We start from the raw sequence: 71,697 nt of genomic DNA, 5'->3' as shown, positions 1-71,697 counted from the left end.
ATGCTTGTATACTAACGTGTTCATATGATTTGATAATTTTCACAATGTTTAAAATCATCAGTTAACCTAGCCATTCTCCATTTCCCCACAGTAATCCCTCAGCTTTCTTGTACGCACATTTTAACATCTAAAACTACGGTGGTTTACATGCTACTGCTACATTCATCAATCCGTCATTCTGTTTAAAACCATACCATATGTCAAAAACATTACCTATTCACAATAACCACGCAACACTCAGATCTCTGTTAACTATGTGTCTGTTTATTTAGTTTCAAAACAAACCTGAAGCTGAAGAAACCCTAAACGTTAACGGAACAGATGCCCAGACCGAATTGACTGAAGGAGCGGGAGCGAGCGAGCGAGCGCGAGAGAGAGAGAGAGAGAGAGAAAGAGAGAGAGAGAGAGAGAGAGAAAGAGAGAGAGCGCATTTCTCCGTGTTCTGTGTGTGATAGAGCCGAGCGTGTTTGTAGGCGGTGGGGCGCTGTGATTATCACAGAACGCTGCGCGGCCAGTTGAGGAGTTTTATTCAATCCGAGCACGGATATTGACTCATATTACTCGGATAATACTTGTACTCGGCAAAAGTGCTTAAGATACTCGTTTCAACCGCATACTCGGATCACCCCTAGTTGTTTGCCTTCACACAAACATGCCCCTTTTGTGCAAGGACTATTTCCGAATAGTGGTAAAGGAAAGCTGCATTAGCCGGGAATCGGACCCAGGTCTCCTGCGAGACCTGGGTCCGATTCCCAGCCAATGCGGGTTTGCTTTACTACAATTCGGAGTTAGCCTCTGCACAAAAGGGGCATGTTTGTGTGAAGGCAAACAACTCATTTCTGGTGACGTTAATTTCTAGATTTCAGTCATGCATCTTAGTTTTTCCATCAGACACGGATCATCGTCTCTTGGGCAGCCTAGTGCACCAACAATCAAAATTTAGCTAACATGAATGGCTGAAATGTTAACATTACCAGAAATTTGTTGTTTGCCTTCACACAAACATGCCCCTTTTGTGCAAGGACTATTTCCGAATAGGGGAAAAGATAAGCTGCATTAGCCGGGAATCGGACCCTGGTCTCCCGCGCGGCACTCGGGAATTCTTGAGCTAAGACTCCCTAAACTGATTCCCATTCATTTCCTATGGTACTGCTAAACCACTACGGATGTAATATATCATTGGCCACTGGTGTGCGCACTGGAGGCGTTTGGCGCCCTGGAGCAGTTTAACGAGTGAAGCTTCCGGCCCTCTCAGTGCTCGTGTAGACAGCGGATTTACAGCACACGCCGATAGAGCTCCGCTGAACATTACACTAAAAGGTAAGTTATTTATATTATTATGAATGAAAAGATGTTAAATGACCAAACGTGTAATTAAATGTTACGTTGTCCTTGTCTGACGTTTTCTATTTTAACGTTGAATGCTATAAAGTCAGTCACTGTTCATGTTAACGCCACGTTTGGATGGATTACATGTTAACTACAGTTAATGTAACGTTAACCTTAAACCGTGGGTTGATGTATGTGTTTGTTTATTGTCTATTTACGTTCGTGGTGAGTAGAAATTGGCATTATATTAAGTCGAAAGCATTAGTGTGTGACTTAACGTTAATGCTCATTCAAGTTATTATCATATAATTTAGCATGAACTTAGCACTATGTGAACGTTACCGTTTAGCTTTAACGTTACCAGCCGGTTGGATGCTAACCTCAGCTAATGTAATGACAAACTATGAATGGACATTCTTAATTTGAATGATGTAAATGCGTCGTATTTTCTTCGCCGTCGACGTAACGTCGGCTGTCGCTATCAGCCACTGTTGTATTTCTGCAGCTTAAACATGGCTTCTGTTTTCTGGCAGTTTTACACTCAGCTAGTGTTTAGATCCAGTGGTGAAATGTAACTAATATACATTTACTTAAGTAGGCTACTGGAACTGTAACGTTACTGCTACTCATACTCTAATGTCACATCTCAGAGGGATTTGTAGGCTACTTATTAATTGCTCTACAGTTTTTTACAGCTTTGCAAGTTGAGGTTATTATTATTATAATCAACACATACATTATGATGTATTATAGATTAAACTACCCAACTGGTTATAAAGTAGTTTAAATCAGCTCCAACTTTACCAGCTGCAACATTACAGTGGTGTATGTATGTATTACATCACTAATTATAATCTGCTAATATATAATATATGTATTTCTGAAATGAATAGTTTACATCTTGGTTCTTTTATTTGGTACTTTTATTATATTTTAAATGCAGAAAGTCTTTACACTGTTATAATTACTGTTAGATTTTACTGTTACTGAAGTACAAGATCAGCAAACACCACAATATGTTAATAAGGGTATTATCAACATACTATATATTATATATGCTTTATTTTTTAATAGGCTACATAATATACATTTATATTCTAGCTACTATATCTTCTATTCTAACATACTATGTAATGTACAGAGTTGCCTTATATTGTTAAAAGCTGAGTATATCAAACAAGGCCCATCTAATTCTGGGTGTTTTGGGATTAGACTTCCCACTTTGATGTTACTTTAGTCAACAGTTGAGTTCTCATGAAGGTGGAGGTGTGACTCCTCCCTAAGCTAAACTCCCTTCTCCTTCAAGTTCTTTCCTGTGGGGGGTTCAAAGGGTTTCACCCACAGGGGGTCTATCTTTGAAGTGTTAACAACATCCCTTTACAAACACAGAGCTCACTGACAAGACATACACAATGGCAGGCTTTTTATAAAGTTCAAAAACATCAACAATATGAAATATAAAATAAGAAATACAGTACAAATACAGAAAATACAGTAAGAATATGCAAAGGATGAGATTTAAACCTGCAGTTTTTTCACTTTATTGCTACTCTATTAAGACATTTATTAAAAAGGTCAATGTCTATGATGTAATAATATACTAATTACGTGACTTTTCTTCATGACAGGTAAAATGCAGAAACAAATCTTTTTTTCCTGGGAGAATTGGTGTTACGTTTCGCAAGGGACCTCTGGGGTATCTTCGCCAGGATCCAACTGAGGCTGCAAAAGTCATTAAGGACAACCCTTCTCTCCAGGACAAGTCTGCACCTGTACGGGAGGAGCTGGTCAGGCAGAATGCACTCAGTGTCGTCCGTCAGAGAGGAGGGGACGCCTCAGATAAATGTGAGGTGGCCGGAGAATACATCCTGCAGTTTGGGAAGTACAAGGGGAAGTCTTTCCGTTGGCTTCTTGAAAATGATATGGGGTATACCATCTACCTAATCAGGAACAAGCTAAAGGAGGAGGCAGCAGGAGTGTTCATAGCAGAGGGGCACAGCAAGGACAGCCTACTGTCGTTTGTGAACTATGCCCTCAGCTTTCAGCAAATCCAGTCTCTTCTTGACTACGACAAGGCAAGGTCACAGGTTGTGACAGTAGCAGCATCAGAGGATGACCGGCTGGTCGGGTTTGGCTCTCGTGCCAACAACACCTGGCGAGAGATTTGGGACAGCAGGGATGATGGCTATGCAGACTTTATTCTGACTAAAAGGTGTGCTTCAGGGACAAAGATGCACAAGCTACAGCAGTACCTGCAGAAGAAGCTGCCCTCACCTTCCGTCACCTCTCTAATGTTGCATAAGTCAAATGCTCCTGCTGAAGCCATGGGTGGGTCTTGTTTTTCTTTTGTTTAGTCAAAAAGATGCACATGCTGTCATTGTAGCCAGTACTAATGTTTGTCTGTTTGCATCACAGTGATGGATGAAGATGAAGAGCTGGAGAGAGAGATGCTGAGCATTTCTCCTTCCAAGCAACATGAGCAAAGCTGTGAGTGACCATTAGTTGTCTATTTGTTTATTCTTAATGATTTAAAGTTCAGCCTGTTTGATATTAATCCTGTGTTCTATATAGTATAATGCATGTTATGTACTGTATATCATTTTATTCTGTTTTACAGCTGTTTCCGTCATCATCATCTGCCAGACCACCAGCGGCTTCAGGAACAGAGAGAGGTTCTTAACCAAAACGTCCTGCATCAGCAGACCACTCTGGGACCATGAATTCTTATCCCAATATGAAGCATGACTTAAAGCTTTCCGTCTCATGTTGACCATGTTCTGGTCATGTTTGTGTTTTAGTGTTCTACCCATTGTCCTAGTGACTATGAATTGAAACCAGTCATTGTGAGGGTAAGTGTCATTCTTTTGCTTATGTGGATGAAACTATATACTACATGTTAAACTGCTGTAGTTAATAACACTTTGCGTTGCATGTGTTTGCATGTTTAGTGTGTGTGTCATGTTGCTTCCCCTGCTTAGGTTAAATTCTAATGAGTGACTACTAAATATTAATCCTTTAAATACATGAATGCATGTGTATGAATGACCACATTATTTATGTATTGTTATAAGAAAGTCTGTTTCACTACATAAGACTGAGATAAGCAGGTGAAGTAAAAGATTGGTATCTTTACTTACTAACACAAGTTTTTGTATTTTGCCAAAAATATAAAATATAAATGACTGAACATACTTTTTCTGTTGTAGCGCCATTAACTAAACTGAAGAGCTCACAAGAAGACGGTAAATGCACAGTTTACTTCATCCATCCAAAGCTTTGTCATATTCCCTATGCTTTTGTCTGTTATAAATTTTTGTTGTTGTCCTTCCCTTCTTGCAACCCAAGTCCTGCCAGCTGTAAAGAGACCTGTGCCCCTTCCTCATGAGCTGAGGTTTCTGATGCCAACAACAGCAGGTCTTCAGCCAACAAAGACGACTCTAACAGTTCCAGGTGTGTATTATTTTAACCATATTTGCATATTTAAAAAATATCCATCATAACTGTTGTAAATCCTTTAAAATGTTTAATTGTGGTATATCAGATACTGCTCCACAGTTTTAAGACAAGCCAGCATTTAAGTGTACCGCCTGCTAATTTTCAAGGCCTATAGTGTAGATGTAAAGTGTAGTGTCGTATTGTTTTTTTACTGTATCTTACCTGTAAATAATAAAGAAATGCTTAACATTCTATACATTGTCAGAGGCACTTGTGATTACTCCTGGTACGTCTGCAGAGCCCAGTCAACCGGCGTTGCAGCCAATAACTGCACAGAGAGAAAGTAAGGTTTTTTTGAATGTTTTTTATTTGAATTGTGTGCATTTCATGAAGATAGAATCAAGTCAAACACAACACCTTAATAATTTGCCTTGTTATTATTCTTGTCTTGCTAGGTCAGCCAGTACCCAGGCCATCAAGGGTCCCCAGCATTCCTCCTCCACAGCTTCCTGGCTCTGACCAGGATATCAGTCAGTGGAGCTGTTCTCAGCAGCAGAGGATCTGGATGAAGACAGAGCTGGAATCGATGGGCCTATGGCCGGGCTCCATTCCTGTGCGCAACCTCATGAAGATGGTGTCATTGTGGCGTTTCCCTCCCCAGCCAGAATTAATTGACAGCATCTCTGATCTTCCATCCCCAAAGTACTTTCAGCTCCATCCCTTTTTTATATGGAAGCCAGCTTCTCATGTTCCTTCTTCTTGATGTTGCTGTCGCTTGGGATTGCCACATCTATCACTACTGCCTTCTTCTGCTGTTTGTTGATCAACACTATATATATATATATAAGTTGTGGCTTCAACTCCCGGTATGAGAATCAACATTCAGCTGGCAAAGACGGACTCTTGTCCTGCATGAATAAAAACTGTCCTTTTCTACTTCATCTGAATGTTGCCAATGCAGGTTCTCCCAGCGGGTTCGAATCCAGCCTGCGGCCCTTTGCTGCATGTCACTACCCCTCTCTCTCCCTTTTCATATCTTCAACTGTCCTATCAATTAAAGGCCTAAAATGCCCCAAAAATAATCTAAAAAAAAAAAAAAAAGAATTCAATTCAATTCAATTTCAATTTTATTTATAGTATCAATTCATAACAAGAGTTATCTCAAGACACTTTACAGATAGACCACACTCCAGAATTTACAAGGACCCAACAGTTCTAGTTTCCTCCAGAGCAAGCAACAGTGCGACAGTGGCGAGGAAAAACTTCCTTTTAGGCAGAAACCTGATTTCGGAGCCTCTCTGATCCAAGGGAACATGCTGGGGAAAAAAGAACATAAGGACTCCGGGGAATGACTCCCCAGAGCTAGGTTAGTAACAAGGATTTCTGGGACATGGATGCACATAAATGAAAAGATGGAAAGATAGAGGAGAGAGGAGCTCAGTGTATCAAAATAAGTCCCCAGCTGTCTAAAACTATTACAACAAAACCAAGAGAGACGAGGTAAAGAGAGCTCCAGCCCGGCCGGGCCAGAACTCTCCCCAACCGGATCGGGCTGTATGCCAAGTCTCCCTTTAGTTCTATTATATTCTTGATTATATGATAGATAAATCTGAAAACTATGTGACTAACTACTACTCCCTAACAATATTCGATTCTATGCCCTAACTAGTGTATCAAAATAAGTCCCCAGCTGTCTAAAACTATTACAACAAAACCAAGAGAGACGAGGTAAAGAGAGCTCCAGCCCGGCCGGGCTAGAACTCTCCCCAACCGAATCGGGCTGTATGCCAAGTCTCCCTTTAGTTCTATTATATTCTTGATTATATGTTAGATAAATCTGAAAACTATGTGACTAACTACTACTCCCTAACAATATTCGATTCTATACCCTAACTAGTGTATCAAAATAAGTCCCCAGCTGTCTAAAACTATTACAACAAAACCAAGAGAGACGAGGTAAAGAGAGCTCCAGCCCGGCCGGGCCAGAACTCTCCCCAACCGGATCGGGCTGTATGCCAAGTCTCCCTTTAGTTCTATTATATTGTTGATTATATGATAGATAAATCTGAAAACTATGTGACTAACTACTACTCCCTAACAATATTCGATCTATGCCCTAACTAGTGTATCAAAATAAGTCCCAAGCTGTCTAAAACTATTATTACAACAAAACCAAGAGAGACAAGGTAAAGAGAGCTCCAGCCCGGTCGGGCCAGAACTCCCCCCAACCGGATCGGGCTGTATGCCAAGTCTCCCTTTAGTTATATTATATGATAGATAAATCTGAAAACTATGTGACTAACTACTACTCCCTAACAATATTCGATTCTATGCCCTAACTATAAGTTTTATCAAAAAGGAAAGTCTTAAGCCTACTCTTAAATGTGGAGACGGTGTCTGCCTCCCGGACCCAAACTGGAACCTGGTTCCACAGGAGAGGAGCCTGATAACTGAACGCTCTGGCTCCCGTTCTACTTTTAGAGACTCTAGGAACCACCAGTAACCCTGCATTCTGGGAGCGTAGTTCTCTCCCAGGGTTGTAAGGTACTATAAGCTCTTTAAGATAAGATGGAGCCTGACCATGAAGAGCTTTGAAGGTGAGAAGAAGGATTTTAAATTCTATTCTAAATTTTACAGGAAGCCAATGCAGAGAAGCTAAAACAGGAGAAACGTGATCTCTTTTCCTGGTTCCCGTCAGAACACGTGCCGCAGCATTCTGGATCAGCTGTAGAGTCTTTATGGATTTTTTCGAGCAGCCTGATAGTAAAGAATTGCAGTAATCCAACCTAGAAGTAACAAATGCATGGACTAGTTTTTCTGCATCATTTTTAGATAGGATATTCCTGATTTTTGCAATATTACGTAGGTGAAAAAAGGCGATCCTTGAAATTTGCTTTAAGTGGGAATTAAAGGACATGTCCTGATCAAAGATGACTCCAAGATTCTTCACTGTGGTGCTGGAGGCCAGGGTGATGCCATCCAGAGTAACTATATCTTTGGATAGTGCGTCACGGAGGTGCTTGGGTCTGAGAGCAATAACTTCAGTTTTATCTGCGTTTAACATTAGAAAATTACAGGTCATCCAGGTTTTAATATCTTGAAGGCACGTTTGAAGTTTAGCTAACTGATTAGTTTCATCCGGCTTGATTGATAGATATAATTGAGTATCATCTGCATAACAATGAAAGTTTATGGAGTGTTTCCTAATAATACTGCCTAAAGGAAGCATATATAAAGTGAACAGGATTGGACCGAGCACAGATCCTTGTGGGACTCCATGACTAACCTTGGCGTGCACAGAGGATTCATCATTAACATGAACAAACTGAGATCGATCTGATAAATAAGACTTAAACCAGCTTAGAGCAGTCCCTTTAATGCCAATTAAATGTTCCAATCTCTGTAATAAGATATAATGGTCAATGGTATCAAATGCAGCGCTAAGATCTAATAACACAAGTACAGAGATAAGTCCTTTGTCTGATGCAATTAGGAGGTCATTAGTAATTTTCACAAGTGCTGTCTCTGTGCTATGATGAACTCTAAATCCTGACTGAAAATCCTCAAATAAGCTGTTGCTATGCAGAAAGTTGCACAGCTGTTTGGCGACTGCTTTCTCAAGAATCTTAGAGAGAAATGGAAGGTTGGATATAGGTCTATAGTTGGCTAAAACATCTGGATCAAGGTTTGGCTTTTTGAGAAGAGGTTTAATTACAGCAACTTTAAAGTGCTGTGGTACATAGCCTGTTAATAAAGACAGATTGGTTATATTCAGTAGTGAAGTGTTGACTAATGGTAAAACTTCTTTAAGTAGCCTAGTCGGGATGGGATCTAAGAGGCAGGTTGATGGCTTAGATGAAGAAATAATTGAATTAAATTGACAAAGATCAAGTGAAGCAAAGCAGTCAAAACATATATCTGGTTTTACAGCTGTTTCTATGGTTCCTGAGTTTAGAGATAAGCCAGTTAAAGGCAGGTCTTGGTGAATTTTGCTTCTAATAGTTATAATTTTATCATTTAAGAACCTCATAAAGTCGTTACTACTAAGAGCTATGGGAATACTTGGCTCAGAAGAGGTGTGACCTTCTGTTAGCCTGGCTACAGTACTGAAAAGAAACCTGGGGTTGTTCCTATTTTCCTCTATCAATGACGAGTAGTACGCTGCTCTGGCATTACGGAGGGCCTTCCTATACGTTTTAAGACTATCTCGCCAGGTTAAACGAGAATTTTCCAGTTTGGTGGAGCGCCAGATCTTCTCAAGTTTCCGCGATATTTGCTTTAATTTGCGAGTTTCAGTGTTATACCATGGAGCTAACCTTCTTTGTTTTATTATCTTCTTTTTTAGAGGGGCAACAGAGTCTAGAGTCATTCGTAGCGAGCCTGCTGCACTATCAACAAAATGATCGATTTGGGAGGGACTAATAGCATAGGAGTCCTCCGTTACTTTGGGACTTGGTAATGAATTAAATGCTAACGGAATCGCATCCTTAAATTTAGCTACAGCACTATCAGATAGACATCTTGTATAGGACGTTTTGCCTAACGGTGTGTAGTTCAGCAGTATAAACTCAAAAGTTATCAAACAGTGGTCAGATAGAAAGGGATTCTGTGGGAACACTATTGAATGTTCAATTTCGACACCATATACCAGAACAAGATCGAGGGTGTGGTTAAAACGGTGAGTCGGTTTATGTACACTTTGAGAGAAGCCAATAGAATCTAATAGATAGATAAACGCAGTGCTAAGGCTATCATTCTCATCGTCCACATGAATATTAAAATCCCCTACAATAATAACTTTGTCCGTTTTTAGCACTAAGTTCGATAGAAACTCTGCAAATTCGGATAAAAATTCAGAGTATGGACCAGGTGCTCGGTACACTATAACAAATAGAACTGGTTGCATTGATTTCCAACTTGGGTGTGAAAGACTAAGAACAAGACTTTCAAATGAGTTATAATTTAGTTTAGGTTTAGAGCTAATTAGTAGACTAGAATCAAAGATAGCTGCAACTCCACCTCCTCGGCCTGCGCCTCGAGGAATGTGAGTATTAATATGACTGGGGGGGTGGATTCATTTAGACTAACATATTCTCCATCACCCAGCCAGGTTTCAGTAAGACAAAATAAATCAATATTAGAATCTGATATCAATTCATTTACTAGTACACCTTTAGAAGAGAGAGATCTGATGTTTAAGAGTCCACATTTAATTCTCCTATTCTTTTGAACTATTGCACTTGTGGTTTTAATTTTTATGAGGTTTTAATGCACAGCTCCTCTTCTGTTTACCTTTGATTTAAATAATTTTAATGGTTGGGGGTCAGACACCGTCACTATGGGATTTTTACTAGGTAACACCTGGAATAAAGGAGCAGAGAAGTGTGTTAGACTGGGACTCTGCCTCCTGGTCCCAACTATGGATTGTCAAGGATTAGGTCCACCAATAAACTTGTCAATGTTTCTAGAAATGAGAGCTGCTCCATCCCAAGTGGGATGAATGCCGTCTCTCCGAATCAGACCAGGTCCTCCCCAGAAAGACTGCCAGTGATCCACAAAGCCCACATCATTATCTGGACACCACCTCAATAGCCAGCGGCGAAATGACGACATGCGGCTATACATGTCATCGCTGGTTAGATTTGGCAGGGGTCCAGAGAAAACTACGGTGTCCGACATTGACTTCGCATATGTACACACCGATTCAACATTAATCTTAGTAACCTCCGATTGCCGTAACCGGGAGTCATTAACGCCAACGTGAATAACAATCTTGCTGTATTTACGTTTATCCTTAGCCAGCAGTTTCAGATAAGACTCAACGTCGCCCGCTCTAGCCCCCGGGATGCACTTAACTACGGCCGTCGGCTTCGCTAACTTCACGTTTCTCAGAATGGAGCTGCCGATAACCAGAGTTGGTTTCTCAGCGGGTGTGTTGCTGAGTGGGGAAAATCTGTTAGAAACGCTAACAGGCTGGTGGCGGTCCGACGTCTTGGAAAGCTTACGACTGTCTCTTCCTCGTCTTCGTACAGTAACCCACGCACTATGTCCTGGCTGCTCCGGAGTTCGCGAGGAACGGCTCCCAGAGGCTAACTCAGGCTCAGGCCGGCCCGCGCTGACTACCGGGGGGGGGTTAGCTACAGTAACTGACGACTGATCTGTCATGGTGCGGATCCGGACTTCTAACTCACTAAGCCTCGCCTCCACGTCCAAAAATAAACTACACTTGTTACACACGCCATCACCGCTAAAGAATGCAGAGGAGTAACTAAACATCTCACACATTGAGCAGGAGAAAGTCGGAGTGGGGGCCGAAATAACTAACTGCTAGGCTAAAGTCGTTAGCAGCTAAGTTAAAGTACGGTAGCGTTAGCTACCAAGCGTTAAAACAGCTGTTATTTAACAAAAGTCGCTAAAAAAAAATGAGAAGATATGTGAGTGCTTAGGCAGAACTGCTATAAGAATAAGTGTTTAGCGGACAGTTAGCCGCTGTAATAGCAAATCTAACAAACTGAACTGGTATGTCGTGAGCAGCAGAGCTACCAACACGCAACCATCACACAGGCACAGGAAATGGAAATGAGTCAGGTACGCTTACCGTAATGCCTCGACAGACAGTGCGCATGTAAGAGGGTAATGTGAATGTGTGTAAAGGCTATTTAGGAAGAATCCAGACTGCTAGACCCTATGGGACTGACACGTTGAATAAAAACAGTGATTTTATGAATACATAAATATATATGATATGCCAGGAACAGGGCACATAAATACATAGATTACTTGTTGATAAAACACAGCAAGAAGTCCGGTCTGGCAGTCAGGATTCAGGTTTTCACCGCCACCATGTCTAGTTATGTAGTATAGTTTTATAATGTTTAATTATAGAGATGTATATCATGTAGTTATTAGAATAGGCTGGTTTTTGAGACATGCATATCAGGGCATAGGGTATGCACATAACTACATCTGTGAGAGGGCCAGTGATAGAGATCTTCCTGATCTTTCTGCAGACCTTCCCCAGCTAAATACCCATTCCCATACCGGGAGTTGAACCCGGGAATCCTAACCAGTAGACCCGACTACATTTCAATCACAGGGTAATGATTTCATGAATCAATTCATAGTCTGGCTGGAAACAGGCCTTCTCTTGAACTTGAATGAAGAAGCTTCTTAAGAAAGTTTTATCTTGAAGCTTTTGAGTGTTCTTTAGGTTTTTATCTGCTTTAACTATTACCGGACAGCGGGGGCACGGAGCAGAGCAGAGCGGCCGTTAGGGAGGAATCCTCCTCCGTGTTCAGCTCCATTTTGAACTGGCGGTAAAAAACTTAACGTCGGAATTTAATGACAAATAGAAAGGTTGACAGGTTGATTTCATTTAATAACAAACACAACTATAGTCAATAGAAAAAGAAAATATATATATGAAAAGCCGTCTTGGTTCATCTTTCCACTGTTCCTACAATCACCACTCTGGTCTGGTTGGAAACTAAAGGATCTAAACTAAAAGGATGTTCCTCTTTAACTAAAAGGTCTATCTCTGTAGGGATCCATCCCATAATGTTGTCACACACTTAGAATAATGATCTGAGTCTGTCAGCAGCAACAACACAACCTTTAGTGGACGCTGATTTTACCTTTAAATTAGGAGTTTAAACAGAGACACAACAGGAAGAATAAATCCATCAAATCAAGTCCCCAATAATCAGCATGTGGCCTTGTTTTATTTCAGGTAGTCAGCATGGAGCTGTTCCACATTCCCAGACATTTAAAACAAGTCAATCATTGGCGTTATTCTACGAGTCAGATGAATAAATCAGCTGTTTGCTATTTGAGCTGCTCTGTTTCCTGCTGCTCCGTCATTCTTTAGTGTCCTCTGGAAACAGCTTGCTGTCCATTATGTTTCAACAGCGCCAGGAATGTATAGTAGTACAGCGTAAATTACATGCTAAAGGCGTCTCAAACTCTCTTATTTACCACCCTGAAAGAGACACACAGAGGTAGAACGCTCACATTCACTACAGCCAAGAAAGTGGGCATGTTCTGTCGGGAGCTAGATAAAGATGATGAAGGGACATCCATGCGAGGCGCTTCAGTAGCTGTAGATTAGTTGAGTCTGGAACACTGTAAAAGGTTGACTTGAGGGCACTGTATGTAAATTGGGGATCCAAGCTTTAAATGAACATTTAATTCGGCTGACTGTTCAATTTATAAGCTATGTTTATTACTCTCACTGGGATGGTGTGCTTTTTCAGTTGTGGAGTTTATGGTAAAAAACTAATAATTTATGAGAATGTCGGTAACAAACCGCAGAGGGCAGCAATACCCAATTGCAGCAACTAGTCTGCCTAAATTCAAAGCAGAAGAATGTGTTTCCTTTGGTAGTGTTTTAATGCAAACACGTTATATTTCCTAATCTTAAATGGTCATTACTGCTGGTCAGCCTTCAATGAGGAGAGAAGATCAGAATATAACAACACAGCTATCAGGGCATGAGGAGGAGGAAACAGCTTGGCTCTGAAACATGTTCACAACGAGTCAGAGTGAGTGAACTGGTGATTTTTAAGGTTTCTACTTTGATCACACCAGTACGGCTTTTCTCGCTTTCAAGGTTACCACTCAGAGAAAACCTTTTCCCACATTGTTCACAGCTGTACGGCTTCTCTCCAGTGTGAATGCGTTGATGTGTTTTTAGGTAACACTGTTGTGTGAAACTGTCCCTCTCCTCTCCGTTTCTACAGCAACAGACTAACACTCAGAGGTCCCCACAAAGACAAAAAAACTCAGAGTGTTTTAGTCTTTGTGAGGACTTCTGAGTGTTTTAGTGTTTGTGGGGACCTCTGAGGGTTTTAGTCTTTGTGGGGACCTCTGATTGGTTTGTGGGGACCTCTGAGGGTTTTAGTCTTTGTGGGGATCTCTGATTGGTTTGTGGGGACCTCTGAGGGTTTTAGTCTTTGTGTGGACCTCTGAGGGTTTTAGTCTTTGTGGGGACCTCTGAGTGGTTTAGTCTTTGTCGGGACCTCTGACGCGCCGGTCAAACATTCTGCAGAACAGGACGTTGGACGGTTTTCTCTGTCTGTAGTTCTCCAGAGAATTGTACGCCTTGCAGTTGAAGAACAAGTGGTAACGTTGATTGCAGATAACAGTAACATGTTGCTTTCTTATCATAATTGTATTTTCACTGTCTGCAGAGGAATCAGCTGTTCTAATGGATTTAACCTCATAGAAGCTTGAGTCTGAGATGAAGCCTGAAGTTAAAAGTTCAGACATAATATTCATAAAATGAACATTTAAAGTGTTTTTACTCACAGTTTGTAACTGTAAATATAAAGGACATAATATTGAATAATAACAGTTAATTATTTTTGAGATGTGACATATCATGACGTGTTTTGGTCAAACAGTCCAAATGTTGATAATCAGAGATGAAATCAGATGCATGTTGTTGTGTTTGAGTCTCAGATCTGCTTCACAGTGCAGAGTGTGTGTGATGGTGAACAGACTGAACTTTGATTTCAGCAGCTGATCTTCAGTCAGTGTTTCTGTCCACAGGAGAGACTCTCAGTCCTGCAGAGGACACAGAGACATGGAGGAACCAGGCCTGACCAGAAACCCAGGATAGAGAGGCTGAGTGAATGTGGTGTTGAAGGTGTGGAGGTGGATCAGTGAGTCAGAGGAGACTGTGTAGAAGGACAGAGAGCCAGCAGGAACGTCCACATACACTGCTACTCTGTTAGAGACAGAGCAGGAAATGAGGTCTGTTTCTCTGTCATTGTGCAAGATAGAGTAACCACGTTCATCAGAGCAGAACAGTCTCCAGGAATGATCATTCCATCCAAACAAACAGTCTCTACTGTCTCCTTTCCTTCTGATTCCTCTGTAACTCACTGATATATTAACCTCTCCTCTCCTCTCGACCTCCCAGTAACAGCGACCAGTCAGACCATCTCTACACAGCAGCTGAGGCCAGCGGTCAAATCTGTCTGGATGATCAGGATATGGCTGATCCTCCTTCATACGTGTCACCTTCCTGTTGTTGTCAGACAGTTTGAGTCTTGTGTGTACTGTGTTTGTGTCCAGTTCCAGTCCACAGACATCTGATGGAGAGAACAAGACACAATACAGCTGCAGGTTATCATCTGATCATTTATTAACAACTTTACTGACAATAACTGAAAGAAAACGCTTCAAACGTTGATTTGATATTCAGCTGTGAGTGATGTTTAACAATCCAGTTCTACCAACATGAAGAGTTCCTGAACATGAGAGTCAACATGTCAACAATGTCCAGCTTCTTGTCCTCGTGTTGACCCGATGAGGACAGCTGATGATCCAAATCTAGAAACATCAACTGAATAAAGTCTCACTAATAAAACTGTCCCATCTTCTTCTACTGCAGCACAAAGCAGCACTGAACCATCTGCTTTCTGAAACTGCTATGAGCTGATGTTCAGTTATAGAAATACCAGTTTATGGATGAAAAATGAGGATTTATGGTATGTTTGTGTCTGTGTTGTATATCTGATACCAGGTCTCCCATCAGGGAGGAACTGGAAGATAAATCTACCTCAACTCACTTTATTCACCTTTTAAACATCTTTGGGACATTAATTATGCCGTGTTGTGTTCACGGACTGTGAGTTTTTTCAATGTTTATTTATTAAAAACATCCAGAGAAGAAAACTGAAGGTTACTTGAACACAACTTATGTATGAATAAAAAATAAAGAAACAAAGTTAGCTTTGTGTTGGCTTGACTGTTGATTCATGTATTTATGTATTTATTAGTTCTGTTGGATCAATGTGTTCAGTTTGTTCTGTTTGTGGATTTTAAATTAATTAATTAAATCCTCACATCTTTCCAGAAAAAGGAAGAAAATATATGTTCGTACTTCAGGCAAGAAAATCAAAAAATCAAATGATCAAGTGTAGGGACCTACACAAATACTGTTAAATAAATATAAATAAAGTGTATATTTTATACAGTTAACTACATGAATAAATGGTCTTTTAGTTCATAACTAGTTAAATACATAATCCCATAATCTTTTGTTTTGAAGGGAAGTGTAATGTATTTTCAGTGGAGTAATCTAAGTTAATTATTTTCTGTATAGCTACACTCCTAGCCAATCAGATGGCTTTGTTGGGGAGTAGTAAAGAAAGGAGGAAGTCAGAGAGGACATGTAGAGCTCGTTGGAGGGAGAAACATGCAGTCAGCAGAGAAGAGAGTTATCCTGCAGTTTTAAGGTAAGTTCAGGCAGGTTAGCTGTGTTTGTGTGTTCACTAGCTTTGAAGGTGATTAATACGTCGCTACAGTCTACAGAGTGCAGACGCTTTGCTGCTTGCTCCTGCTTCTGCTTGCATATTTTTGCTGATAATCGTGCTTTTCCTCTGAGAAACTATGAGCAGCGGCTCTTGGACACTTCAAAAACACTGGACTATACATTTTTTGTAGACATAGTAGGCTATTGCCATATTTTAAAAATTTTCTGCGTGAGCGTGGCCTACCAATAGCTCAAGCCTGTCCTACAGTGATTGTTGCTAAAGCTAATTAGCAGCAAGATGCCTCCTTTCTCCGTAGAAGACTACTACAAACTCCTTCAGAAGATTGCACTTCTGGAAACCAAGGTTCACCTTCTAGAAGTGAACGTGGAAGTTAACGGATCTTGTGGAAATGACACCACTTTACCATGGACCCATAACAATGGACAGAAGTATGCTAACACACGGCTAATTAGCACCAACAAGACTACAAAGAAACAGGAGGGTGGAACTGGTAATAAATCAACAAGTGGCGGTCCTCTCTGGAACTCGTCTGGTGCGAAGCCTAAGAGTAAATCATTTTCCTGGGAAATGGGAGGACGACTAACGGGCCGGGCACAGCGCCCTGAGATTTGTGATATGACCGGCTGGCCTGCACTATCATCTGGGCAGAGCGCCTCTTCAACCCCTGTACCTAGTAGGACACAGCCGTGGACAGCTGCAAAAGGGAAAATAAGCAACAAAATGCCCCCCCAACAACCTGGTGTGCAACTGGATAACAGATTTGCTCCTCTGCTGCAGGACGCTGGGCAGTCATCTGATGACCGGGACTGCGTCTCATCACCACACAGCAGGGTAAGGACTGAGAGCAATTCAAAAAGTAAAAAGCTAACAACTGGGCCTCAAACCCTGATTGTGGGTGACTCTGCTGTAAAAGATTTAAAAAACAGTAAAAACACCAAAATACTATGTTTTCCCAAAGACATGGTGTCTGACTTGACCCAAAAAATCCCAGATATCGTGGCAGCACACCCAACTGTGAAGAACATTATTCTGCATTTAGGGTCAAATGATGTTGTAAAGCAACAGTCTGAATTGCTGAAACTGGACTTTAGGGAACTGCTTGACACAGTCACCCCCCTAAGCGCAAATGTGTTTATCAGTGGTCCTATACCGTCAGTCAGAAGAGGAGATGAGAGATTCAGCCGACTGTTGGGACTAAACAAATGGCTTTCAACTGAATGTACCGTCCACTCTCTGAAGTTCATTGACAATTTAAACATTTTCTGGGAGCGCAGACATCTTTTTAAAGCAGATAGACTTTCCCTTAACAAGCCAGGAGTAAAGCTGTTCACCTCTAATCTGCTTTACTTTCTGCGCTACACATCTGCTCCCTCTGCCAAGGTCACAAAACAAAAGGAAGACACAACAAAGTGCGGCAGTGATCCAGCACAGCCCCCGCCTGTGCAAAGATTTGACCATGGGAGACCAGAGAGCAGAGACACGAAACCTCCACTCCCCTCTTCACCCGTCCAGCACCCCTCAAACCTTCCCAACCCCGAACCTTCTGAGGATTCATCGCTGTCTCTACTGATGTCTCCACACACCCTTTCCCTTATTTCCCCCATCAATTATGCACCCCTTCCTACCCCCATGGCTCAACCCCGGGCAAAAGTAAAACGCCAAGCACCACTACCAGGATGTCAGAAAACTCCTTCCCCCCAGACTGATAAGGACGCTTGTGTGCAAAATCTGGCAAGCACTATCTGATATGTGCCGGGCCTTGGCTGCAGGACTAGTGATACTAATGACTCTTTTCAAGACAAGCCCGGGCCCTGTGGATTCAATTCTTCCTCAATTTCTGTTGTGATAGGTAATAGGAAAAGAATGGTGAATAAGCACTTAACTGCAAACTTAGCAAATTTAGCATCCATTCCTCGTCAGCTACAGCCTGTCCCAAAAAATGAAAACACACTAACACTAGCCTTACTAAACGTCAGGTCTTTGGCAGGAAAATCATTTTTAATCAATGATTTTATTACTAAGCACAATCTAGATTTTATGTTTTTTAACTGAAACCTGGTTAGACCATAATAACAGCGCTGCTGTTCTCATCGAGTCAGCTCCCCCTAACTTCAGTTTTATGAGTGAGAATAGAGTGAATAAGAAAGGAGGTGGAGTCGCCATTTTGTTTAATGACTCATTCCACTGTACGAAAATATGTTATGGAAATTTTGTTTCTTTTGAATATGTTGCTCTTCAATTAAGATCTTCCCCTCAAGCGATGTTTCTAAATATCTACAGGCCACCTAAATATTCTGCAACCTTCATTGATGACTTCACTGAATTGCTGTCTATTATCTGCATTAACTTTGATTGTGTAATCATTGCGGGTGATTTTAACATTCATGTTGACAGCCCCCAGGACAGGGGGACCAAAGAGCTGTGTTGTGTTTTTGAGAACTATGGACTGACTCAGCATGTGACGGAGCCCACCCACAATAAGGGGCACACTCTGGACTTGATTGTCTCCAAAGGTCTGAACATTTCCAAGGTTGTGGTGACTGACGTTGCTCTCTCAGATCATTCCTGTGTTTTCTTTAACGGCACTATCTCTGTGCCCAAAGTGTCCAAACAAAGATAATCAGAAAACGGTATATCACTGAAAACACCAGTGACACATTTATACAGCTTTTCTCCTCCACACCAGCCCTCTCTGGGCTCTCAGTCACTGAGCTTGTAGATAATTTCAACTGTAAAATTACAAATGTTATTGATGCCATTGCTCCCACTAAGGTCAAAGTTGTATATGGTAAGAAAAGATCTCCATGGAGAAATGTCCTACTGGTGAGAACAGAAAAAAGAGAGTGTAGGAAAGCTGAACGAAGGTGGCGAAAAACAAATCTCCTGGTCCATTATAACTCCTATAAAGAGAGACTTCGCATTTATAATTTGGAACTGAGGAATGCAAGAAGGTCCTTTTTCTCTGATATTATCTCTAGAAACAATAATAATTCACGTGCTTTGTTTGCTACTGTTGATAGGTTAACAAACCCTCCAGTACCAGTAGCATCTGAACTTTTATCTACCAAGGCCTGCAATGACTTTGCCTCCTTCTTCAAAGACAAAATTCAAAAGATTAGACAAACAGTCAGTGCCTCCATATCAAGTTCAGGATATGTGTTGTCACAGTGTTCAAGCAAAAATAGTTCCAATATGATAGAATTTCACACGATCAACCATACAAACCTGGAGGACATTATTCAACATCTGAAAACCTCGACCTGTTGCCTTGATGTTCTACCAACGGGACTTTTCAAAAATGTTTCCAATTGTTTGACTTCTGATCTTCTACAGATTGTGAACACATCTCTTCTTTCAGGAATCTTTCCACAGGCCCTGAAAACTGCAGTAATCAAGCCACTCTTAAAAAAGAACAACCTAGACAAGTCACTAATGAGCAACTATAGGCCAATATCAAACCTTCCGTTTTTAAGTAAAATCATTGAAAAAGTAGTCTTTCAACAACTCAACCATTTCTTGTCACTAAGCAACAGTTTTGATACCTTTCAGTCGGGTTTCCGACCACACCACAGCACTGAAACGGCTCTTGTCAAAGTCTTTAATGACATCCACCTTAACACAGATAATGGCAAAATTTCAATCTTAGTATTACTTGATCTCAGTGCTGCATTTGACACGGTCGACCACGACATACTACTAGACCGATTGGAAAACTGCGTTGGCCTTTCTGGCTTAGTACTAAACTGGTTTGAATCCTACCTAAAGAATAGGGATTACTTTGTGTCTATAGGTAATTATGCATCTGAGCGTACAAATATGACGTGCGGAGTTCCGCAAGGCTCCATTCTGGGGCCTCTTCTGTTTAACATCTACATGCTTCCGCTGGCTCAGATTATGGAGAAAAACAAAATAAGTTACCATAGTTATGCGGACGACACACAAATTTACATAACCTTATCGCCAGGGGACTATAGTCCAATACAAAAACTGACTAAGTGCATCGAACAAATTAACGGCTGGATGTGCCAGAACTTTCTGAAATTAAATGAAGGAAAAACTGAGGTGGTTGTTTTTGGAGCAAGAGAGGAACGATTAAAAGTCTGCGCTCAGCTTCAAACAACAATGTTAAAAACAACAGACAAAGCCAGAAATCTTAGTGTAGTCATGGACTCAGACCTGAACTTTAACAGCCACATTAAGACAATTACAAAGTCAGCCTACTATCACCTTAAGAATATATCAAGGGTTAAAGGACTTATGTGTCAACAGGATTTGGAAAAACTTGTCCATGCCTTTATCTTCAGTAGACTTGACTACTGTAACGGGGTCTTTACAGGTCTCCCTAAAAATCAATCAGACAGCTGCAGCTGATTCAGAACGCTGCTGCTCGAGTCCTCACTAAGACCAAGAGACTGGATCACATCACTCCAGTTCTGAAGTCTTTACACTGGCTTCCTGTGTCTCAAAGAATTGATTTCAAAGTACTCTTGCTAGTTTATAAATCACTTAACGGTTTAGGTCCAAAATATATTGCTGATCTGCTACTACACTATGAACCACCCAGACCTCTCAGGTCATCTGGGACAGGTCTGCTTTCTGTCCCCAGAGTCAGAACTAAACAGGGTGAAGCAGCTTTCAGTTTCTATGCTCCTCATATCTGGAATAAACTCCCAGAAACCTGTAGATCCGCTGCTACTCTCAGTTCTTTTAAATCAAGGCTGAAGACCTTTCTATTTGATGCTGCCTTTCTTTAAATGACTAATCATTTCTTTAAATTTCTTATGCTGCACTGTAAATTTTATTCTTGTGTTTTATGTTTCTCTTTGTTTTTAACTGTCTATTCATGTGTTTTACCGGTTTTTAATGCTTGTGATTTTTAACTGTTTTTACTTGTGTTTTATCTGTTTAACTGATTTTGTGTAAAGCACTTTGAATTGCCTTGTTGCTGAAATGTGCTATACAAATAAAGCTGCCTTGCCTTGCCTTGCCTTGATAACTGTTAACCGTTGACTTGTTTAAGCTAGCGCCGCCGTGAGGGACAGTCAGCTGGAAACACCAGCCGCAGCTTTCACCGAGGCCCGGGAGGAACCAGGACTTCACTGGAGGACCAGGGCTGTGGCTGTGGGGTTGCTCAACGTTTCAGTCAGTAAAAAAATTTTAATGTACGCAACTCTGCTTTAAACTCTGCTTTAAACTCTGCTTTAAACTCTGCTTTAAAACTCTGATTTAAAACTCAGATTTAAAACTCAGATTTAAAACTCTGATTTAAACTCTGATTTAAAACTCTGCTTTAAAACTCTGCTTTAAACTCTGCTTTAAACTCTGCTTTAAGCTCTGCTTTTTGGTTGTTGATCATTTCTTTATAGTTACCTATGCCTATAATAACAACATTCACTGGTAAAGGGTGATTTAGCCAATTCACCATAATAAGTAACCTCATCTCATATTATACTTCCAGCGCCAGGAAGGGGTTAAACTAGTGTAACACACAGCTGAGTTCTCTTAGAGCAAACTTAAAACACACTCACACTTCATCACACCAGGTCTCAGTCTCTGTGGTCCACCATGGTCCACCCTGCAGGAAGACACAAAGACACAATTCACTTCATACTCCAGGACTGTGGATAATTGCAAGGTTTAACCATCATATTGCGAAATGAGACGGAGTGAGACTACGTCAACTCTGCAGCTTGTTCAAGTCAAAGTCAGGGCAATGCTGCTAAAGCTGTCACGGTGTGGTTACACTTAAGCCGCCTACACATGATACGAAATTTGCTCTCTGCACACCAGGGTGGCAAGGAAGCTATTTCCTGTTGCTAGGTAACGACATGCCATTATCTCATTATCTCATTGGTTGTGCGTGCTAAAGGTCAGCGGCAACTAGGTAAAAGTTTAAAAATGGTCTTAGGCATTGGTTAACTCTGGTGTGTTCTTGTGTAAAAAATGTAACTGTTTTTGTTAATTCCAATTTAATCTCTATGGTGGCCCTGAAGTGCAAATCACAACAGCAAATAGGAAACCACTTCAACAAATCATTAAACACAACGGCATTAACTTTTACCTGAAAGGTAGGGCCTATCTAGTACCTATCCTGATTGGACAGACGAACTGTCTGTCTTTTAACAGGAAGGAGAGGTGAAAAACACGGAAAAGTGCCTATTTTGAAAACATGACTATAATGATATTGTGTTTTAGGATTTTCTGTTTTGTTTTTCTATTTGCTGTTGTGATATGCACTTCAGGGCCACCGTACTTTCCAGACCTCTTTGAATACATATTTGTATTTCAGTTATAAGATTGAGAACCCCTGTATTATACCTTCACTTAGATCCTCCATTGAACATTAACCAGAGTTTCTCAGTTAGTGACAAAAAATAAATAAAAATTAAGTCTTTATCACCTGAGAGTGTCCAGTCTGCAGTTTGGATCCTCCAGTAAAGCAGAAAGCCGCTTCACTCCTGAGTCTCCTGGATGATTGTAGCTCAGGTCCAGCACTCTCAGATGGGAGGGGTTGGAGCTTAGAGCTGAGGCGAGAGAAGTACAGCCTTCCTCTGAGATCATACACAATGAGAGACTACACACACACACACACACACACACACACACACACACACACACACGGTCGTGACAATTCGACTTGGGCCACCTCAAGGGAGCATTACTTAACAAATAATTTCAGTGCTACATATGGGTGGGGCTTTACAGTCCAGCTGTACACAACAATAACTAATGTTGTGTAGCTACTTGAAAATTTCATTATCCAGTAGAGAAAGAGAGAGAGAGAGAGAGAGAAATAAACCATGTTTGCAATTGTTTTGCAGTTATTACATTCTAAAGCACAAATACACAACATTGTGAGACTGTCACGAAGGGGACCGTCACATCGGCTTGAGCCTTCCTCAGCCGAGTTGCCGCCAGACAACTCTGACTGGCTTTCAGTTGTTGCAGAGAGTTTCACAAAATAACAAAGGGCAGGACAGCCAACTGGCCTTCTTGTTGTGGGACAATAAAGTAATATTAGCTGGCTTGTTATGTCTTGTGTCTTTGGCTCTGTTAGAAGAGTTGTTGACCTGCTAGATTTTTGCAGTGTAGAAATAAATTACTGTGAAACTGTAAGGACACAAATCGAAAAATCTATGAATGTTACACAATGTTGCTTTAAATGTAATTGTGACTCAGGTCCTAACTGAACTCCAACCTAAGAGTCTCCAGTCTGCAGTGTGGACTCTTCAGTCCAGGAGACATCAGCTCCACTCCTGAATCCTGCAGGTCATTGTTGCTCAGGTTGAGCTCTCTCAGACTAGAGGACTGGGAGCTGAGAACTGAGGACAGAGCTTCACAACTTCTCTCTGACAGCTTACAGTCACTCAACCTAAAAGGGATTCAATAAAAAGTCAATCCAATATAGAGCACAGGAAGAAAATAACCGCTCAGAGGGTAATTACTCTTTATTTAAGTAAGCACAAACCTGAGACTTTCCAGTCGGCAGTGTGTACTCCTCAATCCAGTGGACAGTTGCTCCACTCCTGAATCCTTCAGGATGTTGTTACTCAGCTCCAGCTCTCTAAGACTAGAGGACTGGGAGCTGAGAACTGATGACAGAGCTTTAGAACTTCTCTTTGACAGCTTACAGCCACTCAACCTAAAACAGATTCGATAGAATGGTCATCTAATAATTAATATATTAAGAAATTAACAATGTCGAGCAGTATTTCCCAAACATACTATTTTGTGGTGGTGAGCCACACAATTAATACTACAGCCCCGCTGTAACTTCTCCCTGTCTGCTGGCAATTGCAGTGGAACTTCCTGCCAAAATCATCACACAGGTCCTTCTGGACTACTTGGAAGATCCTTCCTATCACCACTCTGTCTTTGGCTGGTCCCATCTGGATCAGCGGGGACCAGCACAGCAGTGAGGCAAAGCTGTGTTCCTGCCCGGGGGAAGAGACGCTACTGCCGGAGCTCAGATTATATGAATACAATGTTGTCAGTGTGTTATTGTTGGAGTGCCGATCCGACTCTTACCAAACAAGCGAATGTACCTGCTTTAGAAAGTTAACTAGTCGGAAGTTAGCGGGAAAATGTAGTTGGGTTGACAAGGTCAAAACACTACGTAGCAGCTGTTAATAATTTTTTTTTTATTATAGATAATGTTATGTCATTTTTGTACTCTTACACTGAACGTTTGCTGCTTTAATCCAGATGAGTATTGAAAAGTTTCTGTGACTGAAAAGGCACGTGTTGAGGATGAGGACCAGCCAGTCTGAAACAAAGCTGAACAGTCCGACCAATGTAATTAGTTATGTTATTAATTTGTTTCCAATATTTTCAGCCTCCAACCAGTGCTGTTCAAGGAGAAAGACAGGGAGAAAGAGATAGATTTGTTTGGCATTGAAGAAAGAGCAGGAGAGGAGGACAGCATCCAACAGCGTGTCCTCCTCATTTTTATATATGTAATTGTTACAGAAATAACATATTGCTTTGTAATATGTGGGAAATACTGTTAAGGTTCATTTAATCATTTTCCAATAGCAGAATGCCAACCTGAGAGTTTCCAGTCTGCAGTGTGGACTCTTCAATCCAGAGGACAGTTGCTTTACTCCTGAATCCCGCAGGTTGTTGTTACTCAGGTCCAGCTGTCTCAGACTAGAGGACTGGGAGCTGAGAACTGAGGACAGAGCTTCACAGCTTCTCTCTGACAATGTACAGCCACACAGTCTGAAAGGGATTCAATAAAAAGTCAATCCAATAATTAATATATGAAGAAAAATAAGAACTTAGAGGTTTATCATTTTCCAATTGCTGAACACCAACCTGAGAGTTTCCAGTCTGCAGTGTGGACTCTTCAGTCCATCAGAGATCAGCTTCCCTCCTGAATCCTGCAGGTTGTTGTTACTCAGGTCCAGCTCTCTCAGACTAGAGGACTGGGAGCTGAGGACTGAGGACAGAGCTTCACATCTTCTCTCTGACAGGTTACAGCCACTCAGTCTGAAAGGGATTCAATAAAAAGTAAATTCAATAATTTACAGGAAGAATATAACAACTCAGAGGGTGATACTTTTTATTTAACTGAACACCAACCTGAGAGTTTCCAGTCTGCAGTGTGGACTCTTCAGTCCAGCCGACACCAGCTCCACTCCTGAATCCTTCAGGATGTTGTTACTCAGGTCCAGCTCTCTCAGACTAGAGGACTGGGAGCTGAGAACTGAGGACAGAGATTCACAGCTTCTCTCTGACAATGTACAGCCACTCAACCTAAAAGAGATTCATTAGAAAGGCCATACAATAATTAATATATGAAGAAAAATAAGAACTTAGAGGTTTATAATTTTCCAATAGCTGAGCACCAACCTGAGAGTTTCCAGTCTGCAGTGTGGACTCTTCAATCCAGAGGACAGATGCTTCACTCCTGAATGCTGCAGGCCGTTGTTACTCAGGTCCAGCTCTCTCAGACTAGAGGACTGGGAGCTAAGAACTGAGGAAAGAGCTTCACAACTTCTCTCTGAAAGGTCACATCCACTCAGTCTGAAAGGGATTTAAAAAAAAGTCAATTCAATAATTAACACAAAGAAAATATCTGCTCAGAGGGTGATACTTCTTATTTTAATGAAAACCAACCTGAGAGTCTCCAGTCTGCAGTGTGGACTCTTTAGTCCAGCCGACACGAGGTCCACTCCTGAATCCTGCAGGTTGTTGTTACTCAGATCCAGCTCTCTCAGACTAGAGGACTGGGAGCTGAGAACTGAAGACAGAGTTTCACAGCTTCTCTCTGAAAGGTCACAGCCATTCAGCCTGAAAAGGAATCAGCAATGCATACAAATACAGCTTCAAGCAAACATAAACAAATTCTAATTAAATAAAACTGCATTTAACTGAATAGTTGTGAGTGCACATACAGAGCTTTGTTGGAGGCTTTGACCACTGGCAGCAGCCTCAGAAGAGCCTTCTCTGAAGCAGAGTATTTCTTCAGGTCAAACACGTCCAGATCTTTTTCTGATGACAGTAAAATGAAGACCAGAGCTGACCACTGAGCAGGAGACAGTTTATCTGTGGAGAGACTTCCTGAACTCAGGGACTGTTGGATCTCCTCCACTAGAGAACCATCATTCAGTTCATTCAGACAGTGGAAAAGATTGATGGTTCTCTCTGCAGACAGATTCTCACTGATCTTCGTCTTGATGTACTTGACTGTTTCCTTTTTGGTCTTTGAGCTACTTCTTGTCTGTGTCATCAGACCTCGTAGGAGAGTCTGATTGGTCTGCAGTGAAAGACCCAGGAGGAAGCGGAGGAACAAGTCCAGGTGTCCATTTGGACTCTGTAAGGCCTTGTCTACAGCAATCTGATGGAGATGGTTTAGTTTAAGGGTTTCTCTGAAGACTTTAGGTAGCCGGGAGGTTGTTTGTTCTTCTGCCAGCAGGTTGACTGAGTTGGTGAAGGTCAGATGGACATGAAGAGCAGCCAGGAACTCCTGAACACTCAGATGGACAAAGCAGAACACCTTGTCCTGGTACAGTCCACTCTCCTCTTTAAAGATCTGTGTGAACACTCCTGAGACCACTGATGCTTCTCTGATATCGATGCCACACTCTGTCAGGTCTGATTCATAGAAGATCAGGTTGCCTGTCTGCAGCTGCTCAAAAGCCAGTTTTCCCAGAGACTCGATCATCTTCCTGGACTCTGGACTCCAGTGTTGATCTATCTCAGATTTCCCATGATATTTAACATTCAGTTTGGACTGAACTACCAGGAAGTGGATGTACATCTCAGTCAGGGTCTTGGGCAGCTCTCCTCTGTCTCTGGTCTCCAACACCTTCTCCAGAACTGTAGCAGTGATCCAGCAGAAGACTGGGATGTGGCACATGATGTGGAGACTCCGTGATGTCTTGATGTGGGAGATGATTTTGCTGGCCTGCTTCTTGTCCGTGGATCTCTTACTGAAATAATCCTCCTTCTGTGGGTCAGTGAATCCTCTGACCTCCGTCACCATGTCAACATACTCAGCAGGGATCTGATTGGCTGCTGCGGGTCGTGTGGTTATCCAGAGGCGAGCAGAGGGAAGCAGATTCCCCCTGATGAGGTTTGTCAGCAGCACACCCACTGAGGTGGACTCTGTAACATCAGTCAGGATCTCAGTGTTGAGGAAGTCCAGAGGAAGTCGACACTCATCCAGACCGTCAAAGATGAACACAACCTGGACCTCTTCAAACCTGCTGATTCCTGCTTCTTTGGTTTCACTAAAGAAGTGATCAACAAGTTCTACCAAGCTGAACTTTCTCTCTTTCAGCACATTCAGCTCTCTGAAGGTGAATGGGAATGTGAACTGGATGTCCTGGTTGGCTTTGCCTTCAGCCCAGTCCAGAGTGAACTTCTGTGTTAAGACTGTTTTCCCGATGCCAGCCACTCCCTTTGTCATCACCGTTCTGATTGGTTCATCTCTTCCAGGTGGGGTTTTAAAGATGTCTTCACATCTGATTATTGTTTCTGGTCTGTCTGGTTTCCTGGATGCTGTTTCAATCTGTCTGACCTCGTGTTCTTCATTGACCCCTGCAGCCCCTCCCTCCATGATGTAGATCTCTGTGAACATCTGATGCAGAACGGTTGGGTTTCCTGCTTTAGCAATCCCCTCAAACACACACTGGAACTTTATCTTCTGGTTAGTCTTGAGTTTACGCTGACAAACTCCAGAATGACTTCCTGAATGAACACACAACAAGAAAAATCAATAAGTCAAAGAAATTATTTCAACATTCAAATAATAAGCATGTATTTTAATGCATCTTTTCAGACATTAGTAAATGTCCCATTTTTAAATGTGTTAAAATCCTCTTACTGCTCTGCAGACGGTCAGCCAGCTCCTCCTGCTTCATTCTCCTCAGGAAATGCAGTGTGATGTTTAGAAATGCTTCTCTGCTCCTCCTCCGCTGCTCTTCATCCTCACCCTCTAAAACCTCCTCATTCTCCCTCTGACTCTCTAAGCATTCTGGGTAATCTGGACATAGAACCTTCTGAAACTTCTTCAGCTCGTTCTTTACAAAAGTGACGATGTTCTCCTCCAGCAGCTGAATGATAAAGTCAACATTTAGTGTAAATAACTCAACGTGTGATTCATCTCTCAGTCTGAAGGCCTGCTGGTTTGAAAAGAGCAGCATGGAGACTATTGGGATCTGAATGGTAGTTCATCATTTAATCTGTAGATAATAATGAAAATGTTCTTTTAATATGTTACACACCATAAATATGGAGTCCAGGTCTGTTTGCTTCTGCAGGTCAGACTGACCACCGAGGCCCTGTGAGCTCTCCTGGTGAACTCTGTAGAGAAAACATCAAGTTTAAGAACATTTGATGATCTGTACACAGTCCTGATGATGAAAACTGTGGCTCTCATACATGGATGCGGCAGTTGGCTAAATCACCAAATGCATCGAGGGCGTTGTATCCAGGATTACTGTACGGACATTCACAAATCAGGAGAAGAACCTTTTATTAACAGGGACAGCAACAACAGTTTCTCAGAGTTTTTAAAGAGGTGCACTTGACGGGGACGTAGAGAGAAAACATAATGGGGTACTTGTAGATCGTGCTTCTGTTTTAGATAGTTCAAACTGGAAAGCTGATTTGGATAAATTCTGTAATTTAAAATGAAAATCCTGACATGAAGCATATTGACAAATGTTTACAACTCTTTGGTTTTGGAATTTTGGAAGTACAAAGCATTCCTAGAAGAAAATCCAGGAATGTGCTGCAGAGAGCTATGAGCGTTGCGAAGTAGTCTGGATTAATAGAAGTATATTTCCAGGATAACTGCCTGACATCAGGCTCGTGCCCTTCATCTTTGTGTTGCTGTTCTTCAAATCCCATTGCTAGTGGAAACCACAACACATTACAAGCTAGAAAGCTACTTGCTGAAAATGGCAAGTTATCAAAAATACTTCAAAAAGATGGTGCAACAAGGCAGGCCTCCTTGGTTCTTTTTTAGGGTCTTTCCTCTCTAGCTGGGACATTTTGGGACATATTGGTGGGATTGCTGTAGACAAAGTACACAGAGAGATACAAATACTGTCTTTAAAACTGTGCACATTTAATCAAATATCAAAGTGGGAAATACAGCCGTTAAGCTCTCGCACAATCGTTCCACTTAATGTCCTCGTTATCGGTCTGAACTCCAATACTGTTGGTGACAACACCTGCATGAAGATGTGTTTGCCTTTTACACTTTCGTCTTCAAACTGTATCTCTGGGTGAGGGGTGGAGTTCATCCTGTGCTTTTGACAAGGTGTTAACAATCACAAATTGTTAGGGTGTACGTACACTTTTAGTAAGGATCCTACACACAGTTTTATAAACGAGACCTCAAGACTGTATGACTTAGCGTTGTTTTGTTTTCTTTTGTAGTGTTATTATTGTTACTGTTACAATTACTTCTAAAAAAGGTTCTGATCTGGTTTATTGGCATTTCTCTAAACCAATGACAATTGTCTTGGGCCCTGGTGGTTCTGGTCTTGTTATCACTGGGTATCAGATTAAAATCACAGAATGCCAAACCTAGACCATGAAGCTCTGAGAGAGTCACATAATAACAAAGTTTTTAATTCTTACCTTTCATCAACTTTCATTTGTCCAACTTTAAACTTAATAGGACAATCCATAGACCAGTCACTCTTCATGGACACCCAGCTGGGACCAGGTCCAGGTTCAGGTCTTTTCTGCAGACTAATGAAGAGTGGTTGAAGTTGAAGTTAATACTTTTAACTAGTTATATTCATCAATTTGCCCTGTTTTATTATAATAAACAATAATTAGATATAAGTGTTATTTTGAGCGTTGAGCATCAGGATGAATATTATAAATGGATCTGTCTCAGAGTAGATCATGTTGTGAACATGTAACTTCTCTTCGTGCTGCACTCTGAAGCAGAAGCTCACGTCACCTTGACTCAACATGAGTCTGATGACTTTAGATTCAAGTTCACTAAATCAAAACCTTAACAACAATGACTTGTGATTTCACTTGGACTTGATATCCTTTCAAAGCACAAAGATTAATTATGATTGTATACTTTTTTTTTTGCAATGAATCAACTCATGTTTCTCAAAACAGACTTTCAGCCGTGGTAAGAAAGGTGTTTGGCAGTTCAGAGCTGGCTGGTGGTCCTGGTTTTGGTATCACTGGGCATCAGATCAAAACCACATTATGTGGCATCGCCAAACCCCGACTATGAAGCTCTGAGAGAGTCAGGTAATAACAAAGTTCACTTTTAAATTATTACCTTCCACCAGCAGTTTGTCCATCTTTAAAGTCAATAGGACGATCCATGGACCGGTCACTCTTCATGGACACACAGCTGGGTCCAAGTCCAGGTTTCTGCTGCTGCATCCTGATACAAACAAAGACCTTGGATGAGTTACTATTCACCAAAATATAATCTGATGAAAGATGGCGTCTCATCTCAGTAGATAACCAGTGGTTGTCTCTTTGTTGCGTATTCCAGTAAGAAGTTCTTATTAACTAGATATTGAGGGTGAATCCTGATGGAGGACTGATCTGAGTGCTGAGCTCTAACATGGAGAAGAGTCCATCATCATCTCACCTCTGAGCTTTGGTCTGGCTGTCATGGTCCCCACACAGAGTGGTTTTAGAGGGAGGGGCTCCCTCCTCTCTGTCCTCACACTGACTCATAGCAGAGTCCACACCTGCTGGGAGACATCACCTCTGTTACTGTCGGCCTATAAAAGGGTAAAACTCCAATGTGCCATTTACGATCATGTTGTGCTGTTTTATTACATTATATACCATATTATCTTTCTATAATATAACTATATGAATACAAACTATGTAAGTAAGCATTATTATGTTAACATGATAAGATGTATTTATTGGTGTATTATTGTAGATGGTAAAATATTCTGGTAATGGGTTTATTTTGGACTCTTTTCTGCATTTCTTTACTTCCTTTTTAAGTATTTGTGCTACAGCAATGGATGACCTTTGTTCTCTGCGGATCAATAAAGTTTTATGTAATCTCATAAAAGAAAGATTAGACTGCACAATGTTGAACTCATTGGATCTCTTCAACTTCTAAAAACTCCTTCAGTTAACTTGTTTGATTCTTAAGATTATTTTTTGGGCATTTTAGTTCAAAGTTCAACAGAGATGGGAACAAGTAGATTTTTCAGATATTTTTACTTTACTATTTATGTTTTTAGATACTTTTTAATTTTACTCCTTACATTTTACAAAATTGGCTCGCTACTTTAGTTTTGTACTAAAGGTTGTCTATCAGGTGTGATTGTGAGTCCATGTCAGAGAATAGCGCGGACACGCGCCTCACACCGCGAGCGGGAGTACACGCCACACAGAGAAAAAAGTGAAAGAAAAGAAAAAGAGACTAGCTGTCCGGAGGATAATCAGCTGAGATTGTGTGTGAGTCTTTGGGAACTGTAAGTCGTATAACTTACAGTATGTTGTCAGTTCATGTAATTGGTCTATAGTTAAAATTTAAAGTTAGCTAGCGATTCAGTTGTTCTTCACCTGTTGTGAGTAAGCTAGCTTGTGGTTTTGTTGTTTGTGTTCTTCACCTGTTACCTAGGTTACACCTGGCTGTTAATTGACCTGTTACCTAGGTTACACCTGGCTGTTGATTGACTTGTTACCTAGGTTACACCTGGCTGTTGATTCAAAATGACGATTGTTGAACGTCCTCGCTCACAATTGTATTTTAGGTGCATTATTTACATGCTACAGTTACACTGCATTAATATAATGGACTTAATATGGGGTTCATTGTTATTATTTACTAACATATATATGATTCCTATGTATTGTGTATGGTAGCCTTTACAATGTTAATGCCAACCTGTAACATCTTCACATCAGAACTTCTACTAACGCAGTACTTTTATAGCAAGTATTGGTACTTTTACTGAAGTACAGATTAAACATCAGAGACTTCAGATTGTTTCATGAGTTGTGTTTCAAATATGAATAATAAGTGAGTGTCAGTAATATTAAATGAGTCATTAACTGTCCTCACGCTAACAGATCACCTTCAGTCCTGTCTCACTCTGTCAGTAGAGCTACATTTGATTTCTCAAATATTTAATCTAAGGTTTTGGAAAGCTGGGGATCCTAAACACAGTGGCTAACTGTAAGGGTAAACTCTAACCCACCCCTAACCCTAACCCCCCTAACCCTAACACCCTTACCCTAACTCATTTTAACCCATTTTACAGTTTGATGAAACTAACAGATCAGAAATCAGCTGAAAAGTTTTACTTACCAACAGTTTAACCTGGAGGAAACATCTGCGTCACATCACAGGACGGAGTGAAGGACCAGAGAAAGACGTTGACCTTTAATGCCCTTATCAAGACACCTGATCACCACCTCCAGGACACACCTACACACACACACACACACACACACACACACACACACACACATCTATACACACACACAGATCCAAAGTGCAACATTATAATCAGTGAGAGAAAGGTTGAACATTACAGTTTTTTACGATTTATATGACAGATTTTTCAATACTTTTAACAATTTTCCAAAACTCTTAACACAGTTAGCACTACATCCGCATGTGTAAGCTATACTATTAACACATTTCTTGTTGCTTTAACACATAATGAATATAATTAACACAAATTTAAAATGCTTAAACTCCTTTTACACACAAGTTCAAACAAGACCAAAACAATAGACTTTTACTGCCATATTTACCAATGCTTTAACACTGTATGTCAGAAAAGATAACACCATGTTCTAAACCTAACCTTACAGGCTAAAGGCAAAGTGAACAACTATTCATATTGTGAATTGAAAAACAAATACATTCCCTGTATTTTTCTTCCATTGCTAATGAGAAACAGCTTATTGAAGTTATGCAATTGATGAAATCACAGCTGATTCCCATCTAGGAAGCACACTGTGTTGAGGTTCTTTCAATCACATGATCATATGTTCTAAAAGAGGACTCTTTGGGCTGGTCCTGGCTGGAAAAGGAACAATTTAGAGCAACACAAAGAAAGAAGGAAAGAAATGCCTGCACGAGGGCGAGGAAGACGAGTACCAGGACAAGGAAGAGGAGTTAGAATGCGTGGTGGCGCTCAAAGAAGGACCAGAGCTAGGGTAACTGATCAGATAAGACCTACTACCATCGACCGTGTCATAAACCACGGGCTATCATACAGAGAGGCTGGTGAACGAGTACAGACAAACATCAGCCGGGACACAGTGGCATCTACTGTCCGTATTTCCAGAGAAACCAACAGGTAGGATATTGCTTCTCCTACATCAAAGTGTAAATACTGTAAAATTACCATTTACAGTATTAGAGTGACGTTATGCCTGGACATTCAGTCCAGAGTTGTAGAGGACAACCTTGTCTTTGGGAACATTGCAGCAATCGGCATAACATCTATTTCTCGGACTCTAGCTAAACACAGAGTCCGAATGAAACAACTATACAAAGTTGCTTTTGAAAGGAACAGTGAACGCATCAAAGAACTCTGTCACCAATACGTCCAGGTAAGGTTATGCAATACAGTCATTACTGTAAACTACTCTATAAACCTGGAGTACATGAGGACATACAGTAGATATACAGTACAGCACAGCAGTTACATACACTGTGTCTAATTACTTTCAGAGAGTCATGGAGTTGGAGGCCAATCAAGTCCCACGTGAAATTATCTATGAAAACGAGTTTGGCTTCAACTTGGCGTAAAGGCGTCGCCGTGGGAGAAACATAATTGGAAGAAGGGCCACAGTTACAGTGCCGGGCCAGAGAGGAGCTAACATCACCATGTGCGCTGCAATCTCGAACAATGGTGCACTCCTGCATAACTCTGAGATTGGCCCTTACAACACCGACCGCCTTCTTCTGTTCTTAGAAGACCTGCACCAAAGACTGGTGCCAGAGGTAGAAAGGGGGCAGGTGGGAGACCACTTGCCAATATATGTGATCACATGGGACAATGTTGCATTCCACCATTCCCATCCAATCACAGCCTGGTTTGACTTTTTTTTAATTATTATTATGGTGTTCTTTCTGTTTTTATATCTTGCAGTAATGTCCTTCTGCAAGTAAAGTCTTTACTGCAGCAATTCTGTCTATGTCTTTTTTTTCATAAACTGTAGATTCTATAAAGCGACTCTGAGATGGTCATTCATTTGTTGTATTGAATTTCTTCAACAAAAGAAATAAAATGCATGTGCAAAACACAAACTTGTTAAATGTATTGAAAAATCTCTCATAGCAATTGTAAAAAACTGTAACTCCCTTTCAAACAGTAGATGAGATTTGGATACTTTCTCAGACTGTGAAGGTAACCACATGGTGGAGGCCCAGCCATTGTTTTGATGCACCATAATCATATTTAACCTAGGGTGTGTGGGGGTGTAGCTCAGTGGTAGAGCATTTGACTATAGATCAAGAGGTCCCCAGTTCAAATCTGGGTGCCCCCTGCAATGATGTGTGTAGGTTATTGTCTTTATGATAGTTTTCATTGATTCCTACCTGCCAGCATCAAGGTTGTCGTTTGTATAGGGTTTGTATTGGTGAGCCGAGCTGGAAGAGGGCTGGTTCAGGTTAGTTAAACAATTAACAGCTTAAAATTAAGGCAGAAGCATAATCTATAAAAGTGTGTGTGGACATTTTAAGCAATGCACAATGGTGCAAAATAAATCCTTTAATTCCCACATAAAGCAAATTTCAAGGATCGCAAGGACTGTTGCTTGCTCTGAAGGAAACTACTAGAACTGTTGGGTCCTTGTAAATTCTGGAGTGTGGTCTAGACCTACTCTATCTGTAACGTGTCTCAAGATAACTCTTGTTATGAATTGATACTATAAATAAAATTGAAATGGAATTGAATACCTGCTGCTGTACAAGTTGCTGATCTTCAGGTCATTAGATGGTCAGTTAGCTCCATCTAGTGGACAGATAGTAGAACTCCATCATCTGATGGGGGACTGCTCTCCCACTGACTGGCTCTGGGAACAGGTTGGACTGGTTCTGACGTCTCTCTGACTCTGAAGTTGACATACTGGAAGTTGGCTATGTTTAATCGGATGCTCTCCAGTTATTGTTGTTTGGTTGATTAACATTATATTTTCCTACTTTGGGGACTTTTCATTTCATATTCTTTGTCTGACATTTTCTATTCCCTGTTTGTATTTTCTGTGACTGCATGTGGTTTTAAATCTGTTGGAGTTTCTTCAGACTAAAGCAAAGACACTGATGATGTCATCCAAAAGAAACATAAAGGACAGCAACCTGTTTCCAGAGGACAAGAATGATGGAGCAGCAGGAGACAGAGCAGCTCAAATAGCAAACAGCTGATTTATTCATCTGACTCGTAGAATAACGCCAATGATTGACTTGTTTTAAATGTCTGGGAATGTGGAACAGCTCCATGCTGACTACCTGAAATAAAACAAGGCCACATGCTGATTATTGGGGACTTGATTTGATGGATTTATTCTTCCTGTTGTGTCTCTGTTTAAACTCCTAATTTAAAGGTAAAATCAGCGTCCACTAAAGGTTGTGTTGTTGCTGCTGACAGACTCAGATCATTATTCTAAGTGTGTGACAACATTATGGGATGGATCCCTACAGAGATAGACCTTTTAGTTAAAGAGGAACATCCTTTTAGTTTAGATCCTTTAGTTTCCAACCAGACCAGAGTGGTGATTGTAGGAACAGTGGAAAGATGAACCAAGACGGCTTTTCATAAATATATATTTTCTTTTTCTGTTGACTATAGTTGTGTTTGTTATTAACGTAAATCAACCTGTCAACAGTTCTATTCATCATAAAGTTCCGACATTAAGTTTTTTACCGCCAGTTCAAAATGGAGCTGAACACGGAGGAGGATTCCTCCCTAACGGCCGCTCTGCTCTGCTCCGTGCCCCCGCTGTCCGGTAATAGTTAAAGCAGATAAAAACCTAAAGAACACTCAAAAGCTTCAAGATAAAACTTTCTTAAGAAGCTTCTTCATTCATGTTCAAGAGAAGGCCAGTTTCCAGCCAGACTATGAATTGATTCATGAAATAATGTGGAATCAGTCCCATATGGTCTAGTGGTTAGGATTCCTGGTTTTCACCCAGGTGGCCCGGGTTCAACTTCCGGTATGGGAATTGCTAACTGCCCAATGAAGGTCTGTAGTAAGATCTGGTTTAATGGTCCTGTATTAATTATATATATAGACAAAATCTATGTCTCTAAAATCAAATATTGGCCAGTAATTTTTACTTTTTAATCTGTGTTGTGATTGTTGTGTGCCTTTGAATATCGCACATGTGGACATTATGAAAGAAACTGCAAACCCTTGCAACACTCTGAAAGGTTCCATGGTGTAACGGTTAGCACTCTGGACTCTGAATCCAGCAATCTGAGTTCAAATCTCAGTGGAACCTGTTTTTAAGCCACAGCAAAGGGTAAAAAGATCATCCTATCAACTTTCCACATCTAGTTTAAAGTGAGCTTACAGGTTTAATGTCCTTGGCCATTTAGACTGCAAACAGTATGTTGGTGGGGGCATGTTGAGGAGTCACCTGGTTGTTAATGTAACTTGAAGGAGCTCCACTTTTGATAGTATTGACTGGAAGTGATAGGCTTTGAGTTACATGGGGGATACACACTTTGCATTCAGTCTCGTAATCACCATAAAAATTAGGGATCACTGAAATCTGAACTTGTGTTGCTGCAGTCAGAGTAGACAGTGCTCATCCTCAATGGGCCAGTATAGTTCATCAGAACTGCTTGTTGAATGGTCTATTAGCTTTAGAACCCCCCTTTCCCCACAGCTTTCAACTGTCAGATATGGGTGGGGGAGTGGGCTCTGTGTCCAAACCTTTCTGTGTAAAAAGAAAATACTAAAGAAGTCTCTTGGATGAGGGACAAAACTTCTGTGGAGCACCTTTAACCAAGTCCTGTTGCCATTGACCTATTTGTGGACTTTTGGGGTAATAGCATGGATCAGGAACCAAAACGGACACACCTGGACTCAACATCCAGTGCAATGTATTGCCATTTTCAAGCACATTGCCACCCTGGTGACTTTCTTCCATGCCTCCATGAACGCCCATATATTTGGGCTGACAGTTGAGAAACCTTCCCTTGTTAACTATGACATGGACGACTAAGAACCTACTATATCATGACATGTTTAATTCACTATTATAATTTTTGAGACAGGTCCTACTGAATATCTGTTAAATCAGTCAGGATGGCCGAGCGGTCCAAGGCGCTGCGTTCAGGTCGCAGTCTCCACTGGAGGCGTGGGTTCAAATCCCACTTCTGATAACTAGTGTTCTCATCTGGAACTAATGTCTGAGACATGATATTGGGAATAAATAATTTAGCTGTATCATACAAATAAATCGTAAAAAAAATCATACATTGTGATTTCTAGATTTTTGTTTTTAGATTATCTCTCTCACAGTGGACATGCACCTACGATGACAATTTCAGACCCTCCATGATTTCTAAGTGGGAGAACTTGCAAAATAACAGGGTGTTCAAATGGGTGTTATTTTCCTCACTGTATGTATATGTATGTATGTATATATTTAAATGTATATATGTATATATGTGTATGTATATGTATATAGGAAGAGTTAGGGGTTCACCACAGTCATTATAGTTAATCTGCTGTCCACCGTAGCTGTGCCAAATATAAAGGCAATGCATCAAATAATTGTTGAGAACCTTCAGTCTGGTAATGTGCCATGGTTTCCATTTTAACATTTTATTTGTGAACTAATGCATATTCCATTATCAAGGTATAGAGTTATTTTCTGCCACATACACACATATCAGTTGCACAGTTTATACCACAATTTGAACAACTTGTCATTGGATCTGAACAATAATCAATGCATTTAAAAATAGACTTAGTCATTTACATGAAATACAGTTACATCAGGGCTGTAGTGGTAATTCACACAGAGAAGAAGAAAAGTATTGGGACTTTCACTTTCATTATAACCTTTTTCAATAACCCAACCTTAACAAAGTTTTTAGAATTGAAAACACCAGTTTTTATAATCTTATGTCTTATGAACAAAACATATCTTAAAAACAAAATAATATCACAATATGAAATATGTTTGTATTATTACTGTTACCAGCTCACTCAGGTGACTTGTCCCCTAAATATAAAGAAAGAGAATGCATGGTTATTGATTCATTATAGTTCATTATGTTCAGGCATCATCCCTGAGACCAAATTGTAACTCATACTCACACATGATTGGTCCAATGCTGAGGGTACTCAGACGATCAGAGTTGGAAACAGAGCGATAGGTCCTACTTGTGCAAGGCTACGTGGTAGAAGAGGGTGGGAAAAATACACTCAAACCCCAGTGTTTATTGATTATAGATTGGAGCTATTGATAAAGTGAAAGGTGTGACTTACAGGAACACAAGAGAAGCTCGTCCGTTCGCACAGGCTGAGGCTGCAATGAAGGTAAACGTCCCTATAATCATTGTGGAGCAGGGCAGAGAAACGAGCATGGAGGGATGAGCCGCTCTCAATCACTGACACTTGTTGGCGGTCAGTGGGACATCTGGGAGAGAGGATGGAGCAATGTCACCATACATAAACTTTTTTCCCCATTTCCATCATAACTGCACAAACTATCTGCTGATGCTCAAGAGAGATACTAACTTGTTCTGGATGAGAGGGTGTTGGATGGAATCGTCAGGGTTTGATGATTGAGTGGCGTAGCAGTCCTCCAGAACAACTGCAAAGCTTGAATCTCTCTCCTCCACAGAGACGCCCACATACAATGGCGAGCCCACTGGCAGGGTGACCCGGCCTGCTGGATAAGTCTCGGTGTAGTGTGAGGTGCGGAACAGAGACATGGAGGCTCTGGCTTTGGTACCTGAGCCTGAAATGCCGCCTGCCAGCCTGACAAGAAAAATATGTTTTTTTGGTATGGCAAGTCTTTTTTCCAAGTTGTTTTTTTCTTTTCCGTTTATTTTATCTTGTTAATTGTATATTCCTTCCTGTAGTCTATCCATATACAAACAACATGCGTCAACATGCACATGTTTTTTCAATGTATAACAGCTAGAAAGTATAACCATCACTCAGGCTTTTTTAGGTAAATCCGTGCTGATCTCCAGCTTCTGGTGTTCCCGTGGTGCAATATCAATAAATCCATAACTTACTAAGTACAGAACAAACTGAAGTTAGATATACAGTAGTCATTTTTCTTCTGGGGTTAAGTTCTACCTGCTGACATTTGTTTTGTAACTGTCTGTGTGTGGTGATGATTGTTGTGGCTTGGATGACTCGTTAAGACACTGTGGCATACAGCAATGTATGCTAAAATGAAAAACAGGTATGTCTTTATTTATAATTAAATTTTACATATACTATAATTAATATATACTACAATCACAGCAAAACAATTATACACCTAGGAGCTTGCTTATTTTTTCAACTGTTCACATTTAACAAAAGGCTACTCACGCCAGAAATGGTCTGATAGCCACATTGAGGCTGGTGTCTGTGTCCAGGGGATACACGCAGGAGAAGGGAAGACTCACAGGACTGATGAAGGACGTGTTGTTCATTGGGTAGATGAATAAAATATTGGAGTAGACGGCATGTGTGCTGTTGGTCTGAAAGACAGAGGATGGTTAAATGTTTATGGCCTGTGAGGATGTGCTATGTAGTACAAGCAGCAGGACCAAGTTGTAATGAAATTGTCAGAAAACAGTAAGTCTTTACCCTCAATGTGTTTCCACAGGCACCTGCTGTTGCTTCCACTTCATACCACACTAAACCATCATGCACTCTGACCCAGGAGCAGTTGTAGGATGCCAGATTGCCAGAGAATGGGTTCAAACCAGAGGATGTAAGGCGAGCCAAATCAAGGCCCACTTGGAGTTTATCTCGGTCACAAATAAACTGAGAAGGCTGTAGTGGGTGAACTGAAGAAAAAGATGTAAGGTCGCCAAAATAAAAGTGTGAGAGGAAGGAGATAAGATGATAAATATTATATACAAGAGAAGATCATCATGAGAATCTTCAATAACCGAAGATTCTGTCCATCATGGTAGACTTCCACTCTGCCAGAGCACCGGTTGTCAGAGTTGACCAGCCTCACTGGTGAACCAGCTAACAGATACACATGCAACATAATATTGTTGATATGAGACCCACAGATGAAAGATGGACTTCTTGAAGACGATGGTATCTTTGAAAAACTACATACAACAGCTATTTTAGGCTACAGAGCATGCAAGTCATAAAGAGAACTATAAAGCACATATTTCATATTTCTGTAACAAGTGGTTACTAAAATCCTCTCATCTGCTAAATGGTACACCATAGACAGCATGTTACACAGTGAGACTTCATTGCCTTTAGTTGTACACATTTGTATTTACCTTCGCAGACCACACCAGCATCCTCATTGTGATTACAGTCGTGGGATCCAACCCCATTGTGTCTGCACTCGCTGAACTTTGATTCGCTGCCTGTGCATGTGACATCATCCAACCAGATGGGCCCACTGCCCTGTCCAAAGCGTGCACTGTGTGGTGCTGACATGGCCCTGCCACAGCCCAGCTGTCTACACACCACCTGAGCATCAACCAGGTCCCAGAAATCGTCACAAACCGTCCCCCACTGTCCACGTAGGAAGATCTCTACTCTGCCAGAACAGGAGCTGTTTCCTCCATTGGCCAGATGGACCTGCCCCTCAACTGCTGTGCTGTTGCCTACAGTTGTTTTTGTAGTTTCCACTTGACCGGTGGTGAAGTTTTTAGGTGGTGGACGAGGTTTGGTTGGTAAAACTGTGCTGACGGGTTCTGGTCGAACTGAAAGAAAAGTCTCTGTGAACTCACATGACAACTACAGCCTTTACTGCCATCAGCATTACAGTAATTAGGGAAAGCTTAACTTTCTTTATAACCAGTAGGCAATTTGAGGGAATAGTCCATCCCCCTTGTTAGCAAAATGCCCCAAATGCCCCTTGTTTACTTGTCATCCCCACTCTCCATCCCCTAGTAGCAGACAAATGTCAGGGGCAGAGGGGTTGTTAAGATGAATGTGTTAGTTTAGTCTTCCTGACGCATTGATCGTTTATCTGACTGAGGATTGTGCAAGTTAGAAACTATGGCCACGACCATGGCTCTAAAATATCAGTAGCCTAACTGTGCTGTGTATGATAAATCTATGGCGCTGTTTGTAATGTTGAAGTAGCGGACAGATTTGTAATCATGACTTTTTTTTCTGAGTTCCACCCTAGTCTTGGTTCTATAATACTCTCTAAACTATAAAGCTAGCAGCGGGTGAATAAAACAAAGCAGGCCTGTCCCCCTGTTGAATGTGAAGAATACGTCTACTGGATATACAGATCATGTTGTTGTTGTGCACAAAACTTCATTCATGTTTTTAACACAAACTTATCTTTTACTGTACATTTGACTTATCATCTACAAAACAATATCTATTGTTTGTAGCAAATATTAAAACTTATTGAATAGACCGTTTTTCTAGTTAAATGGACTTCTTGAAGACGATGCTGTCTTTGAAAAACTACATACAACAGCTATTTTTGGCTACAGAGCATGCAAGTAATAAAGAGAACTATAATGCACATATTTCAGATTTCTGTAACAAGTGGTTACTAAAATCCTCTCATCTGCTAAATGGTACACCATAGACAGCATGTTACACAGTGAGACTTCATTGCCTTTAGTTGTACACATTTGTATTTACCTTTGCAGACCACACCAGCATCCTCATTGTGACTACAGTCGTGGAATCCAACCCCCCTGTGTCTGCATTCGCTGAACTTTGATTCGCTGCCTGTGCATGTGACATCATCCAACCAGATGGGCCCGCTGCCCTGTCCAAAGCGTGCACTGTGTGGTGCTGACATGGCCCTGCCACAGCCCAGCTGTCTACACACCACCTGAGCATCAACCAGGTCCCAGAAATCGTCACAAACCGTCCCCCACTGTCCTCGTAGGAAGATCTCTACTCTGCCAGAACAGGAGCTGTTTCCTCCATTGGCCAGAAGGACCTGCCCCTCAACTGCTCTGCTGTTGCCTGCAGTTGAGTTTGTAGTTTCCACTTGACCGGTGGTGAAGTTCTTAGGTGGTGGACGAGGTGTGGATGGTAAAACTGTGCTGTTGGGCTCTGGTCGAACTGAAAGAAAAGTCTCTGTGAACTCACATGACAACTACAGCCTTTAACTGCCATCAGCATTACAGTATTTAGGGAAAGCTTAACTTTCTTTATAACCAGTAGGCAATTTGAGGGAATGTGCCATCCCCCTTGTTAGCAAAATGACCCAAATACCCCTTGTTTACCTGTCATCCCCACGCTCCACCCCCTAGTAGCAGACAAATGTCAGGGGTAGAGGGGTTGTTAAGTTGAATGTGTTAGTTTAGTCTTCCTGACGCATTGATCGTTTATCTGACTGAGGATTGTGCAAGTTAGAATCTATGGCCACGACCATGGCTCTAAAATATCAGTAGCCTAACTGTGCTGTGTATGATAAATCTATGGCGCTGTTTGTAATGTTGAAGTAGCGGACAGATTTGTAATCGTTACTGTTTTTTCTGAGTTCCACCCTAGTCTTGGTTCTATAATACTCTCTAAACTATATAGCTAGCAGTGGGTGAATAAAACAAAGCAGGCCTGTCCCCCTGTTGAATGTGAAGAATATGTCTACTGGATATACAGATCATGTTGTTGTTGTGCACAAAACTTCATTCATGTTTTTAACACAAACTTATCTTTTACTGTACATTTGACTTATCATTTACAACACAATATCTATTGTGTGTAGCAAATATTAAAAGTTCTTGAAGACAATGGTATCTTTAAAAAACTACATACAACAGCTATTTTAGGCTTCAGACCATGCAAGTCATAAAGAGAACTAAAAAGCACATATTTCATATTTCTGTAACAAGTGGTTACTAAAATACTCTCATCTGCTAAATGGTACACCATAGACAGCATGTTACACAGTGAGACTTCATTGCCTTTAGTTGTACACATTTGTATTTACCTTCGCAGACCACACCAGCATCCTCAGTGTGATCACAGTTGTGGGATCCAACCCCCCTGTGGCTGCACTCGCTGAGCTTTGATTCGCTGCCTGTGCATGTGACATCATCCAACCAAATGGGCCCACTGCCCTGTCCAAAGCGGGCACTTTGTGGTGCTGACATGGCCCTGCCACAGCCCAGCTGTCTACACACCACCTGAGCATCAACCAGGTCCCAGGAATCGTCACAAACCGTCCCCCACTGTCCACGTAGGAAGATCTCTACTCTGCCAGAACAGGAGCTGGTTCCTCCATTGGCCAGATGGACCTGCCCCTCAACTGCTGTGCTGTTGCCTGCAGTTGTTTTTGTAGTTTCCACTTGACCGGTGGTGAAGTTCTTAGGTGGTGGACGAGGTGTGGTTGGTAAAACTGTGCTGTTGGGTTCTGGTCGAACTGAAAGAAAAGTCTCTGTGAACTCACACGACAACTACAGCCTTTAACTGCCATCAGCATTACAGTATTTAGGGAAAGCTTAACTTTCTTTATAACCAGTAGGCAATTTTAAGGAATATGCCATCCCCCTTGTTAGCAAAATGACCCAAATGCCCCTTGTTTACCTGTCATCCCCACTCTCCATCCCCTAGTAGCAGACAAATGTCAGGGGTAGAGGGGTTGTTAAGATGAATGTGTTAGTTTAGTCTTCCTGACGCATTGTTCGTTTATCTGACTGAGGATTATGCAAGTTAGAATCTATGGCCACGACCATGGCTGTAAAATATCAGTAGCCTAACTGTGCTGTGTATGATAAATCTATGGCGCTGTTTGTAATGTTGAAGTAGCGGACAGTTTTGTAATCATTACTGTTTTTTCTGAGTTCCACCCTAGTCTTGGTTCTATAATACTCTCTAAACTATATAGCTAGCAGCGAGTGAATAAAACAAAGCAGGCCTGTCCCCCTGTTGAATGTGAAGAATATGTCTACTGGATATACAGATCATGTTTTTGTTGTGCACAAAACTTCATCAAAGACTTCGATGGTTGATCAAGGAAGGGATAGAGAGACCCTGCCCGGAGGAAGCCCGGGGCCCCCGTCTGGAGCCAGGCCCAGACGGCGGGCTCGTGAGCGAGCGTCTAGTGGCCGGGTTTGCCACGGAGCCCGGTCGGGCACAGCCCGAACAAGCAACGTGGCACCTCTCCCTCCAGTCCACGGGCCCACCACCTGTGGGAGGATCCAAAGGGGTCGGGTGCGTTTTTACATGGGTGGCAGCGAAGGTCAGGGGCTTCGACGGACCAGAACCGGGCGGCAGAGGCTGGCTCTGGGGACGTGGAATGTCACCTCTCTGTGGGGGAAGGAGCCGGAACTTGTGCGGGAGGTGGAGCTCTACCGGTTAGATCTGGTGGGGCTTACCTCTACGCACAGTCTCGGTTCTGGAACCGTTCTCCTGGATAGGGGTTGGACTCTGTCCTACTCCGGAGTTGCCCAGGGTGTGAGGCGCCGGGCGGGTGGGGGGATACTCACAAGTCCCCGGCTGAGTGCCGCTGCGTTGGAGTTTACCCCGGTGGACGAGAGGGTCGCCTCCCTACGCCTGCGGGTGATGGGGGGGAAAACTCTGACTGTTGTTTGTGCATATGCACCAAACAAGAGTTCGGAGTATTCGGCCTTCTTGGAGACCTTGAATGGAGTCCTGTATGGGGCTCCAGTAGGGGACTCCATAGTTCTGCTGGGGGACTTCAATGCACACGTGGGCAATGATGGAGATACTTGGAGAGGCGTGATTGGGAGGAACGGCCTCCCTGATCTAAACCAGAGTGGTTGTCTGTTGTTGGACTTCTGTGCTAGTCATGGATTGTCCATCACAAACACCATGTTCGAACATAGGGATGCTCATAAGTGTACTTGGTACCAGAGCACCCTAGGCCAAAGGTCAATGATCGATTTTATAATCGTTTCATCTGATCTGAGGCCGTATGTTTTGGACACTTGGGTGAAGAGAGGGGCAGAGCTGTCAACTGATCACCATCTGGTGGTGAGTTGGGTCAGAGGGTGGGGGAAGACTCTGGACAGACCTGGTAAGCCCAAACGGGTAGTGCGGGTAAACTGGGAACGTCTGGAGGAGGCCCCTGTCCGACGAACTTTCAACTCACACCTCCGGCGGAGCTTTTCGTGCATCCCTGTGGAGGCTGGGGGCATTGAGCCTGAGTGGACAATGTTCAAAGCTTCCATTGCTAAAGCTGCGGCGGCGAGCTGTGGTCTTAGGGTTTTAGGTGCCTCAAGGGGCGGTAACCCACGAACACCCTGGTGGACACCGGTGGTCAGGGAAGCCGTCCGACTGAAGAAGGAGTCTTTCCGGGATATGTTGTCTTGGAGGACTCCGGAGGCAGTTGCAGGGTACCGACAGGCCCGAAGGGCTGAAGCCTCTGCTGTGACAGAGGCAAAGCAGCGGGTGTGGGAGAAGTTCGGAGAAGATATGGAGAAGGACTTTCGGTCGGCACCAAGGTGCTTCTGGAAAACCGTTCGCCACCTCAGGAGGGGGAAGCAAGGAATCATCCAAGCTGTATACAGTAAGGATGGGACCTTGTTGACCTCAACTGAGGAGGTAATAGGGCGGTGGAAGGAGCACTTTGAGGAACTCCTAAATCCAGCTGACACGCCCTCTTTGGTGGAGGCAGAGCTGGAGGATGATGGGGGATTGTCGTCAATTTCCCTGGTGGAGGTCGCTGAGGTAGTCAAACAACTCCACAGCGGCAAAGCCCCAGGGATTGATGAGATCCGTCCAGAAATGCTCAAAGCTCTGGGTGTGGAGGGGCTGTCTTGGTTGACATGCCTCATCAACATTGCGTGGAAGTCTGGGACGGTGCCTAAGGAGTGGCAGACCGGGGTGGTGGTTCCCCTCTTCAAAAAGGGGGACCAGAGGGTGTGTGCCAATTACAGGGGTATCACACTTCTCAGCCTCCCTGGTAAAGTCTACTCCAAGGTGCTGGAAAGGAGGGTTCAGCCGATAGTCGAACCTCGGATTGAAGAGGAACAATGCGGATTCCGTCCTGGCCGTGGAACAACGGATCAAATCTTTACTCTCGCAAGGATCTTGGAGGGGGCCTGGGAGTATGCCCAACCAGTCTACATGTGTTTTGTGGATCTGGAGAAGGCGTATGACCGGGTCCCCCGGGAGAAATTGTGGGAGGTGCTGCGGGAATATGGGGTGAGGGGGTCCCTTCTCAGGGCCATCCAATCTCTGTATGACCAAAGCGAGAGCTGTGTCCGGGTTCTCGGCAGTAAGTCGGACTCGTTCCAGGTGAGGGTTGGCCTCCGCCAGGGCTGCGCTTTGTCACCAATCCTGTTTGTAATATTTATGGACAGGATAGCGAGGCGTAGTCGGGGTGGGGAGGGGTTGCAGTTCGGTGGGCTCGGGATCTCATCGCTGCTTTTTGCGGATGATGTGGTCCTGATGGCTTCATCGGTCTGTGACCTTCAGCACTCACTGGATCGGTTCGTAGCCGAGTGTGAAGCGGCTGGGATGAGGATCAGCACCTCTAAATCTGAGGCCATGGTTCTCAGCAGGAAACCGATGGAGTGCTTTCTTCGGGTGGGGAGTGAGTCCTTACCCCAAGTGAAGGAGTTTAAGTACCTTGGGGTCTTGTTCGCGAGTGAGGGGACCATGGAGCGTGAGATTGGTCGGAGAATCGGAGCAGCCGGTGCGGTATTACATTCCATTTATCGCACCGTTGTGACGAAAAGAGAGCTGAGCCAGAAGGCAAAGCTCTCGATCTACCGGGCAATTTTCGTTCCTACCCTCACCTATGGTCATGAAGGCTGGGTCATGACCGAAAGAACGAGATCCAGGGTACAAGCAGCCGAAATGGGTTTCCTCAGGAGGGTGGCTGGCGTCTCCCTTAGAGATAGGGTGAGAAGCTCAGTCATCCGAGAGGAGCTCGGAGTAGAGCCGCTGCTCCTTCGCGTTGAAAGGAGCCAGTTGAGGTGGTTCGGGCATCTGGTAAGGATGCCTCCTGGGCGCCTCCCTAGGGAGGTGTTCCAGGCACGTCCAGCTGGGAGGAGGCCTCGGGGAAGACCCAGGACTAGGTGGAGAGATTATATCTCCAACCTGGCCTGGGAACGCCTCAGGATCCCCCAGTCGGAGCTGGTTGATGTGGCTCGGGAAAGGGAAGTTTGGGGTCCCCTACTGGAGCTGCTGCCCCCGCGACCCGATACCGGATAAGCGGATGAAGATGGATGGATGGATGGACAAAACTTCATTCATGTTTTTAACACAAACTTATCTTTTACTGTACGTTTGACTTATCATCTACAAAACAATATCTATTGTGTGTAGCAAATATTAAAACTATTTTAATAGACAGTTTTTCTAGTTAAATGGACTTCTTGAAGACGATGGTATCTTTGAAAAACTACATACAACAGCTATTTTAGGCTACAGAGCATGCAAGTAATAAAGAGAACTATAAAGCACATATTTCATATTTCTGTAACAAGTGGTTACTAAAATCCTCTCATCTGCTAAATGGTACACCATAGACAGCATGTTACACAGTGAGACTTCATTGCCTTTAGTTGTACACATTTGTATTTACCTTCGCAGACCACACCAGCATCCTCATTGTGATTACAGTCGTGGAATCCAACCCCCCTGTGTCTGCATTCGCTGAGCTTTGATTCGCTGCCTGTGCATGTGACATCATCCAACCAGATGGGCCCGCTGCCCTGTCCAAAGCGTGCACTTTGTGGTGCTGACATGGCCCTGCCACAGCCCAGCTGTCTACACACCACCTGAGCATCAACCAGGTCCCAGAAATCGTCACAAACCGTCCCCCACTGTCCTCGTAGGAAGATCTCTACTCTGCCAGAACAGGAGCTGTTTCCTCCATTGGCCAGATGGACCTGCCCCTCAACTGCTCTGCTGTTGCCTGCAGTTGGGTTTGTAGTTTCCACTTGACCGGTGGTGAAGTTCTTAGGTGGTGGACGAGGTGTGGATGGTAAAACTGTGCTGTTGGGTTCTGGTTGAACTGAAAGAAAAGTCTCTGTGAACTCACATGACAACTACAGCCTTTACTGCCATCAGCATTACAGTATTTAGAGAAGGCTTAACTTTCTTTATAACCAGTAGGCAATTTGAGGGAATATGCCATCCCCCTTGTTAGCAAAATGACCCAAATGCCCCTTGTTTACCTGTCATCCCCACGCTCCATCCCCTAGTAGCAGACAAATGTCAGGGGCAGAGGGGTTGTTAAGATGAATGTGTTAGTTTAGTCTTCCTGACGCATTGATCGTTTATCTGACTGAGGATTGTGCAAGGTAGAATCTATGGCCACGACCATGGCTCTAAGACAGCTAGAATGTTTCATTTTATGTCATGGTGCTGTCATAAAAATGGCATCTTAATATTTAAGTAAATGTAATAATGAAATCTCTTCAGTTAATCACCAGAATAGAAACATGCAACGTTGAAAGTACCCACAATAAAAATCTATTTACATTAAGGTTGTTGGTCTTTTCAAAAGGGAAAGTACAATTACACAGTAAATATGTGTTATAATAAAATGACATTGTTTTCCGCTTATGCCTTGAAGACATTTTGTATAATCTGTTGAATGCCCATCCCCAAGTTCTACCCTATATGGTGGTCTTTCATTGAATATATTAGAAGAGAGAGGTGTCAATCTGGGAAAAATTGTATTTGACTGTATTTAAAAGTAACATGTTTACCCCAAGATGTAAGACTGTTTACCTGAAACGCCTTCTGAAAAACTCAGAATGAGGAGCCACAACAAACCCCCGGGCACCCCCATTATGGACCACATCCACAGCAACTTGCTGGAAAAGACAAAAGAGATGTCTTAAAACCATATTTTCAAATGATGCAGCCATGCTCTACTTTGTCAGTATTTGTACTCACATTAGAAAGACTGTGTCAGACTCCAGAAGTTGGTGAAAAGTTGAAAGTGAAACTCTCCCAGCAAATGAAAGGATTTATAGGTCGGTTTGTGTGTTCAAAGGACCATACAAAGCAATGACTGGTCAAACACATAAAAGGGTCAGTGTGAGTACTGATTACATCAAAAGAGTTACTTTTTAATCAAAACAAGACAAAATTAAGATAAAATCAATACATTTTATGGTAGGCTACCATAATCAATCTCAGGTTAGTTGTAAAACATAATGGAGACATTTTGATCTTGATAAGTTTGTACATGCTAACATTATTGTGTCTTGGCAAGCCCATTCATGACCACCTTTTGTCAACAGTAGTGATTGAAATATCAGAGAGTACATCGAGTTAATTACGGATCTTGTAAAAAGTATTTTGACCAAATAATCTTGACTCAAGGTCTACTTACTTGCTTTTTTTAGACCAGGTGGACAATGACTTAAAATCAGTTTTTCAAATAAAACTCGAAGAAGAAGTATGGACATGCAGCCATAAAGGGATTCCCTTGATGTAACATCAGGTGAATCTTGTCGTCATGCCTGACATGAACTGGCACTGTCCATCTCATAAAGTCATTATTACTGTATAGCATGCATGTGTTGGACCCCATTTCATGTTTCTACATTATGTATTTCTCTGACTATGATAAGTTTTTTTTTTTCATCAAACAGGTTTCTTTGTACCGCACAGAGTACAGAGTACTCTAGAAGTACTCTAGAAATCGATGGCCTTTCTCACAATCTCAATTTGATTTACACAAGTGTGTTACTTCTTATAATTATTTACTGGAATCATTGTGGCCCTTCCCTTTATTCTTTGTCTAACATATTTCTAAACTCACTTCTCCTTTAGTGTTTCATTACTCCAAAGAAAAGTTTGACCCAGTTCTTTGTTCTATAACAAGACAAGAGTGCTGATAATATTTTACATATGGCACTTTATGCCAGTAAGTATATGTGCACTAGCAGTATGCTACAAATCAATCAAACACTTCCTTGAAAGGTTGGGCCTCATTAAAAAAGGAAGCTTAACACAGCTTTCAGTCACACAGGTAGAAACATCACTAAGAAAGCATATTTGGTTTGTTTACCTCTCAGAATGTATCTGAGTACTAGCTATTAGTAGTGTAGTGACTATGACCAATACTTAGTTGCTAATTTGGATTATTGTTTCTAACAATTATTGTTTCTAACGTGTGCTCAGAATAACAATGTCCAGTCCTTTTCAGTAGTTTGAATTTAAGGCATTTATTTTCTGTAGCCTTACAACGTCCACTTAACTCTAATAAAGTCCTAAAAACCACAACATAATCCGAGCAAAGATAAAAACTGCTTTGCTACTTTGCATCAATAGAGGAACTTAAATTACCCAAGACCAGCCTTGGCCTTGACAAAACAATGCAATACATTGCCCCCTGTGGCTTGGAGGAAACCCACTAGTATGGCTCCTACAAGTAGAGTATTAGCTCAACACTTCACTGATGAAATCAAATAATCTCTTGACCAGGGTCCTTGCTGTGTTATGGAAGTTTCTGTTGCAGAATTGTTTTTGAGAGTGAAACAAAAATTGGAGTGTTGAGAACTAAAACTAAATTTTGGTCTTTGTATTTTATTTATACCTGCAGGTATAAGGATAACAATTTCACACAGTACAGCAGCACAATGTAGAAAAGTCTTTCACGAGATATAAGAAAAAACTGGGTTATATACTGTACATCCCAGAGCGTAATGAGCCCCCCGTTGTTAACATGACTCAGCATTTCTGATAGCCAATCTAAACACAGGAGACAGTCTGGTGCCACCCTGCTTCTTCCCGCTATGCACACCATTAAGCCAGAGGTTACAAATCTTGTTAACACAACTGCCAAGGAGAGAAAGAATGTACAGGGAGAGATAGTTTACTGTGACCTTGTACTTTATCTAGTCCCATATATAAAAAAAGTGACACAAAAGATTTCAAGCATATGAGAATCAACTATAAAAAGAAGCAAAAACAGAAGATCATTATTCAAATGTAATTTTCCATTGCAGCTGTGTCTCCTCTTTGGAGAGATCATATGCCACTCTAGTCACAAGGGATTTACAAGCAGAGGTCTTAAAGTCCCTGAAAACATGGTTTATTATTTATTATTTATTATTAAGTTTTAATGTTTCTTGATAACGTAAAATTATTGCATCATTTATAATACTAAATTATTAACAATGACAGATCAAGTTCTGAACAAAATGGAATTATTTATTAGGAGTTAATGTCTTAATAGAAACACTTGAAAATCCATCCTTTTCTTGCCTAAATTTTTACCCCCAAAAAAGTGATGAAGTTTCCACATACTTTTGCCCTCTGGGATGACCCTGAGGTCATTGGGAAGTTAACACTCTCAATTTGTTGTTTCTAGTGGCAGTGTGACACTAGGCCTTACTGACACAGAGCTAAACAGGTTAGAACAGAGAAATTCTATTTCCGTCCAAGTAAATCATCTGTGAAATGATGAAAAAAGACTGATGTAAGCATATACATGGGTTACATACAAAAATAGTACCCTAGCCACATGTCTCAACTTAAAACAAAAAAAATCCAGAAAAAAATGACTTGGAATGAAATGGATTTTATATGAATTTATTCTACAGATATGTCTGTGCGTTTTTCTCATTTCCTTTCAGAAAAAAAGCCCAAAAAGTGCAAAATACAAAACTTCTCAAATTAAAAAACACAAAAAATAAAAAACACATCCACATCACTCACACACATTCTTGAAATAACTACATGCATACATTTATAGGAATAAGTTATTAAAAATTGATGAAAAGGTGAAATGCCTAAGAAGGCCACATTTTTGCTTTGACACAGCTGGAGCCATCACAGGGTTAAAATTTTCTGGTCATGTTTGGGATCAATCAACTTGTCTTCTGATTGGCTACACAGGGAGGCTGGTTTTATAATGTTTGGCTCTAACTGGTTGGAATAGCTGTCAATCTTTCCCAGGTCCCTTCTCTTTAAACACTGCGACTTGATTGGATTCCATAAGGGATAACTCAGGTTCCAGCTGATGGATTGGCTGAAAAAATGTCACTCAATTTCTTAGGCTTCGGGCTATTCTGCTGTGTAAAAAGATACAATGTGGCAGCTTCAGGACAGACGGCAGGAGCAATCAAATCCAAAAATGATGGACTGTTCAGCTTTGTTTAAGAGGAAACTCGGCCAGAATTTAAAGATTGTGAGGGGACCAGCTCGTTTTGGTTTAAAAGGATTGGATGTACTTATTCTTTGAACTGTTGGCTATGTAGGAAAAAAAGTTATTTATTTCTGTCAGAGTAAGAAAATATTTTGTCAATGTTTCGGGTCCTGTAATGTGACTTCTGACAGATACTGCTTCATTTGTTCTGTTGTTGTCTGCTGATATCAGACAGGGGGACTTACGTTCTGCTGTAAGAAATTTTTCCTCGGGTAACATGCAGGAAACTCATCCACAAACAGCAGAACATGTACCTTCAAAAAATGTTGATTATGCTAATGATTACATGCACTGTTGGCAGTGGTTGTTGTTTTTGTTTAGCATTGCAGAAATACAATTGTATTGTTCAAGTAGTTTTTGAGCTGAGCTAAAAAAACAGCTTTAGTTGCTGGGTCCTGGGTCGGGTAACATGTTTGTTAATGAAACTTGCCCACATACACAGCAGAACAAATAGCAATATATAGTAATATGCAGACTATGATTATTCTTATGATGATGATGACATCTCACAAATGTGCATAGATGGTATTTTATTAGGATGAAATTGACAAAAGGTTTGTGAAGAAGGGTAAGTGAATCAGACTTGTAGGAGGAAACCTCATAGATGAAAGTGAGATTCAGGATAAGAATGGAAAAATGTTTTTGCACAAGGCCCACTAAGCCCTAGCAGGGTCTGAATGCTAACTTTGCATTAAAAGTGTCCACATTTACCAAATGACACATAATGACAACATTCATGAACACTCAATGACTCCTTCATGTTCATGACAGGGGTCTTGTCATAATAATGATGGTGTCATGCCAGTCTTCTGCCCACCCCTGTAAATAAAGTGTTACCCATAGTCTTTTATCTCAGAAATATTTCTTACAACAACATTGCCCCAAAATAACTTGGATGCATGGATGTTTTATGGAACACAAGTAACGTTCTTTAATGTGAAAAAGCTGAAATCAAGAGAGGATGGCTTCTACAAATGGAGAATGATCCTAAACATACCGCAAAATCCACGGTGGATTACATCAAGAGGCGTAAACTGAAGGTTTTTCCATGGCCTTCACAATCTCCTGACCTCAACATAATTGAAAGTCTATGGATAGACCTTAAAAGAGCAGTGTGTGACAGGCCCAGAAATCTCAAAGAACTGTAAGACTTTTTGAAGGAAGAATGGGTGAAGATACCTCAAACAAGAATGGAAAGTTTCTTGGCGGGCTACAAGAAGCGATACAAGCTGTGACACTCACCAAAGGGGGCAGTACAAAGTATTAACTCTGCAGGGTGCCCAAACTTTCGCAGACCCCATTTTTTTGTTTTCTGTTATTTTGAAAGTTTAAATGATGGAAATAAAATCTAACTTTTTGTGACATATAATACGTATGTCTAATCTGTCATTTAATGCCTTCTTCATGCAAATTAATGCAATTTTTACCTGGGTGCCCAACTTTCAAACCCCACTGTATATAGATGGAGGCCTGAGAATGAGAAGAAGAAAGGGAACTGCTGTAAAACAACCTTTGAAAATTTGCCATCAAACAAACCAATGACTAAATGCCTTTTTTGGCAGCTACATTGGAGCTCATAAACTGTTGGGCAACATCACAAACAACTGATCACATTTTCCCATGATTGCTAGACCCCTGTAATAAATTGGCATAACCAAAGTTATTACAAATCATCCTGAGGGAAAAAAGAATTTGGCAACAGTACATCCAATAGTTGGACCATGAATGTTAGTAAACCATTTTATGACAATTGATCTAACAGATCAATAAATATCACTGATATATTTCAGTCGGGGCCAAATTGGTAGACTAACCCATCGACAATGCCATCCCAAAATAAAAAAAAGAACTGAAAATCATTAAGTTATTAATGAACACCCACCTTGTCAGCAGTGTTTGTTTGTGATCATCCTTCTCTTGCATCTCCAAAATAACAGACTGCTGTTCACTGGGTCTAGTTCCAAATATATCAATGCTTTGTGTGTTTGGGTTTCCATGTGTCAGAGTGACAGATGGAAGCAGAAGGTGTTTTGCATGATTTAAAACAAATTCATGATGACTCTTGACTGTAAATAAAGTAGGCAAATTTTCCTCACATCTTTTCAGGACACAGGGTCAGCAGTAGAACAACACCATTGATAGTGATCTAGGAAGTCATAGGGGGCCATAGTGTAGTAGCAGATCAGAAAGGTATTTTGGACCTAAACCGTTTTGTGATTTATAAACTAATAAAAGTATTTTGAAATCCATTATTTGGAGCTCATAAACTGTTGGGCAACATCACAAACAACTGATCACATTTTCCCATGATTGCTAGACGCCTGTAATAACTTGGGATAACCAAAGTTATTACAAATTATCCTTAACTGACTAAGTGCATTGTACAAATTAACGACTGGATGTGTCAGAACTTTCTGAAATTAAATGAAGGAAAAACGGAGGTGGTTGTTTTTGGAGCAAAAGAGGAACGATTAAAAGTCTGCGCTCAGCTTCAAACAACAATGTTAAAAACACAGACAAAGCCAGAAATCTTGGTGTAGTCATGGACTCAGACCTGAATTTTAACAGCCACATTAAGACAATTACAAAGTCAGCCTATTATCACCTTAAGAATATATCAAGGGTTAAGGACTCGTGTCAGCAAGATTTGGAAAAACTGGTCCATGCTTTCATCTTCAGTAGACTTGACTACTGTAACGGGGTCTTTACAGGTCTCCCTAAAAAATCAATCAGACAGCTGCAGCTGATTCAGAACACTTCTGCTCGGGTCCTCACTAAGACCAAGAGACTGGATCACATCACTCCAGTTCTGAACTTTTTACACTAGGGTGACCAGACGTCCCCGGTTTCCGGGGACAGTCCCCAGTTTTGGGAACCTGTCCCCTGGATCTGTCCCCGGAAATGTCCCCGGTTTTCACTGCGAATGACAGACCCGAAATTGGAAAAAAAAGAAAACACTGAGCAAACGTAGCCGATAGTCGAATACCCTACACCTGCAAGCTCCAGACCGCCAGAGCCAGTGTTGCTCAGAGCTCAGAGATATTTTAGAAAGCCATATTTTACGATGCTTTACATAGAGTCTGGTGGGCAAACGCAATTTCGCAGACTTTTATTTTTTTTTAAAGGATCTTAATCTTTAACAGAAAGGTCGACCTCCTTAGAAATCCTTTCCATAATGTTGTCAGACACTTAGAATATTAATCTGAGTCTGTTAGCAGCAAAACAAGCACTTTATGAACATAAATACAAACTGGACAAATATCCTATTAACGTACATTGCAGCTTGTTTCTCTGCTGCCGACTGCAGCGATCTTGTTTAATACTGCACCAATGTCAAAGGAAAATATGTCCTCAATAGTTTTTATTGTATCCGATACTCAACAAGCTGTTGCAGAAACAAGCCTGAAGCAATAAAGCAAAAGCTGTCAGATAAATGTAGATCAGTGAACATTACAACATTATGAAATATGAAGACTTTTTATCTTGAAATATTAGGACTTTTTAACTTGAAATATTAGGACTTTTTATCTTGAAATACTAAGACTTTTTATCTTGAAATATTAGGATTTTCGGCTCAGCCCCTAATGAGAACAGCTCTAGGTCTAGTGTCCCCGTTTTAAGTTTTACAAAAATAAAAACATGTCGTGTTTTGGAGGTAAATACGCTTCTGAGCTGAAAATGTCCCGGATTTTGTCTGAGAAATCTGGAAACCTTACTTTACACTGGCTTCCTGTGCCTCAAAGAATTGATTTCAAAGTACTTTTGCTAGTTTATAGATCACTAAACGGTTTAGGGCCAAAATACACTTCTGATCTGCTACTACACTATAAACCACCCAGACCTCTCAGGTCATCTGGGACAGGTCTACTTTCTGTCCCCAGAGTCAGAACTAAACAGGGTGAAGCAGCTTTCAGTTTCTATGCTCCTCATATCTGGAATAAACTCCCAGAAACCCGCAGATCCGCTGCTACTCTCAGTTCTTTTAAATCAAGGCTGAAGACCTTTCTTTTTGATGCTGCCTTTCTTTAAATGATTTGACTGTTTTTGTGTAAAGCACTTTGAATTGCCCTGTTGCTGAAATGTGCTCTACAAATAAAGCTGCCTCGCCTTGCCTTGAGGGAAAAAAGAATTTGGCAACAGTACATCCAATAGTTGGACCATGAATGTTAGTACACCATTTTATGACACATGATCTAATAGTTGAGATATTTCAGTCGGGGCCAAATTGGTAGACTAACCCATCGACAATGCCATCTCTCTTGAGCCATTTCAAAGAAAAAAAGAACTGAAAATCATTAAGTTATTAATGAACCCCCACCTTGTCAGCAGTGTTTGTTTGTGATCGTCCTTCTCTTGCATCTCCAAACAAACAGACTGCTGTTCACTGGGTCTAGGTCCAAATATGCTTTTGCATGTTTGGGTATCTATGTGTCAGAGTGACAGGTGGAAGCAGAAGGTGTTTTGCATATTTTAAAACAAATTTATGATGACTCTCAACTGTAAATAAAGTAGGCAAATTTTCCTCACATCTTTTCAGGACACAGGGTCAGCAGTAGAACAAAACCATTGATAGTGATCTAGGAGGTTATAGGGGGCCATAGTGTAGTAGCAGATCAGAAAGGTTTTTTGGACCTAAACCATTTTGTGATTTATAAACTAAAAAAAAAGTATTTTGAAATCCATTATTTGGAGCTCATAAACTGTTGGGCAACATCACAAACAACTGATCACGTTTTCCCATGATTGCTTGACGCCTGTAATAAATTGGGAAAACCAAAGTTATAACATATTGTCTTTAACTGACTAAGTGCATTGAACAAATTAACAGCTGGATGTGTCAGAACTTTCTGAAATTAAATGAAGGAAAAACTGAGGTGGTTGTTTTTGGAGCAAAAGAGGAACGATTAAAAGTCTGCACTCGTAGCCGAAAAAAACACGTAGCCGATAGTCAAACACCCTCCACCCGCAGACTCCAGACAGCCAGAGCCAGCGCTGCTTAGAGCTCAGAGATGTTGTAGAAAGCCGTATTTTACGATGCTTTACATGGAGTCTGGTGGGTTTAGCGAACGCAATTTCGCAGACTTTTATGTTTTAAAAAGGATCTTAATCTTTAACAGAAAGGTCGACCTCCTTAGAAATCCTTTCCATAATGTTGTCAGACAATTACAATATTAATCTGAGCCTGTCAGTAGCAAAACAAGCACTTTTATGAACGTAAATAAAAGCTGGACAATTATCCCATTAACTTATTGTAGCTTGTTCTCTGATGCCAACTGCAGCGATCTTATTTAATACTGCATCACTGTTAAAGGAAAATATGTCCTCAATAGTTTTTATTGTATTCGATTGTCAGTGAGCTGCTGCAGAAACAAACCTGAAGCAATAAAGCAAAAGCTGTCAGATAAATGTAGTTCAGTGAACATTACAACATTAGGAAATATGAAGACTTTTTATCTTGAAATATTAGGACGTTATATCTTGAAATATTAGAACTTTATATCTTAAAATACTAGGACTTTCTATTTTTAAAAATAAAGACTTTCTATCTTGAAATATGAAGACTTTCTATCTTGAAATATTAAGACTTTCTATCTTGAAATGTTAGGACTTTTTATCTTGAAATATTAGGACTTTTAATTTTGAAATATCAGGACTTTCTATCTTGAATATTAGGACTTTCTATCTTAAAATATTCCCCTCTGAGGTGTAGTGGAGTGGAGTAGGAAGTAGCAGCAGGGGTGAGTCTAGTATCAGACCATTGGGGGGATTGGGGGGGGGGGGCTCAGCCCCTAATGAGAACAGCTCTAGGTCTAGTGTCCCCGTTTTAAGTTTTACAAAAATAAAAACATGACTTGTTTTATAGATATATACGCTTCTGAGCTGAAAATGTCCCGGATTTTGTCTGAGAAATCTGGAAACCTTACTTTACACTGGCTTCCTGTGTCTCAAAGAATTGATTTCAAAGTACTTTTGCTAGTTTATAAATCACTAAACGGTTTAGGGCCAAAATACATTTCTGATCTGCTACTACACTATGAACCACCCAGACCTCTCAGGTCATCTGGGACAGGTCTACTTTCTGTCCCCAGAGTCAGAACTAAACAGGGTGAAGCAGCTTTCAGTTTCTATGCTCCTCATATCTGGAATAAACTCCCAGAAACCTGTAGATCCGCTGCTACTCTCAGTTCTTTTAAATCAAGGCTGAAGACCTTTCTTTTTGATGTTGCCTTTCTTTAAATGATTTGACTGTTTTTGTGTAAAGCACTTTGAATTGCCCTGTTGCTGAAATGTGCTCTACAAATAAAGCTGCCTCGCCTTGCCTTGAGGGAAAAAAGAATTTGGCAACAGTACATCCAATAGTTGGACCATGAATGTTAGTACACCATTTTATGACAATTGATCTAATAGTTGAGATATTTCAGTCGGGGCCAAATTGGTAGACTAACTCATCGACAATGCCATCTCTCTTGAGCCATTTCAAAGAAAAAAAGAACTGAAAATCATTAAGTTATTAATGAACCCCCACCTTGTCAGCAGTGTTTGTTTGTGATCGTCCTTCTCTTGCATCTCCAAACAAACAGACTGCTGTTCACTGGGTCTAGGTCCAAATATAACAATGCTTTTGTGTGTTTGGGTTTCCATGTGTCAGAGTGACAGGTGGAAGCAGAAGGTGTTTTGCATGATTTAAAACAAATTCATGATGACTCTCAACTATAAATAAAGTAGGCAAATTTTCCTCTCACATCTTTTCAGGACACAGGGTCAGCTGTAGAACAACACCATTGATAGTGATCTAGGAAGTCATAGGGGGTCTTATTGTACAGTCCCTGACAAAAGTCTTGTCGCTTGTGTACAAATTGACCTGAAGTGCCGCTGAAATATATTTCTAATCAAGATTTATTTTAAAAGAAATGGCTCATTTTAATCCCAACAGCTTCTGTAATAATGTTCAGTGCAAAAAAAACTGTCAAAAAGTATTCTAATATTCACAGCTTGGTAAAGCCCATTGAGTCAATTTTTGCAAAGACATAAGTGTTGTCGCCTTGTCATATGAGCTTCACCTGTGACTAATAATGGATCAATCAGGTCTCAGGTGTGTATAACACAACCCCAGTACACTAGACCTTCACATCAACTGCAACTAGACATCTGCAAACATGCCTAAGATTCACCCTGAGACTAAAGTTTGGATTATCAAGAGGCTGAAGACCAGATCCACTGCTGATGTGGCAGACACCTTCAATGTGTCTCAGCGTCAAGTACAGAGGATTAAAAAACATTTGAAGACACTGGAGGCGTTTTGACAAGCCCAGGTCAGGCAGACCCCGCAAGACAACTGCTAGAGAGGACCGTTTGTTGGCTCGAAAATCCAAGGCCAGCCCATTTTCCACTGCAGCAGAGCTCCACCAGACCTGGTCCCCTGAAGTCCCTGTGTCAACCTGAACAGTTTGTCGGATTCTGTCCTGAAATGGCCTCCATGGTCGAATCAGTGCCCAGAAGCCGGCACTAAACAAAAGACAATTGAAAAACCGTGTGGCATTTGCCAAGGCCCACAGCTTGCTAAAAGGATGGATGCTGGAGAAGTGGAAGAAAGTGGATTTTTCAGATGAATCTTCTGTTGAATTACACCACAGTCGCCGCAAGTATTGCAGGAGACCTACTGGAGCCCGCATGAATCCAAGATTCACCCAGAAAACAGTGAAGTTTGGTGGCGGAAAAATCATGGTCTGGGGTTACATCCAGTATGGGGGTGGGCAAGAGATCTGCAGGGTGGAAGGCAACATCAATAGTCTCAAATACCAAGACATCTTAGCTACCTCTTATATTCCCAACCATAAAAGAGGCCAAATTCTCCAGCAGGATGGTGCTCCATCGCATACTTCCATCTCCACTTCAAAGTTCCTCAAGGCGAAGAAGATCAAGATGCTCCAGGATTGGCCGGCCCCGTCACCAGACATGAACATCATGGAGCATATGTGGGGTAGGATGAAAGAGGAAGCATGGAAGACCAAACCAAAGAATATTGATGAACTCTGGGAGACATGCAAGACTGCTTTCCTAGCTATTCCTGATGACTTCATCAACACGTGGTCTGAATCCTTGCCAAACCACATGGATGCAGTCCTTCAAGCTCATGGAAGTTATACAAGATATTAAATTTGAATCTCACAGCACCACTATTTAATTTGCTGACATATTTTAGTATTTGTAGTAAATTTGTTCAATTTATGTATAGGCGACAAAACCTTTGTCTCGCCAATATTTGACCTTTCTGTCTTGTTTAATACATCTTTTTTTAGTGAAACTAATTTATTTCAGTGCATTGAACATCATTTGGGAGGGTTTTAGCTTTTCATTTGAGTTATTTCTTACACCAATTGATTAATTAAAAGTCAGGTTAATAGCAGGTGTTTCTACAAAATAGATAAGCGACAAGACTTTTGTCAGGGACTGTATATTGTAAGCATGAGAGGCCAACCTGTATTGTACCAGTGTTTCCGTGGTAACGCTGCTATCGCGGCCGCCACGGCGACAAACACAGAAGAAGTAATTGAATGCAACTAACTTCAGTTGGTAGAGTAACAGCGTGTGAAACAGAGCCTGCTGGACCCTTCATAATGAGTCAGCTGTCTCTCTGTGAGTACCCCCCCACCCCTTCTCCCTAGCTCTTTTATTCAGTTGTGGTTGAAAACAAGTAAAGGAGCTTTCACAGAGACACTTTTTTTTTAAATATATCCTAGGCTATTTATTTCTGATCATTTCCATTTCCATGTGTTGCAGCTGTATGTCTATACAGCATACAACTTCAACATAAGAGGAATGTAGCACATTATGGATGTGAAAGCAGTTATAAGCCTATGTGACTGTAAAAGGTTTTGGTTAAAAACAACAAATAATCGTGATAATAATTGTGATTACAATATTGATCAAATTAATCGTGATTAGCATTTTAGTCATAATCGTGCAGCCCTAACTCAGAGTTCTGCATTCATAACAGACTGGAGGAAACGTAGTATTGGTTGAATATTTGTAGATAGAAAGATAGATACTATTGATAGCTAGATAATTTAGATATAGATAGATACTATAGATAGATACTTTAGATATAGATAGATAGATAGATAGATAGATACTATAGATGGATACTATAGATAGATACTATTGATAGCTAGATAATTTAGATATAGATAGATAGATAGGCCTACTATAGATAGATAGATACTATAGATAAATAGATATACTTGATTCATCCCAAAGGAAAATTTAGTGGCAAGACAACATAACAAAAACACATATACACCCATATACACATAGTGCACTCTCTTGAAATATTACAACTTCTTTAGACAAATTGTAAAATTTGGACTATTTCAGGATTTTCTTTCTTGAAAAATTGAAGAAACATGCACCATGGACTGCTAATTAGCCTATACCTTCTGCCCGAGGCTGCTAGCATATAAAACTCCTTTCAAACTGACTAATAACACGTTAAATCAGACATCACATCACACATTATAAGAGAGCTGAGACTTTAACGCTAGCAGTTAGCCACGAAGCTAATAGCGGAGCTAGTAGTTAACCACAAAGCTACCAGCGGAGCTAGACGTTAGCTTCGTAGCTAACAGCGGAACTAGCAGGTAGCCACGAAGGTGACTGCGGAGCTAGACGTTAGCTTCGTAGCTAACAGCGGAGCTAGCAGGTAGCCACGAAGGTGACTGCGGAGCTAGACGTTAGCTTCGTAGCTAACAGCGGAGCTAGCAGGTAGCCACGAAGGTGACTGCGGAGCAAGCAGAGGAGCTAGCAGTTAGTCATGAAGCTAATAGCGGAGCTAGCAGGTAGCCACGAAGGTGACTGCGGAGCAAGCAGAGGAGCTAGCAGTTAGTCATGAAGCTAATAGCGGAGCTAGCAGTTAGCCATGAAACTAATTGCGGAGCTAACAACGGAGCTAGCCCAGCGTGTTAAGGCATGCGCCGCTCGCACGCACTCTGGCTGCCTTGTAAAGAGCAGTTTTAAGATATTTACCTGAACACGTGCGGGTTCGCCTGGAGCTCTGTCTCCCAAAAAACTCACTCATAGAGCAGCATATCTTCACCAGACTCCATGTAAATAATCACTACTTTTAGCGTGTATAGAGCAGCATATCTCACCAGACTCCATGTAAATAATCACTACTTTTAGCGTGTATAGAGCAGTATATCTCCACCAGACTCCATGTAAATAATCACTACTTTTAGCGTGTATAGAGCAGCTTATCTCCACCAGACTCCATGCAAATAATCACTACTTTTAGCGTGTATAGAGCAGCTTATCTCCACCAGACTCCATGTAAATAACCTGGGTCTTATTTATAAAACTGCGCGTATAGTAAAATAAAATAAATCAGATTTATAAAACCGTGCGCATGCACATCTGTAAGTAATATTCTGTTTATAGATCACATATTACCTACAAGTGTGCACATGTAAATCAGCCTCTTATCCCTCCCTGTACACGCCCACTTTTCATTTTAATAATATGTGATATTTAAAGTATAACTTGTGTATATTTCAACCTGGACTCCATCCCCCGTGGTTCTGTGTATGCAGTAGCATTTTGAAATACATTCTTTGAGGGGCAGGAAAAAAGTGTAAAGACCTCCGAACTGGAGTGATGTGAATATTGACTTAAAATATACATTTATAATTACTTAAACCATAATTTCATACAATATTATCTCAAGAAATGTACTCACGATATTAACACATATACACACACACACACACACACACTTACTTTATACATTTTCAGGATTCTAAATATTAAAATAATGTTTTAGAAAGAAAAGTTCTGTTATTGTTATTACTACAACATGTCAGGTTGATTTAATTATGTATACTCTATATTACATATTGTTTTGTAGTTTTTCCGTTTTTTTTTTTGAATGTGTTCAGGGTTACAGTAAAAATACAGTTTTTTAAAATCTGTTGACCTACTTTAATTCTATTGGTTGCTGTTAACTTCTCGTCCAATGAGCTGTCGATGTGAGGGCAGAGGGGCGGGCCTTCGGCGGTGACGAGGAGAACGACCGTTATCCGTGATGATGAAGAGAATCAGTTATCTCTACCAGATACTCACTGAAACGGACAGAAGGTAAACATTCATTCATTTCCATATGTAAACATATGGAAAACATACATGTGTGTGTGTGTGTGTGTTAATATTGTTTTACATCCATACAGTTTGTAAAAGTTATGATACCAACGGCTGTTAGCATCGTTAGCCCGCAAGTATCGTTAGCATCGTTAGCAGTTAGTGTAGCACAAGCTAAAGTCCTTGTGGAGGGTGACCGGATGTCCCCGGTTTCCGGAAACAGTCCTCGGTTTTGGTGACCTGTCCCCGGAAATGTCCCCAGTTTTCACAGTGACTGACAGACCTAAATTGGAATGAAAGAAAGAAAACAGTGACCCAACTGACCTAACTGGCTTTATTAGCCTACAAGCTAGCACTAGCTTGTAGGCTAATAGAGCCAGTTAGTAGTTGTTTTAAGTGAGTGAGTGAAACCATAGACAGTTAAAGAAGTGGACCAACAGGTCCCGTTGCTCCGGACGGAGACCAGTGAAGTCTATTAGAAGCTCTTTCCCGGTGATGCTGAGCGTTACTGCGCAGTCTCCAACTGAGCTTGACGACGTAAATGTGACGTGAGCAACCTGTCTGAAAGTTGTAGCGGTACGTACGTAATTACTGCTAACTAACATGCTAGTTAACATTAACATAGGCACAGGCTAATTACTGCTAACTAACATGTTAGTTAACATTAACATAGACACAGGCTAATTACTGCTAACTAACATGCTAGTTAACATTAACATAGACACAGGCTAATTACTGCTAATTAACATGCTAGTTTACATTAACATAGGCACAGGCTAATTACTGCTAATTAACATGCTAGTTAAAATTAACTGACACCGGCTAATTACTGCTAACATGTTAGTTAACATTGAAATAGGCACAGGCTAATTACTGCTAACTAACATGCTAGTTAAAATTAACAGACACCGGCTAATTACTGCTAACTAACATGCTAGTTAAAACTAACATAGACACAGGCTAATTACTGCTAATTAACATGCTAGTTAACATTAACATAGGCACAGGCTAATTACTGCTAACTAACATGCTAGTTAAAATTAACAGACACGGCTAATTACTGCTAACTAACATGCTAGTTAACATTAACATAAAAGAGACACAAAAATACAGTTAATCAACATTGTATCGTCTCATAGTCTAAGACAGCGGGGGGGCGGGCAGAAGGTTACTTCCTGGTGTGAAGCAAAAGGTTTCTTTCTATATGTGAGATGCCAGACTTGACCTAATCATTTCTTTAGAGGGGGGGGGGGGGGGGGGGGGGAAAATAGGGCTGTCCTGATCTACTCGTCATTGTGACATTAGATGATAATTAAACAGCTTAATATGGAGCATTCACCACTGAATTAAATCAAATCTCCTCAACCGACTGCAGCATACTTAGCATAAATACATTTTTTAACTTTTCATATCTCAACACTGTCAACGGGCTTATCTGCTAACGTTAGCTACCGACAGTTACCTTGGAACAATCCAGCAAATAGACCGAGCTTAATGCGTTGCCTGAAATATATCTTCAAACAAACAAAGAATTGCTGATTTTTATGTTTCTGAAATGTGATCATTTGAAGCTTTTCCGTGTCGTACGTAGGGAAAGAGATATGAATCCCAATTACTTTGGTTTCTATTGAAATCAGGATTATTTAACAGGATTCCTCGTTGTGTCTTTGAAAGGTGTTTTCATTTATTAAAGTTAAAAACAGCTTTAACTGGGATTTTTTGCTTTGTCTTTTACTGTAGAAGAAACGCTCTGGCTTGTTTGTTTTCTTTAAACCAATCAGAATAGTCGTGGGTGGGGCTAAGCTCTGGATGCAACTACTTTGGTTCTGCTACATAGTCTCAGGAAGGAACTGTTCACCTGATAGAAGAAACACATGTGCATGTTGACAGAGAGCAGACACACACACACACACACACACACTATTTCAATGTGCTGCATCCATGGCTTATCAGTCTGTGTAACATTACTTCGTCCTCAGCAATCCTGCTCCAATCACTCCAAAACATCCAGTTAGATAAGATGGCTAATGTTAACATATTCTTTAGGAATCTTACAGTTATTCCCTTAAAGAAGTGACCAGGCCTGCCTTGTTGCACCATCAAAACGTCTTTCTGAACTTTCCATTTTACACAGTAACATCTGGAGATGTTCTGCTAAATGAAGTGTGGTTGGTCCAGGCTACTGTGCATGTAGCTTGTAGCTCCAGTTAATGACTTTTGGGCCTTACATTTTAGTAGTTCTTCCAGTCTGAATGCAGGAGATACTTGAACCTCTGGAGTTCTATGGATTGGTCCCTCATCAGCCCTTGCATGGTCAACTAGAATTCACTCACACCTCCCATTAGTTCTTCTAACCCTTGTATTATTATCTCTGCATGTCCCCCCCCCCTTTGGGTCTACCAAAAGCACCTTCAGCAGACGGCAAGCTGGCGACCGGAGCAGGAAAGGAATGCAAGAAGGAGGAGGAAGAGGAGTATGTGGTGGAGGAGGTTTTGGACCGCAGAGTGGTGGAGGGAAGAGTAGAGTTTCTGCTGAAATGGAAGGGGTTCTCAGAGTAAGTATGAGTCTAGAATATTAATGCTTGGTGTTCTTGGTCCTGATATACTGTGTGTATATATATCATTATCATACAACTCAATGCATTTCCTTTATTTTCATGGCTATTTACATTGTAGATTATCACTGAAGGCATCAAAACTATGAATGAACACGTGGAATTCTGAAAAGTGTGAAATAACTGAAAACATGTCATATATATTCTAGTTTCCTCAAGTACCCCCCCCCCTTTACTGTGATTACTGCTTTGCACACTCTTGGCATTCTCTTGAATGGTAGTCCCCTGAAATGGTTTCCCAACAGTCTTGAAGGAGTTCCCAGAATGCTCAGCACTTGTTGGCCCTTTTCCCTTCACTCTGTGGTCCAGCTCTCCCAAACAATCTGGATTAGGTCAGGTCCGGTGACTGTGGAGGTGCAGCACTCCATCACTCTCCTTCTTGGTCAAATAGCCCTTACACAGCCTGGAGGTGTGTTTGGAGTCATGCCCTGTTGAAAAATAAATGATGGTCCAACTAAACGCAAACAAACGGATGGGATGGAATGTCGCTGCTGGATGCTGTGGTAGCCATGCTGGTTCAGTATGCCTTCAATTTTGAATAAATCCCCAACAGTGTCACCAGCAAAGCCCCCCACACCATCACACCTCCTCCTCCATGCTTCATGGTGGGAACCAGGCATGTAGAACCATCCGGTCACCTTTTCTCCGTCGCACGCACACAAGATCTCAAACTTGGACTCATCAGACCAAAGCCCAGATTTCCACTGGTCTAATGTCCATTCCTTGTGTTTATTGGCCCAAACAAATCTATTCTGGTTGTTGTGTCTCCTTAGCAGTGGTTTACTAGCTACTATTTGACTTGAAGGCCTAATTCAGTCTCCTCTTAACAGTTGTTCTAGAGATATGCCTGCTGCTAGAACTCTGAGTGGTATCATCTGGTCTCTAATCGGAGCTGCTGTTAACTTGTGATTTCTGAGGCTGGTGACTCAGATGAACTTATCCTCAGCAGTAGAGGTGACTCTTGGTCTTCCTTTCCTGGGGCGGTCTTCATGTGTTCCAGTTCCGTTGTAGCGCTTGATGGTTTTAGCCGGCTGCACTTGGGGAAAAATTCATATTTCAGGACAACTGACCTTCATTTCTTAAAGTAATGATGGCCACTCGTTTCTCTTCACTTAGCTGATTGGTTCTTGCCATAATATGAATTGTAACAGTTGTCCAATAGGGCTGTCGGCTGTGTATCAACCTGACTTCTGCACAACACAACTGATGGTCCCAACTCCATTAATAAGGCAAGAAAGTCCACTAATTAATTCTGAAAATGCCCACCTGTGAAGTGGAAACCATTTAAGGTGACTACCTCATGAAGCTCATTAAGAGAAACACAAGGGTTTGCAGCACTATCAAAAATGCAAAGGGGGGCTACTTTGAAGAACTAGAATATAAGACATGTTTTCAGTTATTTCACAGTTTTTGTTAAGTACATAATGCCACATGGTTCATTCATAGTTGTGAGGCCTTCAGTCATAATCTACGATGTAAATAGTCATGAAAATAAAGGAAACGCATTGAATGAGAAGGTGTGTTCAAACCTTTGGCCTGTACTGTATATGTGTGTGTATGCAAATAATCTACAGCATAGATTGCAGCATTGTATCATGCCCTCAAAGGATCAATGGATTGTCTAAAAACAAAGTGTGAGGAGAGATGTTCTTCTGTCTGCACTCACCTTTCCAGTGAGGATAACACATGGGAGCCACAAGACAACCTGGACCTCGACCTTATCGCCGAGTACATGCCGAAACACAAGGAGACGGAGGAGAAGAAGAAGGAGGGCAAGAGAAAAGGTGTCAGGGAGGAGGAGGTGAGTGAAAGAAAGAGGGTACTCCAGACTGAAGAGTCCCAGAAATCTAATCTCAATATTAATGAATGCACACAGAGGGCTTCACAAATGTCTTTTTGGATTTATATATAAATGTGCATATTACATACATATATATATACATACATACATACATACATGCAAAATAGTAAGACTAGGCAATTCCAATTGCTTTGGCGAAAGAGAGCGGATGACAGTTGGCTTGAATAGAGCAGACGGCTCTGCAGAGTTGCGTAATTACGACTTCATGACTTTTCATGACCAGCTGAAGGAGGAGCGGCGGTGTACATAGCAGAAACCCTGTTGTGCGTCTGTCCTATACCGTGGCAGGACACCATCAACATATCAACACTAAAAGACAGTGGCTGTGGCTCAGTAGTAGAGCGGTCGCCTGCCAATTGGAAGGTTGTTGTTCAATCCCTGCAGTCCTATGTCAAAGTCAAAAACACTGAACCCTGAGTACGGGGTGTACTTGTACAGCAGCCTGGGCCCCGTGTACTTATGTGTGTGAATGGTTCCTGTATTATGTAGAAGAACTTTGAGTAGTCGTTGACACTAGAAAAGTGCTATAGAGAACAGTCCATTTATCGTTTAGTCCAAAGAGAACTCAGGTATCTTAGCCAAGTTTTAGTCAATCCATTTTGTCTTTTTTAAATATTATTTACACAGACACATGTTAGATAAGAGCCAGGGCTCCTGGGCTACAACACGTTGTTGTGCGGCTCAGGCAGAGGGACCGCAGAGTTAGCTAACGTTAACTTTTCCCTGACAACGGAGTTGGATTTGCCTTTTTTGCGGACTAAACGCTGCTGTGGCTGCCCTCCTTCTAACATCTTTACTCGTGCTGAGTTTTTAAATTCCACTGGATACACACACCTTGCCCCCCTGACTGCTGAGAAGTTTTATGGCTTCGGGAAGGGCAGATGTGCACATGCGTGTCATTCAGAATACAAGACAAAATAAGAGTGTTTTTCAATACAGAATTTTTTTCTCTCGATTATACTATATTGTGATTGTTGGAGTCAAAGTCTAAATTAAAATCAAAATTCAATTAATTGCACAGCCCTCACTAATGTTAACATATTCTTTGGGAATCTTTACAGTGATTCCCTTAAAGAAGTGACCAGGCCTGCCCTTGTTGCACCATCAAAACATCTTTCTGAACTTTCCATTTTCACACAGGAACATCTGGAGATGTTCTGCTAAATGAAGTGTGGTTGGTCCAGGCTACTGTGCATGTAGCTTGTAGTTCCAGTTAATGACTTTTGGGCCTTACATTTTAGTAGTTCTTCCAGTTTGAATGCAGGAGATACTTGACACTCTGGAGTCCTAGGATTGGTCCCATCATCAGCCTTTCATTTTCTCCATTCAAACAGAAGATTTTAATCTAGTAAAACACGGTCAACTAGAATTCACTCACACCTCCATTAGTTCTTCTAACCCTTGTATCATTATCTCTGCATGTCCCCCCCTCCTTGGTCTACTAAAGGCACCTTCAGAAGATGGCAAGCTGGCGACCGGAGCAGGAAAGAAGGGCAAGAAAGAGGAGGAGGAGCCTGCAGCAGTGAAGGAGGAGGAGTATGTGGTGGAGAACGTTTTGGACCGCAGAGTGGTGAAGGGAAGAGTAGAGTTTCTGCTGAAATGGAAGGGGTTCTCAGAGTAAGTATGAGTCTAGAATATTAATGCTTGGTGTTTCTGGTCTGAGATATATAATATTACATATTGCAAATAGGTGTCAGCATGTTATCATGCCTCCAAATAGGAAGGTTTGGTATTTTGACACTACGTGCAGACCACAAATAAAACCTTAAATAACCTACAAGATGGCAATAGAAAAAAGGAATAATAGGAATGATAATAAGAGTGAGAGTGAATTGTCTAAAAACCAAGTGTGAGGAGATGTTCTTCTGTCTGCACTCACCTTTCCAGTGAGGAGGAAACATGGGAGCACAAGACAACCTGGACCTGGACCTTTTCGCCGAGTACATGCAGAAAACAAGGAGATGGAGGAGAAGAAGAAGAAGGAGGGCAAGAGGAAAGGTGTCAGGAAGGAGGAGGTGAGTTAAGGAAAGAGGTTACTCCAGACTGAAGATTCCCAGAAATTTAATCTCAATATTGATGAATGCACACATAGGGGTTCACAATGTGTCTTTTAGGATTTATATTTATACCGTAATTCCTCAAAGAAAATAGTGATAGTGCTGCTTACCATGGTAACCATGGTTCTGCAGCAGTGGAGCTTAGACACAGACATGCTGTGAACGAGCTTCTGGTTTACTTAGATCGCTCACCATGGCGCCTTACTAACTCACTCACTCTGTCTGTTGATATACAAACGCAGATCAATGGAAATGCATGTATTTTTTGGGGGTGGTGTATGAGGCCACCCCCTTTCGACCAATTATTACATCTTTGTATGCAAACCTTCTATCCCAGCCCTGGACCATTGAACTACATCCCATAATTCAAACAGCATTTATGATGTCACCCTACAAGTGTTCTATGGGATTGAGGTCCAGGGATTGGGCTGGCTGCTCCATAAACATCCATCTGGTTCATCTGGAACCAAGACTTTGCTCCTTCCTGGTGTGTTGGGTCCTTGTCTTGTTGAAAGACCGTTTCAAAGGCCTTTCTCTTCAGCATAAGGCAACATGACCTCTTCAAGTATTCTGATGTATTGGAACTGATCCATGATCCCTGGAATGTGATAAACAGGCCCAACACCACAGTATGAGAAACATCCCGTAACCACCATGCTTTACTGTCTTCACAGTGGACTGGGGCTTGATTTCAGTGCAGGGGGGTGGAGGACAAACTGTCTTCGGCTCCTAGACCCAAAAAGAACAAATTCCCTCTGATCAGTCCCAGAATGTGCTCCATTTCTCCATTGGCCAGTCAATGTGTCCTTTGGTTGTTTCCCACGTTGTTCAGGCTTTGGATGCCCAATAATCAGCTCACTAATTGAACACAACACTGTTATATTTTGAACATGCTCCTTTCAATTACAGATTCAATTCTACAGATGAGCAGCATGCATGTCCTGACTGTTGGTTCCTTGTACTCAACAACACTTACTAGTAAATTATTTGCCATGTAGAAATATCACTTTACCAAAAAATAATTTGAGTTTAGTGATGCTATTATTGTGAACACAACTGATCAAAGCAATTTTTTAAACATCCATGACCACGACATATGCGCCTGTGTTTCTCAGAGGAGTCAGTGATGCTCAGCAGTTTTATTCCAGAGCACAGCAGAAAGCTCTGCTGAGCTTCAGAACTGCTTGAGGAAATGTAGCTTGTGTGGACAATACACATTCCACTACCATATTACTTACTTACACAATACTGCTGGCTATACAAGTTTGATTTAGCAAAAACAACAACCCAAAACAAAAGGTCAAAGGTCAACTGGTGCCCCTCATTGCTAATGTGTATCAGGGACAATGGTTCCAATTTACTTTACTGGAGTAGAGCTGTTCCAGCAACATGAAGACAACACAGTAACCCCTACAGATACCAGTGAAATCTAAAAATCTGTGGGAAAATGTTACATTTACCACTTTCCCGGCACACAAAATCCTGAATGATCCCATTTGTTAACGGCTGGCTAAAGGCTGGCAACAAAATGGAGGCCACACATAAATTGATCAAAAGTAGTTTATTTATCACAAACTAACCAACACTGGATGTTACATTTCCCTAATGCAACTCATAATAGTGATATTGGTAGATAATTAAGAAAGGTAATGCTCAGTCAACACATCGTTCCATAGACGTGCTCTAAATGTTGTTTCTAGTTTAAGATAGAGCTCTACAGCATGGCACCTCACTAACTCACTCTCTTGGGTTTTCTCTGTTGATAGAAACGGAGAGGAA

General features: G+C 41.4%; 3 protein-coding genes, 2 long non-coding RNA genes and 3 other non-coding genes across 8 annotated transcripts; 4 read left to right on the top strand and 4 right to left on the bottom strand.

Moving 5' to 3' along the window:
- Positions 1-14,322: 14,322 nt before the first annotated feature.
- Positions 14,323-28,337, bottom strand: LOC116685073 (NLR family CARD domain-containing protein 3-like). The gene is made up of 8 exons (XM_032510335.1): positions 28,280-28,337; positions 27,880-28,108; positions 25,946-27,743; positions 25,401-25,574; positions 24,864-25,037; positions 22,447-22,620; positions 21,575-21,621; positions 14,323-14,858 (listed from the first exon to the last, which is right to left on the bottom strand). The coding sequence occupies exons 1-8, from the start codon at positions 28,280-28,282 to the stop codon at positions 14,323-14,325; spliced, it is 3,135 nt and encodes a 1,044-aa protein (XP_032366226.1). The 5' UTR covers positions 28,283-28,337.
- A 1,986-nt stretch (positions 28,338-30,323) lies between these two features.
- On the bottom strand, positions 30,324-32,393 carry LOC116685074 (uncharacterized). The gene is made up of 3 exons (XR_004330896.1): positions 32,326-32,393; positions 30,637-30,739; positions 30,324-30,423 (listed from the first exon to the last, which is right to left on the bottom strand). It is a non-coding gene; the product is annotated as an uncharacterized LOC116685074 (long non-coding RNA).
- A 2,058-nt stretch (positions 32,394-34,451) lies between these two features.
- trnay-aua (transfer RNA tyrosine (anticodon AUA)) lies at positions 34,452-34,523 on the top strand. Its single transcript has one exon. It is a non-coding gene; the product is annotated as a tRNA-Tyr (tRNA).
- A 1,602-nt stretch (positions 34,524-36,125) lies between these two features.
- trnae-uuc (transfer RNA glutamic acid (anticodon UUC)) lies at positions 36,126-36,197 on the top strand. Its single transcript has one exon. It is a non-coding gene; the product is annotated as a tRNA-Glu (tRNA).
- Positions 36,198-37,282: 1,085 nt separating this feature from the next.
- Positions 37,283-37,365, top strand: trnal-cag (transfer RNA leucine (anticodon CAG)). Its single transcript has one exon. It is a non-coding gene; the product is annotated as a tRNA-Leu (tRNA).
- Positions 37,366-38,185: 820 nt separating this feature from the next.
- Positions 38,186-40,033, bottom strand: LOC116685077 (uromodulin-like; the record flags this gene model as incomplete). Its single annotated transcript, XM_032510338.1, has 6 exons — positions 38,186-38,213; positions 38,309-38,384; positions 38,480-38,630; positions 38,732-38,974; positions 39,542-39,693; positions 39,803-40,033. Coding segments are annotated over 6 exons (873 nt in total), but the record flags the coding sequence as incomplete, so codon positions are not given.
- Positions 40,034-40,070: 37 nt separating this feature from the next.
- Positions 40,071-54,179, bottom strand: LOC116685072 (deleted in malignant brain tumors 1 protein). Its single transcript, XM_032510334.1, has 7 exons — positions 54,139-54,179; positions 48,824-48,909; positions 47,670-48,101; positions 43,104-43,535; positions 41,801-42,232; positions 40,465-40,896; positions 40,071-40,192 (listed from the first exon to the last, which is right to left on the bottom strand). The coding sequence occupies exons 1-7, from the start codon at positions 54,177-54,179 to the stop codon at positions 40,071-40,073; spliced, it is 1,977 nt and encodes a 658-aa protein (XP_032366225.1).
- An 11,694-nt stretch (positions 54,180-65,873) lies between these two features.
- On the top strand, positions 65,874-67,761 carry LOC116685075 (uncharacterized). Its single transcript, XR_004330897.1, has 2 exons — positions 65,874-65,940; positions 67,675-67,761. It is a non-coding gene; the product is annotated as an uncharacterized LOC116685075 (long non-coding RNA).
- Positions 67,762-71,697: the final 3,936 nt, after the last annotated feature.

The sequence above is a fragment of the Etheostoma spectabile genome, unplaced genomic scaffold, assembly GCF_008692095.1.
Source record: "Etheostoma spectabile isolate EspeVRDwgs_2016 unplaced genomic scaffold, UIUC_Espe_1.0 scaffold00569500, whole genome shotgun sequence".
NCBI lineage: Eukaryota > Metazoa > Chordata > Actinopteri > Perciformes > Percidae > Etheostoma > Etheostoma spectabile.
The sequence above is the reverse complement of the archived record's forward strand: the minus strand, read 5'-3'. Positions and strand labels throughout refer to the sequence as shown.

What these genes read in the sequence shown, in the direction of transcription:
- LOC116685073 (XM_032510335.1), bottom strand. An exon ending in GGCTGACCGTCTGCAGAGCA is followed by an intron (nt 27,744 to 27,879) that starts GTAAGAGGATTT and finishes GTGTTCATTCAG; the next exon opens with GAAGTCATTCTGGAGTTTGT. An exon ending in GAGACCTGGTGTGATGAAGT is followed by an intron (nt 14,859 to 21,574) that starts GTGAGTGTGTTT and finishes TCTCTCCATCAG; the next exon opens with ATGTCTGTGGACTGGAACTG.
- LOC116685072 (XM_032510334.1), bottom strand. Translation starts at nt 54,179, where the DNA reads ATGCAAGAGAAGGATGATCACAAACAAACACTGCTGACAAG. An exon ending in AAACAAACACTGCTGACAAG is followed by an intron (nt 48,910 to 54,138) that starts GTGGGTGTTCAT and finishes TGTCTTTTCCAG; the next exon opens with CAAGTTGCTGTGGATGTGGT. An exon ending in TGCTGGTGTGGTCTGCAAAG is followed by an intron (nt 40,897 to 41,800) that starts GTAAATACAAAT and finishes CTTTTCTTTCAG; the next exon opens with TTCGACCAGAACCCGTCAGC.